The sequence below is a fragment of the Panulirus ornatus genome, chromosome 42 (assembly GCF_036320965.1).
Source record: "Panulirus ornatus isolate Po-2019 chromosome 42, ASM3632096v1, whole genome shotgun sequence".
Lineage (NCBI taxonomy): Eukaryota > Metazoa > Arthropoda > Malacostraca > Decapoda > Palinuridae > Panulirus > Panulirus ornatus.
The window spans coordinates 21,888,709-21,960,797 of NC_092265.1; the positions used below are offsets into that span (position 1 = coordinate 21,888,709).

The window sequence follows — 72,089 nt, forward strand, 5'->3', positions numbered from 1 at the left end:
TTTGGCGTCATGTCCCCGATCTTTGGCGTCTTGTTTGCGATCTTTGGCGTCATGTTTCGCGATCTTTGGCGTCATGTTTCGTGATCCTCGGCGTCCTGTTTCGCGATCTTTGGCGTCATGTTCGCGATCTTTGGCGTCATGTCCCCGATCTTTGGCGTCACGTTCGCGATCTTTGGCGTCATGTTTCGCGATCTTTGGCGTCCTGTTCGCGATCTTTGGCGTCCTGTTCCCGATCTTTGGCGTCCTGTTCCAGATCTTTGGCGTCATGTTCGCGATCTTTGGCGTCATGTTTCGCGATCTTTGGCGTCATGTTTCGCGAATTGCTGCAGACGCCGTGTCATTCCTTTCTGCTGCCATGGACGCGTTAGTTTAACCTGAGGGTAGGGAGACGAGGAGGAGGAAAGAGGGAGGGGGGGTTTTTTCCCTCGTGTTTCCTCCTTTCGCAAGGCTCCTATTCTGGGATCTCTCTCTCTCTCTCTCTCTCTCTCTCTCTCCCTCTCTCTCTCTCTCTCTCTCTCTCTCTCTCTCTCTCTCTCTCTCTCTCTCTCTCTCTCTCTCTCTCTCTCTCTCTCTCTCTCCTGGTGGCCTCTGGGATCGAAGTTCCTCTTGAGGGCCCATGGGGTCTTCGTAAGGTGAGGGTGGGGTGGATGTTTGATTAAAGGGGGGAGAAAGATGTTGTCCTTCTTGCTGTAGGGGGAGAAGGAGCAGTGAGAGCAAGGGGGGCTGCGGGGGCAAGTTCAAGGATAAAATAGGGATGTAAATAGGGTGGGTAAGCCGACGTGTCGCACACAAGGAAGAAATGATGAAGGAAAAAAGAGAAAATTATTTGAGCTGGTGCTATTTCGCAACACTGATACATTTTGTTTATTTTCCTGGACACTTATTATTGGCCTTCTTCCTCTTATTGTGTTTGCACACTTGTCTTTCTTCCTCTCGTACTGAGTTGAAGATGAAGAAGAGGTATGTATCTATCTAAATTCGTAGTATATTTATATATATATATATATATATATATATATATATATATATATATATATATATATATATATATATATATATATATATATATATATATATATTCAGGGTCAAGTGCGACAAGATAAAGAAGGAGGTAATTCGAGGAGGAAGAAGAGGAAAGTGGTTCCAGAATTCAAAACGAGCATTCTTTTTTCTTTCATTTTTCCTTCCACGAAACTTTTCATGCAGTGTAATGTTGACAGTGGGCCCCCGTAGAATGGAAATAGAGTCAACCTCAACTTAATTAGAAAAATAACTCAGTTAATGACGTTTATTTTTTTTACTAATTGCTTATCGACCCTTTAATAGCTCAAGACGAGGAGGATTTAAATGGAGAAATATAAAACGTCGTGTTAAAGGCTTTTTAAGATAAACTATTATATGATACGTTATACTTCTATATGTGTTGTGTGATGTGATTAGAATTGGATTCCTTCATTACATTGCAGCCCAGGGTGAAGTTTGAGGTGTTTAATACGATGAAGTTTTAACTTAGACGCTGGATAAGGACTGAATTCCCTTCCTTGAAGGCATTTGTTTTTTTTCTTTCTTTCTTTTCATTTTTCCTTTATTGTTTCCTTCGTTAAATGATACAAACTGACCCCGCCTTCATTCTATATGACCAGGACTGAAGGTTGAATGAAGTGTACTGGAACATAGAGATTGTGAACCATATACGGTATGATTGGAATGGATTACTATTTTCTACGGTAGCAATTCAGATATTAAGAGGATAAATTTGTGAAGTCAGGAAGTAACTGAAAAAGTGTCGTCATTTATCTGACACCCATAAGTCTTGAGTGAGGAGATAAGATCAATACAGTATGATAATACAGCATACAATATAGATCACAAGACGTAGCAATGCTGAATAAATCACAACCCACTTTTTCTTCGCTGAAGAACTCAGTGTTATTATATTGGTAACTCATTTATAGCCACGTCATAGATATTAGTTCACTGCTGAAGAACTCAATGTTATTATATTGGTAACTCATTTATAGCCACGTCATAGATGTTAATTCACTGCTGATAGTGTTCACTGCAGGCTCTGTTCACTGCTGTTATCGTCCGCTGAGGTCTTTGGTAAGTGGGGACACTGTTCACTGTAAGGAATGTTCACTGCAGGCCTTGTTTGCCACAGGCAGTGTTCACTGCTGGCACTCTTCACTACAGGCACTGTTCACTGCCAGCACTGTTCACCCCAGGTATTGTTCATTAAAGCCATTTGTTCAGTACATCCCATAGTTCAACAGAGGTAAATGTAGACAGCATAAGTTAAAGTTGAACATTTTCATGGCATGGAGTCCACCAAAGAGTGTAGAACTCCCTCACAGTACCAAAAAAATGATCAAAAATAAGCAATTTGAAATAGGTAATTAGAAATAGGTAGTTACAGGTACTTATCTAAGGCCTTTTGACCCAGCAGGTGTTTGTGGAACCTTTTCATGGGGCGTCGAGAGAGGCAGTTCTCTTGGGGGGTGATGGTGATCATGCTTGCTGTTGGTGCTTGCATCATGTTCTTGTAAGTATTAGGTGGAGGGGAAGCAGTGATGGCTCACTCTTTTCTTCCTTCTCCTCCTCCTCCTCCTCCTCCTCCTACTCTTCTTCTTTACTTCTTCCTCTTCTCTTCCTCCTACTCTTCTTCTCTTCTTCTTCCTCCTCTTCTTCTTTTCTTCTTCCTCCTCGTCCTCCTCCTCGTCTTCTCTTCTTCTTCTGCTTCCTCCTCCTCCTCCTCTTCTTCTGTTCTTCTTCTTTCTCCTCCTTCTCCCCTTCTTCTGTTCTTCTTCTTCTTTCTCCTCTTTCTCCTCCTCCTCTTCTTCTTTTTCCTCTTCTTCTTCTTCTGCTTCTTCGTCTTCTTCTTCCTCTTCTTCTTCTTCTTCTTCTTCTTCTTCTTCTTCTTCTTCTTCTTCTTCTTCTTCTTCTACTACTACTACTACTACTACTACTACTACTACTACTACTACTACTACTACTTCCTTACTTCATTGATTTCTTTCTCAATGGACATGATATGTAGATTCACTTTTCAACACTTCACAACAAGAGGTGTTTGATTCAAGACTCTATCAAAAATCCTACCAAGTATTCACTGTTCATTTTTCGCAACATTGATAAAAGATATTATACAGTGTTTGTATAATGATAAGGTATCCTTTATCTCCTCCACTCTACCTCAGATACGTAACACCTTTCTCGAAATATCCATAACTTTGTTATCAAGACAGATATCAAACAACTCGGTAAATAATAGAGAGAGAGAGAGAGAGAGAGAGAGAGAGAGAGAGAGAGAGAGAGAGAGAGAAGGGTCACTTTGGCGAGGTTCTGTCTTGTCAATGTACTTACCACTCCGAAAGAGTCCACATTCCCCTGCTACTGAGAAGGAGCGCAGCCTTTAGTAAGAGGTCCTGGGTAACACCAGGACTATCTTGTGATAATTGGTCAATTGGGTGATAGTGAATGAATGAATAATCCAAGAGAATTATGATGATTATGATAACACGTTTCTTTCTTTCTTTCTTTCTGTTCCCCAGTGAATCCAGTCTTCAACTTCATTCATCACCAGGTATGTTGTCATCTCCTACACCCGATACTGTCAAGCTTACATATGCTCAATTCAGCTAAAGCTTTACTGTCAAGCTTACATATGCTCAATTCAGCTAAAGCTTTACTCTATCTATGACGCGACAATCTTAGCTTCAAGTGCTAAATTTAAGAAGGAAGGAAATGCCACAGGCCCATGTTGGTTTACGAAACCCTTCCTTCACTATAACCTTACATAGTCATGTACTGTCATGAAACACTGAACTTCACTATGAGGCAACTTCACTATGAGAGAATCAAACTTCAGAAGTTGAACTGTTTACGTCCAGTTGGGTGAAGTTAAGTTGGAGGTCAGCTAAATATCCATGAACTCTAAGCTTCCTTTTAGAGATTTGGAGATTTGGTTACATGAGTAACAACACAGTAGCTGAAAATGTGGATGAAAACAAGTGGTAAGAGAAGGTGTTGCTGCCATGGAGGAATGCCTACGACATGTACTGTATAGCTTGTGCAAAGAGAGAGGTACAGCATGGTGGAATGAGGATGTAAGAAGTTGATTCAAGGAAAGACAACTTGCATGGAGTGGAGTGAGGAATATGAGGTATAATGAGGAGCGGAAGGCATTATGAGGAGTAGAAAGCATAATGAGGAGTGAAAGACATAATGAAAAGTGGAAGGCGTAATGAGTAGTGGAAGACATGATGAAAAGTGGAAGACATAATGAGGAGTGGAAGACATAATGAGTAGTGGAAGACATAATAAGGAGTGGAAGACATAATGGGAAGTGGAAGGCATAATGAGTAGTGGAAGACCTAATGAGAAGTGGAAGACATAATGAGGAGTGGAAGGCATAATGAGGAGTGGAAGACATAATGAGAAGTGGAAGGCATAATGAGGAGTGGAAGGCATAATGAGGAGTGGAAAACAAAACATGTAAGATTTAAAGCCTTGTATAGGGGTGTTAAAAGATGATACTCATAACAATAAATGAAAAATCATGTGTCTTCGCACTGCTTCATGGGTCGCACTCACTCACACTACTTCATAATCCCCCCCCCTCACATTGCCTCATGGCCTCCCTCATACTGCCCCATGGGTACCACTTGCACTGCCCTACGGATCCCACTCACACTACCCCATTAACTCCCACACACTGCCTCATAAACTCCATCACACTACCCCATTAACTCCCTTACACTGCCTCATAAACTCCATCACACTACCCCATTAAGTCCCTTACACTGCCCAATAAACTCAGTCACACTATCCCATTAACTCCCTCACACTGCCTCTTAAACTTCCTCACACTGCCCCATTAACTCCCTCACACTGCCCAATAAACTCCATCACACTATCCCATTAACTCCCTCACACTGCCTCTTAAACTTCCTCACACTGCCCCATCACCTCCCTCATACTGCCCCTTATACTTCCTCACATTGCCCACATCAACTCCCTCACACTGCCTCATTAACAACCTCTCGTCTGCCAGCAGAGAAACGCGACATCCACAATAGAGAACTTGAGCTGCTAATGGACACACTGCACAGTAGAGTGGACAGATTCCCAGGTAAGTACCACAAAGACTGCCTGGAAAGTACCGTCGTGCTCAAGGGTCGTACCGTCGTGCTCGAGGGTCGTACCGTCGTGCTCAAGGGTCGTACCGTCGTACTAAAGGTCGTACCGTCGTGCTCAAGGGTCGTACCGTCGTGCTCAAGGGTTGTACCGTCGTGTTCAAGGGTTGTACCGTCGTGCTCAAGGGTCGTACCGTCGTGTTCAAGGGTCGTACCGTCGTGTTCAAGGGTCGTACCGTCGTGCTCAAGGGTCGTACCGTCGTGCTCAAGGGTCGTACCGTCGTGCTCAAGGGTCGTACCGTCGTGCTAAAGGGTTGTACCGTCGTGTTCAAGGGTTGTACCGTCGTGCTCAAGGGTCGTCCCGTCTTGCTCAATGGTTGTTCCGTCGTGCTCAAGGGTCGTACCGTCGTGCTCAAGGGTCGTACCGTCGTGCTCAAGGGTTGTATCGTCGTGCTCAAGGGTCGTACCGTCGTGCTCAAGGGTCGTACCGTCGAGCTCAAGGGTCGTACCGTCGTGCTCAAGGGTTGTACCGTCGTCTTCAAGGGTTGTACCGCCGTGCTCAAGGGTCGTCCCGTCGTGCTCAAGGGTTGTACCGTCGTGTTCAAGGGTTGTACCGTCGTGTTCAAGGGTCGTACCGGCGTGCTCAAGGGTCGTCCCGTCGTGCTCAAGGATCGTATCGTCGTGCTCAAGGGTCGTACCGTCGTGCTCAGGGGTCGTCCCGTCGTGCTCAAGGGTCGCACCGTCGTGCTCAAGGATCGTCCCGTCGTTCTCAAGGGTCGTACCGTCGTTCTCAAGGGTCGTACCGTCGTGCTCAAGGATCGTACCGTCGTTCTCAAGGGTCGTACCGTCGTGCTCAAGTGTTGTACCGTCGTTCTCAAGGATCGTACCGTCGTGCTCAAGGATCGTATCGTCGTGCTCAAGGTTCGTACCGTCGTGCTCAAGGATCGTCCCGTCGTGCTCAAGGGTCGTCCCGTCGTGCTCAAGGGTCGTACCGTCGTGCTCAAGGGTCGTACCGTCGTGCTCAAGGGTCGTACCGTCGTGTTCGAGAGCTTAAGTACCCAGTTTCACTAGTCGTACAACCAACCACCATATAGTACACACACCGGTGCTAGAAGACAAAAAAATCCAATCCTTATCCTTATTTCCTCTATTTATCACTTTATTTTCCCATCAATTTTATCAAGATTGCTTCGCTCGTTTATTCATACTATCTCGTTGATGCTATCGAAAAACTCTCTCTCTCTCTCTCTCTCTCTCTCTCTCTCTCTCTCTCTCTCTCTCTCTCTCTCTCTCTCTCTCTCTCTCCATGTAGCCTTCCAACCTTTAAGTGTGTCTGTCTGTCTGTCTTTGTATGTGTGTGTGTGTGTGTGTGTGTGTGTGTGTGTGTGTGTCTTTGTAATAATGACTGAAATATATTTGCCCACTTTTGTAGGAGACACGTTGGAAGTTGACGAGACCAAGCCGTCTTGGAGGCCTTGGAGAGGCGACCCCCAGGGGAGTGTCTGCCTCAACTACAAAAACAGGTCAGCCAAGGTCAAAGGTCATAGCGACTTAAAGAGCAATTTTGTGGTTAACTATAGATGGTTAGGTCATCATCAATGGTAGGGTCAGGTTGCCTGGTGACCTGGGTCCCTGCAGGTCAGGTCAGGTCGTAAGGTGGGTAGGTCGTGTGTGTGCACCACGCCAGGTCAGGTCAGGTCGTAAGGTGGGTAGGTCGTGTGTGTGCACCACGCCAGGTCAGGTCACACACCTTCATCATGACCTTTTGCGTGTGAAATCCCATTGTTAAGCCTGAAGTGTCAGAGGGCCTGGTGACATTGTAGTCTTATCAGTTAACAGTCTAGTAAGAAGACTGTGTGCTTGTGAAGATAGTAAAGACGTGGTATACATTTCTTGATCTTATGAGATAGTGAAGATAGTAAAGACGTGGTATACATTTCTTGATCTTATGGGATAGTGAAGATAGTAAAGACGTGGTATACATTTCTTGATCTTATGGGATAGTGAAGATAGTAAAGACGTGGTATACATTTCTTAATCTTATGGGATAGTGAAGATAGTAAAGACGTGGTATACATTTCTTGATCTTATGGGATAGTGAAGATAGTAAAAACGTGGTATACATTTCTTGATCTTATGAGATAGTGAAGATAGTGAAGACGTGGTATACATTTCTTGATCTTATGAGATAGTGAAGATAGTGAAGACGTGGTATACATTTCTTGATCTTATGAGATAGTGAAGATAGTAAAGACGTGGTTTATATCTCTTGATCTTATCAGATAGTGAAGATAACAAAGTTCTTGATATCCCAAGGTTTAGGAGAACGAGAACTTGATGAGGTAGAACGAGTTCATTCCTGATCTAGAACTTAGGTGTGGATTTTGATCTCATGCCTCTCTCTCTCTCTCTCTCTCTCTCTCTCTCTCTCTCTCTCTCTCTCTCTCTCTCTCTCTCTCTATATATATATATATATATATATATATATATATATATATATATATATATATATATATATATGTTTGTGTTCTTAACGCTACCCCGCTAACGCGGGAAATGGCAAAATTGAAAAAAAGAAAAAAAAAAAAAAAAAAAAATATATATATATATATATATATATATATATATATATATATATATATATATATATATATATATATATATATATATATATCCATCCTCTTTCTCTCTCTCTATCTCTATATCTCTCTATCTCTATCTATCTATCTATCTATCTATCTATCTATCTATCTATCTATCTCCTCTCCCTGGTTGCAGGTTCGGGCGAGGCCTGACGCCCGTGTTGCTGGTATCGATCCCGTGTTCTGGCAGTACGTGGCTCCGATACCTCCTCGAGGGCGCCACCGGGTTCTTCACGGGCTCCCTGTACAACGACACTCTGCTGTATGACGCAGGTCAGTGTGGGGGCGCCGCCCTCCGGGCCCCTGGCCCTGGCTGCTAGTGTGTGTGTGTGTGGGGGGGGGGGAGTATCCCTCTCTTGGCTGATGGTGCTCCCGCGCGAAGAGAGAGAGAAAGAGAGAGAGAGAGAGAGAGAGAGAGAGAGAGAGAGAGAGAGAGAGAGAGAGAGAGAGAGAGAGAAAGAAAGAAGAGAGAGAGAGAGAGAGAGAGAGAGAGAGAGAGAGAGAGAGAGAGAGAGAGAGAGAGAGAGAGAATCTTAAATGGGAAGGAGAGTACTTGAATGGGAGGAAAGCTCTTAAATGGGAAGAAAGTACTTAGATAGGAGGAAAGTACTTAAATAGGAAGGAGAGTACTTAAATGGGAGGAAAGTATTTACATAGGAGGAAAGTACTTAAATAGGAGAGAAAGTACTTAAATAGGAGGAAAATATTTGAATGGGAGGAAAGTACATAGATAGGTAGGAGGAAAGTACATAGATAGGTAGGAGGAAAGTATTTAAATGGGAGGAAAGTATTTAAGTAGAAGAGAAAGTACTTAAATAGGAGGAAAATACTTAAATGAGAGGAAAGTACATAAATAGGAGCTGCATGATCCATGCTCCCGTATGATCTGCGTGATCCATGCACCTCCTTATCACTTCTACGACCTCCTTATCACTTCTACGACCTCCTTATCACTTCTACGACCTACTTATCACTTCTACGACCTACTTATCACTTCTACGACCTCCTTATCACTTCTACGACCTACTTATCACTTCTACGACCTCCTTACCACTTCTACGACCTCCTTATCACTTCTACGACCTCTTTATCACTTCTACGACCTCCTTATCACTTCTACGACCTCCTTACCACTTGTACGACCTCCTTATCACTTCTACGACCTCTATATCACTTCTACGACCTCCTTATCACTTCTACGACCTCCTTATCACTTCTACGACCTCCTTATCATTTCTCACTGTGTGTGAGGATCTTGACCCTTAGTTCATATCTCTCTGTGAGGCGCCCCCGCCTCCCTACACCTTCCTACGCCGCAGGGTTCCTGGGAGAGAAGGACGGCATGCACGGTGGGAGGACCTTGGTACAGCGGACCCACGGCACCTCCTTCTACCTGACCGACATGCATGACCTCCAGGATCGCTACGAGCACGTCGACCCAGACCTGCCCACCATCCTCCTCCTGCGTGACCCGGCCAGGTCAGTCGTCCCTCCTGCTTGACCCACCCATCCAGGTCAGCCTTCCCTCCTAGGTGACCCAGCCAACCAGGTCAGTCTTCCTTCCAAGGTGACCCAGCTAACCAGGTCAGCCTTCCCTCCTAGGTGACCCAGCCAACCAGGTCATTCCTACCTCCAATGCGACCTGGATAACTACAAACCCTCAAACCCCCTTCAAAATCTTTTGTGTCATAATGATTCATCAAACATCACCACATCATCACACCACACCACCCTAAGTAGATCAGTGTGAACGTAGTCTTCATATCTTTGAACGATTATAAAAGAGACTCAGGCTAACGTAGGAGAGGGTGTGTGTGTGTGTGTGTGTGTGTGTGTGTGTGTGTTCGCTTATCAGTCTCTTGTGTTATCTACAGAGCCATCATATCCTACTGGAAGATGTTCAACCTGGAGGGGAGCAACAAACACGTGGAGGAGATACCAGAGTCGAGGTTTGAAGGAGAAGGTGAGTAGCGCCACACACACACCCACACCCACTCCCACATACACCCACACCCACACACACCCTCACCCACACACACCCACACACCCACACACACACACCCAGCGTCGCCTCACCCTATGTTAATGCCATATGAGAAAACCTAATCCCTGATAGACTTCAAGTATTGGTAATGGACGAATGCGAGTGCTCACGTCACATCTTCACAGACTTCCGCTCGTTCGTTGCCGAGATGACGCTCCTGTGGGAGGAGCTGGCGACGGACCGGCTCCTCTGGTGCAGGGGGCCGCTCCACGTCATCCACTACGGAGACCTCGTCCAAGACCCCATGCGCGAACTCCGTCAGGTTCTGCGCTTCCTCAGGTAACCGAACCCTGCTCTGTCTCTCACTCCCTTCACCGCCCCAGAAGGTAAGAGACCACCGACCCTTGCTGTCTCTCACTCCCTCACCGCCCCAGAAGGTAAGAGACCACCGACCCTTGCTGTCTCTCACTCCCTCACCGCCCCAGAAGGTAAGAGACCACCGACCCTTGCTGTCTCTCACTCCCTCACCGCCCCAGAAGGTAAGAGACCACCGACCCTTGCTGTCTCTCACTCCCTCACCGCCCCAGAAGGTAAGAGACCACCGACCCTTGCTGTCTCTCACTCCCTCACCACCCCAGAAGGTAAGAGACCACCGACCCTTGCTGTCTCTCACTCCCTCACCGCCCCAGAAGGTAAGAGACCACCGACCCTTGCTGTCTCTCACTCCCTCACCGCCCCAGAAGGTAAGAGACCACCGACCCTTGCTGTCTCTCAATCCCTCACCGCCCCAGAAGGTAAGAGACCACCGACCCTTGCTGTCTCTCACTCCCTCACCGCCCCAGAAGGTAAGAGACCACCGACCCTTGCTGTCTCTCACTCCCTCACCGCCCCAGAAGGTAAGAGACCACTGACCCTTGCTGTCTCTCACTCCCTCACCGCCCCAGAAGGTAAGAGACCACCGACCCTTGCTGTCTCTCACTCCCTCGCCGTCCCAGAAGGTAAGAGACCACCGACCCTTGCTGTCTCTCACTCCCTCACCGCCCCAGAAGGTAAGAGACCGCTGGATCAGACCTGGTTCCATCAAGGCGACCCATCTTCCTCATCTGAGCATAGGTGATCCCAGGCTCTTCATGGTACGAGTATGGAGGTTGTCCTGAGGTGTGGAATGGTCTTGGTTGTTGTGTGTGTTAGTGTGGCACTGTCTGCCATCTGCTGGAGGTCATTGGTCGCTAAGGTTCGACAGGCCTTTGTCGAGCATGGGACATTGTCTGAACCGACGAGCCATCCTTCTGGACTTGTTCGGTGAAGCTAATTCTCGACCCAGTGTTGACGTTACAGCATAGTTGTCCTCCTCCACCCACCTACAACAAGGCTCCTCCACCCACCTACAGTACGACTCCTCCTCCAACCACCTACAGTAAGACTCCTCCTCCACCTACCTACAATAAGACTCCTCCACCCACCTACAATAAGGCTCCTCCACCCACCAACAAGAAGACTCCTCCACCCACCTACAACAAGACTCCTCCACCCACCTACAGTACGACTCCTCCTCCACCTACCCACAGTAAGACCCCTCCACCCACCTACAATAAGGCTCCTCCACCCACCAACAACAAGACTCCTCCACCCACTTACAACAAGCCTGCCTCCACCCACATCAAGCCTTCCCCCCACCCACTCACCACAAGCCTCCTCCTCTCCTCCTTCCTCGCCTCACCCAGCATATAAACACCTCCTCGATGACCCCATTCCTTCCCCCAGGGTACCTGAGGACGAGGGCCGCCTGGCCTGCGTTGCCTCCCACATGAGGGGATCCTTCAAGCGCAACTCCAGCACACACTTCGATCCGTTCATCATGGACGAGAAACTCAGGTTCACCAACGCCGTCGGGAGAGTGAACCGCTTGCTTCGCCTGCTGGACTACCCACTGCTGTCGCAAGACGCGGGATTCTCCTCCTAACTCACAACGGGAGGAGGGAGGCGCTCACTTGCCATGCATGCAGGCATGGGAGGTGCATGGCCATCACTGTATGTTAGACCCGCTGGATCTACATTCCTAAGATGCTGATGGCTCGCTACGTCAAGAGGCATTGTGGTATGTGCAGGATAGTGGGATGTGTGCACCAACATAGACACTACTTAAGTTGGAGGACATGTTTTCTGTTTTGTTTTTTTTTTTGTTTTTTTTTTGCTGTGATTGGAGGGGTCTCGGTCGATGAGATGGGGAGGGGGGAAGGGAGGGAGGGAGGAGGGGGGTAGTTGGCTGTTACGGGGCCCATGTTCCCTCAGGGTCCTCTCCCAGGGTACGTCGAGAGGGCCCCCCATGGCTTTTGAGGTCTACCCTGTTCTGTCAAAGCCAATTTTTAATCCTGTAGAACCCAAGTCCTCAAGTCATCATTTTTACAAAATACACGTCATGTATTTGGTTAGGTTTATGAACGCGTTACCTACCTTGATTGAGAGGTCGTCTTAAATTTCTCAGTAAGTTCAAAACAGAGAGAGAGAGGGCCCTAAGACTGTCGTTGGGGCCCTTTGCATCAAAGGGAAGGAGGGGCTCTTCCCCAGCAACGTTGTCTCCCTTGCTCGGGTCCCTCGCTGGCTCTCGGTGCCCAGCGTGGCACATGGGGAGCCCCGCAATATCAAAGGCCCATAAATAAATCTACATACATTAGACTCAACTATATGAAGCCCATCTCATGGCTCCTCTGTCCCAAACCCACAGGAGGTAAATATAGAAATATCTGAAAAGTAACCCTAAGGACTTATCGTCAGGCACGAAAAAAATATCGCAACGATTGTGTAGAATCAAGTTGAAGGAGTGGGTTTGAATACCTTATAATGTCACGAGATCCTCGTGTGGGTAGAGGGAATGGAGTTGGTTCATAGCCAGTCACGTCTACCAGGAGAGTTTGGTCGACAGTTTATAAGGAAGACATTGTTCCACGAAGGAGAGAAATACAATTTAGTTTTATCCACATTTTTTGAGCAGTTGGTAAGCCCCTGTCTCTTATCTTCAAAATGGGCTCTTCTGTTTAAGGGAGAAAATAAACACTCTTTTTCTATCATAATCTAAGAAATGACAGGGAAATATCCTTTAGAATATATACATAATGTAATGAATTTTCTAGATATAATGATATGATTAATTTTCTTAGTATATCACCTCACAGATAATGGTAAAAATCGAGTGCTTGACTGAGTCTCTTCAACACATCCTTCGCCTTTAGCTCGATCCTATAGCATGTTGATGCTAGTCATCTGTCTATAGCTTCATTGATATATAGATGAGGTCATTATTATGAATTTCCCTTGCTGTTACACTATGTATTCATAACTGTAGATCATTTACATACTGTGCAGTCTAGGTTCATGCCTTGCGTTGGATGGGTATGTTCGCTTTAAGTCTCCATTAGTTAGAAAATGTGACTAGTTTGAAATGAGATTCTTTTTTTCACTTGTTTCGCTGATGATGACATCTTTTGTAGGAAATATGGAATTTGAATTATTACGAGTTGTTGGAAATGATGTTGTCACTCTGGTTGGTTTGCTGGCAGAGGTGTGGTTACTTGGGGTCAGGTTGTAAGCAAGTGTTGTGGTTTCTTGTAGTCAAGTCGTAGACAGTGGTTCGTTTAATATCCTCAAACTTGTGATTACAACTCGCCCCTGACAGCCACTATAACCCTGGTGATAGATAGACCTTAAGACCAAATGACCAGCCAACTCAGAGAAGAATGTCGCCCTTAAATACACCTAGATATCATGTTAATATCACCATCGAATGATGATACACAGGAGAACCAGCGAGTGAATGATGAGAAATGGCCTCACACAGAACACCAAACTACTGTTCTGACGTAGTTTTAACAAGCACTCCTGCCACAGTTGAAGGTTTAAACTACATCAGTATGACTACTACATCACTCAATCGAAGCTTAACAACCCATTACGCAAATCCAGGTTCCAAAGTATATATATATATATATATATATATATATATATATATATATATATATATATATATATATATATATATATATATATGTCCCATAGTTCCGTAATTTAGGACCTTACTTGCCTACATCTCAGTGGAAACGCGAAAATACTCAGACATTACGAGGAAGCCAATATGAATTACAGACAACCAGGGCCATGTGTAGTACAAGCCAGGCACCCACGCTAGCAGAGGGAGGATGTGTACAAGCCTTCATGTCTGGGTGTTGTGAGTTGAGACAATGTGGAGTGTTTACAATTGATGAGGCGGATTATCTGTCGTCTGTGAAGTATGTTGTGTATTGTAAAGTTGCAATAGATTATCTAAACTTGTATTGAAGTGCATTTACCAATTCTTGATATATATATATATATATATATATATATATATATATATATATATATATATATATATATATATATATATATATATATATATATATATATCTTTCTTTCTTTCAAACTATTCGCCATTTCCCGCATTAGCGAGGTAGCGTTAAGAACAGAGGACTGGGCCTTGAGGGAATACCCTCACCTGGCCCAATTCTCTGTTCCTTCTTTTGGAAAAAAAAAAAAGAAAAAAAAAAAAAAACGAGAGGGGAGGATTTCCAGCCCCCCGCTCCCTCCCCTTTTAGTCGCCTTCTACGACACGCAGGGAATACGTGGGAAGTATTCTTTCTCCCCTATATATATATATATCTTAGCCTCGTACTCATGTTATCAACCAACCCTTAGGGGTGGATGAACAGCTGGGTTGACTGTGCACCTCCTACCGTAACCAGGATTCGAACCTATGCCTAGCTCGATCCTGGGCCGAGACCCGTAAATACGTCACGGTCAGGAACGCTAACTGCCATACCACGGGGGGCTGTGTTAATGAGTCTACACATGATAAAGAAAATAACAAGGACCTCACCTTTATTCTCAGCTCTGCCACAGACGACCACATATCCACCTCACTGGACAACCCATAACGCTAAAAGAAAAAGAAAAAAAAAAGGAAATTGACCTGCCACCAGCATCATTTGACCCCACCCACCTTGACCCAGACCGGCTCCACTCCCAAGCATTACCCCCCCAGTGTCCTCAAGGGGAAACGTGGATTGCATCTGTATATATGACCTTCGTTGCCAGCCACAACCACACCACCACACAATATTTTTTTTTTTTCTATTACAATTGTGTCGTGTTATTTTTTTGTTACAAGCAATGTCTGTGTGCCTCAAGCGTCATAGATGTAATTCAAAGGGAAAAGGATTATGAATATAGAACATTTGATTCACATTTTGTCTAAAGGAAAACGTGTGGTGGGGGGAAAAAAATTTAAAATCAACAGAAAATTAAAATGGAATTGCGTTAATCTTAAACAGTACATTAAACAAATTACCTCGCCTACTTATATATATATATTTATATATATATATGTATATATATATATATATATATATATATATATATATATATATATATATATATATATAGATAGATAGATAGATAGATAGATAGATAGATATATAGTATGAAAATCAAGGAAAATATGGGTTTCGTGAGCGTAAATTTAGGTTATACTCTCATCAAAAAATCAGCAAAAGCTACGAAAAACCTTACCTAACTCTCCTCATTTGCATATATCAACCATAGTTTTCATACAACTTAAAAAATCAGATTATCATACGGCTCCCGTTTGCACAACCGTTGCCCACCGTTGTTGACGCTCCCGTTGACACAATGCCACACAACAGGTGGCTAACAGTAACTGCAACATTAACAAAATTTTCAACCAAAAAAAAAATTCAAAATTAAGATAAATTTCATGTATTAGAGATGCGGTGAGATTTTTTTTTTGTATAGATTTTGTTAATTTTTCACTACGTGTTCAGTCATTAACTTCACGTTTTCTGTGGTATTAAAATCCCTTACCCATAATACCTCATTTGAATACAGAGACTACAGCAAAGTGAGCAATATTATACCCCATTACATAAATCCAGTACATTAAACACTACAAAAGTTTGTAGATGTTGGGAGGCTAAAGTACTACTTTTCTTAAGGTGCTATTGCAAGTCTAGGGGGTCTAAGAACGACTTAAAACTTTGAAAATACTGGTTTATGTACTAGGAATATATAAGTGCATAGGGGCTTCCGAAAGGTTAGGAGGAGACTTTGGTACCTTAATGACAGAAGAAACTTGGTATGTAAGAGGGAAAGAGAATATAATACTCGACCCAGAGAGAGAGAGAGAGAGAGAGAGAGAGAGAGAGAGAGAGAGAGAGAGAGAGATGAGACCAAAGCAAAGGCCCCCACCCCCCAACTCCACCCCATCCCCCCAATAGGAATAAGACGTAGAATTTAAGAAGAAATAAGGTCGGCGAGAGAATGGCTTCTCTCCAGTGTGGCCACATTTGGTGCCTCCACGACACAGTCTCCCCTGAAGCTTCGCCAGTAACAGAAAACGGAAGGCGCCATATTTTCCTTAAACTGCCCCGCGTTTAAACTGTGGTAAACTGAAATTCGCCAAAGTTTAAAAACTGGATATCTGCTTTTCCTCCCTGCATTAGACTTTATATAAGTACATAATTCAGGAGGGAAGATATAGTCTAAATGATATTCTTTTGATTACCATAGAATATTGATTGTTAACATAATGAAAGAAAACGATAAAAACACCATAATCTTTGTTATAAATGTATATACATATTTATCATATGTGCACGATTTCTGACGTAATATCTTTCACTTGCTTCATTCACTTGTAAATTTCTTAATATGTGTCTAAATTGCTTAGAATTCAATGCTACTTGACCAAGCGTTTGTTGGTACCTATTAAATCTAAGGGAGAGAAAGAGAGAGAGAGAGAGAGAGAGAGAGAGAGAGAGAGAGAGAGAGAGAGAGAGAAAGAGAGAGAGAGAGAAAGAGAGAGAAGTGCTTCCTAAGCAAATGAAGTCTGAGGTCTGGAATGCGTCAAAAAGGAAAAGGGAAAAGTTATGAAATGTTATCAACAGAACCATTCCAGAACACGGGGATGTGTCAGCCCATATCTTCCAGGACAACCATTCCAGAACACGGGGATGTGTCAGCCCCATCTTCCAGGACAACCATTCCAGAACACGGGGATGTGTCAGCCCCATCTTCCAGGACAACCATTCCAGAACACGGGGATGTGTCAGCCCCCATCTTCCAGGACAACGAGGAAAGCGAGAGAGGGGAAGGAGAGATATATGGGCTTGACCATATCCCATCACACAGCTATCCCCCATGGTAGCTCACTGAGTACTCCAGCTCCCTCATAAAGGTATTGGCTGTAGCTGTGGTTGTAGACTCGTAGTTGTGGTTGAGGCTGTTGCTGTAGACCTGGAATTGTGGCTGTAGACCTGTAGCTGGGGCTGTATCTGTGCCCGTACCTGTATCAGTAGACCTGTATCTGTAGCTCTGGACCTGTAGGTGAGGCTGTAGACCTGTAGCTGGGGATGTAGACCTGTAACTGAAGCTGTAGACCTGTAACTGAAGCTGTAGACCTGTAGCTGAAGCTGTAGACCTGTAGCTGTAGCTGTAGACCTGTAGCTGAGGCTGTAGACCTGTAGCTGTGGCTGTAGACCTGTAGCTGTGGCTGTAGACCTGTAGCTGTGGCTGTAGACCTGTAGCTGAAGCTGTAGACCTGTAGCTATGGCTGAAAGCCAAGTGGCTGTAGCATGTAGGCCTGTAGCCTGGCTTCTTCTGTATTATTGAGCACAACGCCCATCTCGACCCACGTTCGTAAACCCCCATTACTTCCCCAGGCGACAGCAAGGTGTATGGGGGCGACCGAACTCGACTGGAAACACCAGGAGCAAAGCTGGAATCTTGTCCACTCTGGGAATATCCCTGATATTCGCCATCCTGTGTCTTCCTGAGTCTTCCTGCGTGAGAAATATTCAGAGGGAGGGAGGAGGGGCAAGAAAAGGAAGGGAAGGGGAGAGGTGCAAGAGAAGGAAGGGAATGGGGGAAGGAGCAAGAGAAGGAAGGAAGGAAGGGGGGAAGGAGCAAGAGAAGGAAGGAAGGAAGGGGGGAAGGAGCAAGAGAAGGAAGGAAGGAGGAGAGGAAGGAGCAAGAGAAGGAAGGAAGGAAGAAGTAAGAGAAGGGAAGAGGATTGAGGATAAGTTATGACAACATCACAGCTCCAACATCCTAACAAAACAGAGGAAAAAAAAAAGAAAAGGAAAAAAATTCGCCAATATGACAGGAAGAAAATGGTGCCAAGAAGACGACCCTAAAACCCCCTCACCCCCATCACACCCCCATCCCCTAAACCCCCCTTACCCCTCCAAAAAAGGGGGGGGTTCTAAAATATCTGGGGAGCCTTGAATTTCCCCGAGCGCTGGCGGGGAAAATACTAACACGTCGCGAGGAAAGGAGGCAATAAGGGAAAAGGTTTTGGGGGAAAAGAGATCTAAGACCATTAAATGGCTTCCTGGAATTCAAAATAAGGCGATTATATTGGCTCGCGAAAATCAAAATGAATTCATCTGGGGGGGGGGGGGGGGGGGGGGGGGGTCGAGAGCGAGTATTCTCGAAATCATTCCCTCCTGTATTATCGCCTTCCAAAGAAAGGGAAAGAGAATGGGGTCAGGCGTGGGTTATTTCTCAAAGGTTCAGTCGCCTACCTGCTGGCGCTATCTCGTTAAGGTGGGAAATGGACGGGTCTGATATATATATATATATATATATATATATATATATATATATATATATATATATATAATTTTGATTTGTGAATGTTGGGGTGAAGAAGGTGGTGAGAGTAAGTGAGCTTGGGAAGGAGACCTGTGTGAGGAAGTATCAGGAGAGACTGTGTACAGAATGGAAAAAGGTGAGAACAATGGAAGTGAGGGGAGTGGGGGAGGAATGGGATGTATTTAGGGAATCAGTGATGGATTGCGCAAAAGATGCTTGTGGCATGAGAAGAGTGGGAGGTGGGCTGTTTAGAAAGGGTAGTGAGTGGTGGGATGAAGAAGTAAGAGTATTAGTGAAAGAGAAGAGAGAGGCATTTGGACGATTTTTGCAGGGAAAAAATGCAATTGAGTGGGAGAAGTATAAAAGAAAGAGACAGGAGGTCAAGAGAAAGGTGCAAGAGGTGAAAAAAAGGGCAAATGAGAGTTGGGGTGAGAGACTATCAGTAAATTTTAGGGAGAATAAAAAGATGTTCTGGAAGGAGGTAAATAGGGTGCGTAAGACAAGGGAGCAAATGGGAACTTCAGTGAAGAGCGTAAATGGGGAGGTGATAACAAGTAGTGGTGATGTGAGAAGGAGATGGAATGAGTATTTTGAAGGTTTGTTGAATGTGTCTGATGACAGAGTGGCAGATATAGGGTGTTTGGGTCGAGGTGGTGTGCAAAGTGAGAGGGTTAGGGAAAATGATTTGGTAAACAGAGAAGAGGTAGTAAAAGCTTTGCGGAAGATGAAAGCCGGCAAGGCAGCAGGTTTGGATGGTATTGCAGTGGAATTTATTAAAAAAGGGGGTGACTGTATTGTTGACTGGTTGGTAAGGTTATTTAATGTATGTATGACTCATGGTGAGGTGCCTGAGGATTGGCGGAATGCGTGAATAGTGCCATTGTACAAAGGCAAAGGGGATAAGAGTGAGTGCTCAAATTACAGAGGTATAAGTTTGTTGAGTATTCCTGGTAAATTATATGGGAGGGTATTGATTGAGAGGGTGAAGGCAGGTACAGAGCATCAGATTGGGGAAGAGCAGTGTGGTTTCAGAAGTGGTAGAGGATGTGTGGATCAGGTGTTTGCTTTGAAGAATGTATGTGAGAAATACTTAGAAAAGCAAATGGATTTGTATGTAGCATTTATGGATCTGGAGAAGGCATATGATAGAGTTGATAGAGATGCTCTGTGGAAGGTATTAAGAATATATGGTGTGGGAGGCAAGTTGTTAGAAGCAGTGAAAAGTTTTTATCGAGGATGTAAGGCATGTGTACGTGTAGGAAGAGAGGAAAGTGATTGGTTCTCAGTGAATGTAGGTTTGCGGCAGGGGTTTGTGATGTCTTCATGGTTGTTTATTTTGTTTATGGATGGGGTTGTTAGGGAGGTAAATGCAAGAGTCTTGGAAAGAGGGGCAAGTATGAAGTCTGTTGGGGATGAGAGAGCTTGGGAAGTGAGTCAGTTGTTGTTCGCTGATGATACAGCGCTGGTGGCGGATTCATGTGAGAAACTGCAGAAGCTGGTGACGGAGTTTGGTAAAGTGTGTGGAAGAAGAAAGTTAAGAGTAAATGTGAATAAGAGCAAGGTTATTAGGTACAGTAGGGTTGAGGGTCAAGTCAATTGGGAGGTGAGTTTAAATGGAGAAAAACTGGAGGAAGTAAAGTGTTTTAGATATCTGGGAGTGGATCTGTCAGCGGATGGAACCATGGAAGCGGAAGTGGATCATAGGGTGGGGGAGGGGGCGAAAATTTTGGGAGCCTTGAAAAATGTGTGGAAGTCGAGAACATTATCTCGGAAAGCAAAAATGGGTATGTTTGAAGGAATAGTGGTTCCAACAATGTTGTATGGTTGCGAGGCGTGGGCTATGGATAGAGTTGTGCGCAGGAGGATGGATGTGCTGGAAATGAGATGTTTGAGGACAATGTGTGGTGTGAGGTGGTTTGATCGAGTAAGTAACGTAAGGGTAAGAGAGATGTGTGGAAATAAAAAGAGCGTGGTTGAGAGAGCAGAAGAGGGTGTTTTGAAATGGTTTGGGCACATGGAGAGAATGAGTGAGGAAAGATTGACCAAGAGGATATATGTGTCGGAGGTGGAGGGAACGAGGAGAAGAGGGAGACCAAATTGGAGGTGGAAAGATGGAGTGAAAAGGATTTTGTGTGATCGGGGCCTGAACATGCAGGAGGGTGAAAGGAGGGCAAGGAATAGAGTGAATTGGAGCGATGTGGTATACAGGGGTTGACGTGCTGTCAGTGGATTGAATCAAGGCATGTGAAGCGTCCGGGGTAAACCATGGAAAGCTGTGTAGGTATGTATATTTGCGTGTGTGGACGTGTGTATGTACATGTGTATGGGGGGGGGTTGGGCCATTTCTTTCGTCTGTTTCCTTGCGCTACCTCGCAAACGCGGGAGACAGCGACAAAGCAAAAAAAAAAAAAAAAAAAAAAAAAATTTTGATTTGTATATACAGTGAATGAACAATCTTATGGTATATAATCATTCTTCTATAGGAAAGGAAAGAATATAGACAAAATATGAAAGAAATGAAAGAAGATGGATAGGATATCAAACAATTCATTCTCACGAATAGATAACTAAATGATAGACATCAACCCAAGAATTACTGAGAATGAGGAAGAGAATATTGAAATAACCTTATGATAAATCAGACTCTTCAAAAAAAATATGATTGTGAGTGGGGAATATATATATTTTTTTTCACACGGTGAAGGAAGAGGTTTGCGAGGGAAGACATGTAAGATTTTGGGTGACGGTTCGGTGTGGACAATGGCCAAATTCCTTCATCCTAGCCGCCCCCACTCCAACCCCCCCCCACACACACCCTCCTTAACAATAGCCAAGCCGAAGTTCAACAAAGGAGTGAACAGAGTGGACAACACTATAGGGGAATGTAACAGGGTGGGGAAGTTTGTCATATTCGGTAGTGATGAGTTTGCTTCCAGACCGAAAGAAAAGAAGGGGACATAATATAACAGAAATATACCAGGATCTGTGAAATATATTTTCAGTATGCTGAATATTCCGCTGGCTATACTCTATATATATATATATATATATAAATCAAATATTACCAGTATATGATTGAAGCTGGGGTTAGAGAAACAGGATGAAGAAATATAGAAATAAGCAAGAGATATAGTGATTTTCTTACGTCTGGCAATGTTGTGCGTCAACATATCCGTCTGGCAGCTGACGCAGGCGGGTGAGGGCTCGTCACCTCCCCGTTGATAAGGTGTCTGTTTTCTTAGTGGAGAGAGAGAGAGAGAGAGAGAGAGAGAGAGAGAGAGAGAGAGAGAGAGAGAGAGAGAGAGAGACTAAAGGGGGGATTGTGTGGTGGAGGTTAGCCATGGTGACACGATGTGTGTTCAACTACTTTTCTTATATTTTCGTTTCTCCACAATTCTTTTTCATAACGATTTGGTTGATAATAGGATGTACTTTAAGTCCTTAGTGATGGTAATTAAGACAGATTCAGTGACGTTACTGGGAGCATAATCAGACGAAGGGTACAATGTGACTAGGTTGTTAAGGCAGTGTTTAGCAATCGCATTTTTTGTGGTCATCCCTGCGTACTGTGTGACGGTGCCAATAGCATCTTTCAGTTACTGTTTTCCCGGTCTGGCCAATGTATATACACATTTTTACATGCCTTGCATTTGGTGGCGTAAACACTTTCAATTTTCGGATAATTTGGCCTACTTTTAACTAAGGTTTTACTGATAGTGTTAGTGTACTGGAAGGCAACATTGCAAGCACTCTTTTTAGTCCCTATTTTACATTAGCTAAGCTATTAAAATAGAGCAACACTAGACATTTGGACCTATCATACTTTTCCACATTATGTTTACTTGATGCATAAAATGTCTTCCTAGCTTTCCAGTAAGCTTTGTTCACAAAACACTGAAGATAACATAACTCCCTAAAGGTATGTCTTACATGACTACATTCGTCTACTAGGCCTATGGGATCACATATCCGTAGTGCTCTTGAAAACATAGACATAACTATAGACATTTGTATAGGAGGATCACGTACTAGAAAATAATGAATATAGCTCTAAGCATTGGTAAGCTTCCTGTAGATCTTAAGGGATAATGATCAGGTTTCTTTAGATGTCAACACATCAGGAAACAGTAATTTGCCTAATTTTCCCATTCAATCTTGACTTTGACGTTTGGGTGAATGTTATCTATTCATCAAAGAGACCCATCACAATCCTGGGAGGAGGGCCATATGGGTCATACATCATCTCTCTATCTAGGCCAGATTTTTGTATGGTTACTGTTTGAAGTTAGAACCTCAGTCTCCAAGGAGTCTATAAAGAAGTTGCTGAGGATAAGGCTAAGGGGATTTCCAAAGGCGACCCAAAACTCTAGTAAGTGAAACAACGTTTTTATATACAATCACTGTTTCCCGCGTCAGCAAGATAGCGCCAGGAAACAGACGAAGAATGGCCCGTCCACTCACATACACATATATATATACATAAACGCCCATATACGCACATATACATACATATACATATCTACATATATATATATATACATACACACACAGACATATACATATAGACACATGTACATATTCATACTTGCATGCATTCATCCATTTCAGTCGCTACCCTGCCCCTACAGGAAACAGCATCGCTCTCCCCCGCTTCAGCGAGGTAGCGCCAGGAAAACATACAGAAAAAGGCCACATTCGTGTGTAATACTTGTGAGTTCATATATGTATACTGATACATGTCTACATAACGCTTCAGAGTAGCCTACCATCGTTAGACATCACACCAAGTCTATCCAGCAGTTAGTTCCCGACACACACATATGGTGAGGTCAATATTTGCCTTGCTCTCGAGCACGTCTACCTTGTGCCAGAGCAACGAAATCAGGAGCAGTCCTCTGGTGTGGAGGAAGTGTGGGAAGGCCAGGACATGTAACGGAAGGGGTGTTGCAACGGCCGCCCCTCACACACATACACACACACGCCCCTCACACACATACACACACACGCCCCTCACGCACATACACACACGCCACCCTCACACACATACGCACACACGCCCCTCACACACATACACACACACACCCCTCACACACATACACACACACGCCCCTCACACACACACGCCCCTCACATACATACACACACACACACACGCCCCTCACACACATACACACACACATACACACACACCCTCACACACATACACACACACCCTCACACACATACACACACACGCCCCTCACACACACACGCCCCTCGCATACATACACACACACACACGCCCCTCACACACATACACTCACGCCCCTCACACACATACACACACACGCCCCTCACATACATACACACACGCCCCTCAAACACATACACACACACGCCCCTCACACACATCCACACACCACTACTCCTCCTCTATAGAGAGTCGTTCGTTCGCTCGCTTTTGACACACTCTGTCCCGTCTCACATTACGGTGGTGCGCACAGACACACACACACACACACATACATCCACGCACTCACGTCTCCTATACCTCACTCTGTGCCTCGGCAATGAAAAGGACCTCTCTCTCTCTCTCTCTCTCTCTCTCTCTCTCTCTCTGCCCTTCCCTTCTCCGACACCTTGTTACCCAAGAGACACACCTCCTACAGGTGCTCATTCAACAAAGTCACGTCCTCGCCCCTCCTTCTGGATGGGGAGGCCCCTCTCCTCTCGTCCTCGGCAAAGATACTTCACACCTTCAACACAAGCTTTTGGGAGGGTCGGGGTCTCATCTCTGTCACGTCGGCCCCTTTCTTCCCCCTTCCTGAAGAGGGAGGAGGAGGAGGAGGAGGAGTTCCTTCCCCCTCTTTTTATACCATAGAGACCAAGGGGCGTCTAGTTATTTCTCCTTCAGGAGAAACACTCCCAACTCCCTCTTCGTCGTAGGGTCACTGCCCTAACAATGGAAGGGCGTCCCAGTGGTGCTTTACATTACACTTACGTACTGCTGAGGAGTTTGGATATTTCCGTTACGGTGGAGGAAAGAAGGGTTACTGGTACAAGAATGCACCAGCTACCCACCCAGCCATCTGCCTCTACCCCCTTCTACACCATGTGCACCATCTGTCCACACCACCTACCACGTATCTCTTTCCGTGCACCACCTGCTACACCCTTACACACACACACACACACACACCATCTACACCTTCATACTTCATGTTGCATTTCACCTGTAATCAGTTCTTATCTCCCAGCTCTGATAGCAGGATATCACTGATCAAACTAGACCAGGTCATGAACTCGCATGACCTCCTGACTGGTGTGTCACCATACCACAGATAATTCCCTCACTAATTAGACACTTGGTAATGACCTCATCAAATGTCTCTAAGCCCATCTTAATCAGTATTGATAAAGACAGGTAACCAAGACATCACAGAGCCAATCACTGATAATCAAATCATCGTTAAACCCTCCACGGATCGCATGACTCTCGTTAAACCCCGTCAAACAATCGCATGACAATCATTTAACAATCACAAGTCTCACTGGCTCTCGTTAAACCCATCACAGGTCACTTAGACCCCCTAAACCCATCTCAGTTTGGCTCTCGTTAAACCCATCACAGGTCACTCTGACCCCCTAAACCCATTTTAGATTACTTACACTCGTTAAACCTCTCCCATACGTCTTCTGATCATCGTTAACACCGTAACATACTATAGGGCCATCGTTGAACACCCTCACAAATCACTGCCTTAACCAAGACAGACTTCTATACGCACCACTTGCGAAGAATTAACACGAATCTAACAAATGGTGAACTTTTTCACCACTGATTAAAACATGTTATATCGCCATTCCGTGTTAAGGTTAGGCCTTGGCGTACTGGGACTTTGTTAATTAACATTTCGCGACAACATGAGGTACATTATCATCTTCAAACTTTCTCCTTCCAGTTTTCTGGCCAAAGTTGTGGTGGAGAGAGAGAGAGAGGCGTGTGTGGTGGAGAGAGAGAGAGAGAGAGGCGTGTGTGGTGGAGAGCGTGGTGTGTGTAGTGGAGAGAGAGGCGTGTGTGGTGGAGACAGAGAGAGAGAGAGGCGTGTGTGGTGGAGAGCGTGGCGCGTGTGTGGTGGAGAGAGAGGCGTGTGTGTTGGAGAGCCTTGCATGGAATTTGGACGACGGGAGCAGAATGTCTTGGTTATTGTAAACCTTCAACTTTCTCTCTGGTGTGTGTGTGTGTGTGTGTAAAATCATAACACGTTGATTGGCAGATGTTCTCCTCACATCACCCACACCCTCACTCACCATGTTGCTCTCCCAGGACCTAATCATTGGCGGGGCGGACCACCAGATGGCGTGGTTCGCCTCGAAGCAAACACCATCAACACCACACTTGGGGGGCAATGCTACTCCACTCCACTCGGCGCTGGTCGCTACCACAGTGGAGTGCCCACAGTCTGGCTGGACCATACCACCGTGTCCACTCAGATCAGTCAAATTGAAAAAACGAACAGAGTGTTTATTGAAAGCGGTTGCACTATACGCTGGGTGAGTGTATAGTGTATTCCGTCTATAAAAGGGGAGGGGGTGACACTCTTGGGGTATCTAAACGAATGAGGAATTATCAGGTTTTCGTAACTCATTTATCAGTTTTGGTTGCGGTTGCCACATAAAGAGAGAGAGAGAGAGAGAGAGAGAGATGTGAGAGAAAACGTATATATATATATACATATATTTCTCTCGCCTTTCTTTTCTTTCTTTCTTCTAATCATACTATTCGCCATTTCCCGCATCAGCGAGGTAGCGTCAAGCACAGAAGACTGAACCCCAGAGGAAAAATCCCCACTCGACCCCCAACTCCGTTCCTTCCCTTGGAAAAGCAAAAACCAGAGGGATGTATATATATGTTTATATATGTATGTATATATATATGTTATATATGCGTGGTCGAACCATTCTTTGTCTGTTTCCTTGCGCTTGTGTGGGTGCTTAGGTATACACATGTGTATGAGGGTGAGCCGGGCCACCCTTTCGTCTACTTCGTCTACTTCCCCTGGGGATAGGGGAGAAAGAATACTTCCCACGTATTCCCTGCGTGTCGTAGAAGGCGACTAAATAGGGGAGGGAACGGGAGCGCGGATGGAAATCCTCCCCTCCAGTTTTTCCTTTTCCAAACGAAGGGACAGAGAAGGGGGCCAAGGGAGGATATTCCCTCTTAGGCTCAGTCCTCTTGTTCTTGAACGCTACCTCGCAAACGCGGGAAGGAGGAAGAATACCCGCAGTCCAGCAGAACAATTACTGGAACATTGAGGATCGGGTTCGAATCTTATATCACCTCGAATGAAGCATCCAGAGAAAGTGGGAGAAAAGGAGTGGAACGAGACATCTACCTGATACCCGAAATAAGTCGTGGGAGCCAAGGGTTATGTTGATGATGTTAGAGTCGGACGGCAAACAGAAGAGGCCACAGTGTGGCGTCTTAGTGAACACCTCCACACTCTGGCGTCTTACACCTCCACACTCTGGCGTCTTACACCTCCACACTCTGGCGTCTTACACCTCCACACTCTGGCGTCTTACACCTCCACACTCTGGCGTCTTACGAGCGCATCAAGGCAGATATAAATACTGCATCATTTGCATACGATGCTGGAGGAAGAGAGGGTGAAATATCTCATCAATGTTTCAGTAAGATTCGAAGTTTTCTTTTCCTTAGAGTGTATACAGCGATTAAGAACACTTTGATGTTCTTCCACATAAGCGAGTCAAAAAGAGACTTGCTTGATGAGCTTCTTAGAAATTGATGAACCACCTATTAAGGTCAAATTACATGAAAATTTGGAATCTCATTAAATAAGAATTAGGAGGATGTGAATGCATCAGGAACACTGCGCAAGTTCATAGGCAATTCAAAATGTAAATAATGCTTGCAAGTCACTCAGACCAGAAGCATGGAAAGTTGGCTTCACGTGTCTGTGTGTGTGTATGTGTGTGTGTGTGTGTGCGTGTGTGTATTTGTGTGTGGTTTTAGCTGCAGTTGGAAAACTAGAACAAAGAAGAACAGTATGGTAGAGACACAAGAGAGAGAACTATGGCTCAAAAACTACCGAAAACCCCACAAAGATTATCTGATTTCTCAAAATGTGTGAGAACAAGAGAGTGCCACAGAACAAACAAATTATGTTTGTTGTTTGTTCTATGTAACTATGTTTGTTGTTTGTTCTATGTAACTATGTTTGTTGTTTGTTCTATGTAACTATGTTTGTTGTTTGTTCTATGTAACTATGTTTGTTGTTTGTTCTATGTAACTATGTTTGTTGTTTGTTCTGTGTAATTATGTTTGTTATTTGTTCTATGTAACTATGTTTGTTGTTTGTTCTATGTAACTATGTTTGTTGTTTGTTCTATGTAACTATGTTTGTTGTTTGTTCTATGTAACTATGTTTGTTGTTTGTTCTATGTAACTATGTTTGTTGTTTGTTCTGTGTAATTATGTTTGTTATTTGTTCTATGTAACTATGTTTGTTGTTTGTTCTATGTAACTATGTTTGTTGTTTGTTCTTTGCAACTACGTTTTTGTTTGTTCTGTGTAACTACATTTGTCGTGTGTGCTTTGTGGCTCCCTGGCCTTAGAGGTTAAGGCATAGAGGAATGACATAGATGATGAATTATCCACTTTCACGAAGGCCAATGGTGTTCATCAATGTCTATGGCACAAATGGGGTTGTCTAGATGATATTTTCTGTTGTCTGACGGGCACAGAACTCCAGGGCTTCATCGAAATCTTACCGAGTGAAACACCATGAGGAGTCTGGGTGGTTAGGTTTCAAAGTAAGAATTGGATGTTAGAGAAATAATGAGGCTGAAAGGGTTTGTTTGGTGGAGAGTAATAGTTCAAGCATTCTTCTCCTCATATTCAGGGCGGGGGTCAAGACTGTGGGTTGGTTCATGAGCAAGATTTGTGAGGTTAGATCCTTTCATATTTAGAATCAGTGTGAGAAAGAGAGTTCGCTGGACATACAGAGGGGGGTCACAAACAAAGATATCTAAACCAGGCTTTGTGCTGCTTTGACATTTCTTTTATATACTTGGGTATTGTTAACACAAGTTGATCCACTGTGCCATACAGGATTCTAATCCATTGTTACTAGTTTACATAACCCTCTCCAGATCTCGTATTCATACAGAGAAAGAAAATAAAAAAAACAATGTGATCTACGAATATTAGGACATAATGAATGAAGTGATAGAACTCAATTATAGTGCGGGATCTGGTCTTTATGTACGTGTAGTGGTATTGAGGGATGGTCAGGTGGCGTCAAAGGATTATGTTCCGTGTTAAGAATAGATCCAGACATGTGATTATTGTCTTTAGGCTACGTATAATTTAACTCTTCCACCTTCCTCAACCCTCCTGCTACCACCTACTTCATATCTTCCTCCCTTCCAACACCTACCACACATCCCTCACCCCTCCAACACCTACTACACATCCCTCACCCTTCCAACACCTACTACACATCCCTCACCCCTCCAACACCTACTACACATCCCTTACCCCTCCAACACCTACTACACATCCCTCACCCCTCCAACACCTACTACACATCCCTCCCCCTACACATCGTCACCTACTACACATCCCCATACACATATCGTCACCTACTACACATTCCCCCTCCACCCACCTGTACCTACACATTCACCAGACCCAGGGGTATACATGACCCGCCTCTCCTCCCTGCAGTCTGGTATCCTCAATAAGCGACCATCTCCCAGCCTGGCCCTCGCATCTCTTCATCTACTCTCGTAGTTACCGAGTCGCAACCAAGAGTGTGAGGACCTCCTCCCTCTCACGTCTGCTCCCCTCCCTCCCTTGCTTGCTCCTGGTGCTGACACACACACACACACACACACACACACACACACACACACACACACACACACACACACACACATACACACACACACACTCTCTCTCTCTCTCTCTCTCTCTCTCTCTCTCTCTCTCTCTCTCTCTCTCTCTCTCTCTCTCTCTCCTGCACTTGAACTTCGCAGGCTGTTCCTTCCCTTACACCACCTCGTCGCGCAAGGTCATGAACCATCTCGTCAGTAGGTGGGGAGCTCCTCTGTCATCCACATCCCCTCCTCCCGGCCCCCCACTTCTAGTCGTAACACAGACGCTCCATCTTCGGAGGAAGACTTTTCCCCCTCCATATTTCAGCATGTGGGGAGTTATCCGCGACCCATGCATCCTAGACATCCCTGCGACACTAGAGGGAAGGTAGTGATTTGAGGGAGGAAGAAGAAGAAGAGGACTGGGGGAGGAAGAGAGAGGAGGGGTGACTGGTGCAGCCGCTGGCGATTTGCCCAGAGCCAAGGCCAAAAACATCTCACAAGAAGATAAACATTCACAGTAATGGGGGTCCATAACCCCAGTCTGCCTCATCAAGTCCAGCTGTAAAATATTCAGGAAATTCAAGAGAACCTGTTTCCTACGATCCAAAAATTCCTCTTTGCAGGGTATATATATATACCTGTCTCCAGAGCTGATTATATACGTATGCCTCAGTTCCCTAAAAGTTGAGAATATATTCATTACGAAATGAGTAGGATTATAGGGACTTATTCTTTCTTAATCTCAGAATCATTGCCACAAGAGAGTGAATATCTAAGATTATTACGAAGCCACAAAAATATAAATAGCACTGAACACTCAAGTTAGTGTTCATACGTCCTCTGTTGACTTCCCTCAAGTGATCATGCTAAATGCTTTCACCTCCCAGCATCATGGCTGTTATAATGAGTCTCTGATGATCCTCCTCCGTCATACATCTCCCTCAACATACTCATGTGCAAGAAGGTGGATAATATGATGCTCCAGGTGGGGCAACTTTCAACTCGAAATCTTTATATCGTATCTGGAAGGAGGATGAATTTGTTTTTTTTTTTTTTTAGACTTCCTCCCTTCGAGAAACTCTGACCCAACTTCAGTTCAAACAGAGGAAAATGAAATCGAAAAACAAAAGAGAACAAAATCCTTTTTTTCTTTTGTCTTATCTCGGTTCATGTTACTGGAGAGGCGCCGAACCAATTGGTGTTGTCATGTATACCTGGAGTTCACAAAAACATTTGCTGTGACTTTTTTTGACGTGTTGATTAAATCCTCGAGAGGATAGACATTCGAGAATCTTCCCCTCCCTCCCCTTCCTCCCCCTTTAGGGATGTGTGGCTAGGCTGGGGGTGTGAGAAGAGGAGGAGGAGGAAGGGGAATGGTAGAATGTAGTGCTGGAAGGTGTATGGTCTATAGTAAATAGTATACACATCCTACGTAGAATGGCCGAGATGTATACCCTTCCTATACACATGTTACACGACCGTTACATATCTGGCATTTAACTGCCATTGACCTGACACACACACACACACACACACCTGCAAAACACATGCCACACACCAGACACACCGGCCACACATCTACGCCAAGCATGCAGCATACCTGTGCGATACAGTCAAGTCATTTAAGATGCGACGCGAGACAATCAATAAATTGTTTCCTCAATCGTAAGGTGATATTGTGGCGCTAAAAAGTTGAAGGATCAAGGGAAAGAGATAGTTGTCAATACGCTTTGGGGCATCTGGGCCCGAACATTGCCGAGGGCGTGTATTGCAAAGACTGAATTGGATTGATGTGGTATATGGGGGATGACGTGCTATCAGTGAGCTTCACCAGGGCATAGGAAGGAATCAGGGTACACCATGCAGTTACTATACGGAGTTTAACTATGAATTTTAGGCTCTGGTATTGGCGTATGATGCATGAGAGCAATGGAAAGAATGTGTGTGTGAATGAGGCCATTATTCATTTTGTTCTTGACGCTACATGGCTAATACGTGAAAAACGATTATATATATATATATATATATATATATATATATATATATATATATATATATATATATATATATATATGAGAAACTAATTTGTCTTAATTCTTTAGACCATTCATGCAGTAGTTCACTTCGGGTCTGGCCAACCAAGAGGCAAACAGAGCCATGAGATGGTTACTTCAGAAAGTCTGTCCAAAAGGCGGATGAATACCGAATGAAGTTGTACCCCGGCACAGGAGGAAGGGTGGGGCTTTTCCACCCACCTCAGGAGGTGGTTGGTTCCGGCCACATCACTGCAGCAGACTGCCCAAAAGTCAGTCGAGATAAACAGTGGGCCAGGAAAGACTACCTTATGCACTTACCTCTGCAACGTACAATGGCTGTGTTGACCTAAGCTGATGAGCTCATTAAACTCATTAGAGAGATATAAAGAACCATCTAAAGACACCACACAAGTTCATGCATAATTAAGAAAGTTAATCTAACTTCCTTTTCATAGAAAAATCTCTGCATATATATATATATATATATATATATATATATATATATATATCACACACACACACGTCTCTGATGGCGTAAATGGGAGCTCCATCACTTCATTCCTTGATGGGCCAACACCACCATCTCTGTCTATTCCATCCTCGCCCATCCTATCCCATCCTGTCACCCATTCCTAGTAATTTCTAGACATTAAAAGTGGGTCCATCTGTGGAATCAAAGTGCCAAATGTACTGATAGATGCTAGTCTATTTCGGAGATGTTAATGATAGAATGTGTTTCGTGTAAGAGCGTAGTTTAATCCGATGTAGATTAGAATATACAAGGAACTCTGTCATTAAAAGAGAAATGTTAATTAACATAATTAACACACCTTGCTGTACTCCAGGTAATTAATTTCTATTCCCGTCACATCAGATGTGATGGAGGAAGCACCTGGACATCTCTCTTCCTTCTTTTCCACGTTCCATACAAAGCCTGGATCTGGAATGGGGCTATCTGGTCGAGCCTGGAGCCTCTGATATTAGAAGGTGAAAAAAAGAAAAATTATGATTTTTGATGTGAAAGATTCGCTAGGATTTAACCCGGAGATCCGACACCCTCTGAGCTTTAGTCTCATGGATATGCTGTGGTCTGGATAGAAGAGCCACACACACACACACACACACACACACACACACTCCTGCAGGAGTAGCTTATTCCACCACTCCTGCTGGAGATGAGGCGTCCCAGACGAGTGTCTGCTCTCAGGGAACTTTTGGCTGGACTAGGGGCCTTCCTCTCACGCCAGATCACCTTCGTCAGCTGAGGTGAAACTGCAATATCAGAGCTAGAGGTAATAAAGTAAGGATATTGGACTTCGATGTCCCCATCTGCTGAGTTATGATCTCGACGGTAAAATGTCCGCCAGGCTATTTCCAGAGAATGAGTAGCAGAGAGTCGCTTAGTTTCCCAGATACCTTAGGAGGTATTGGGACGATCCGGTGGATGGCCTTCATCTCTCTCTCTCTCTCTCTCTCTCTCTCTCTCTCTCTCTCTCTCTCTCTCTCTCTCTCTCTCTCTCTCTCTCTCTCTCTCTCTCCCTCCCCACTCAGGGACACACCTCCAATAGGAAAGTAACTGGAAGAGAGAAATTTTGGGGAATGGCTCCTGATACTGCATGATCTTGAGAATGGACCCATCCACTGTGACGTGTGGCCAGGGTAATAATACGCTCTCTCTCTCTCTCTCTCTCTCTCTCTCTCTCTCTCTCTCTCTCTCTCTCTCTCTCTCTCTCTCTCTCTCTCTCTCTCTCTCTCTCTCTCCACACACACACACACACACACACACACACACACACATATATAAACATTCATTCATATATACCAAAGTCCACTTCTATCGAACAAGCAAGCCCCGGAGGAAGGATGAACAGCTAGGATGACTGTGAACTGACTGTCCCCCTTTTCGAGAAATCGAACCTTGGCTGGTAAAGTGAAGAAGTGCAACTCTCCTTCATCTTCCAATGTTAAGATGGTCCAGGTATGCTCTCCCTCACTACTCACCATCGCTTCCAGACGAATAAACAAGAGGAAGATAAGGCTATTTATATGCAAATGATGTAAGTTCCTTGGCAAAGTTTACACTGGGAAAAGAGAAAAAAAAACTTTTAAATCATTTGATATTTAAATGTCTTATACATCGGTATGATATTACAAGGAAGATCAGATATCATTAGGATAACGAGATATCAAATAATTCTTTCATCATTTTTTCCTTTTTTTTTTTTTTGTTTTCATAAAACATGACGGCTGTCTAAGGCCACTACAAGTCATGATGGTGCCAAGCATGAGCACAAAATGTCACACAGATCAATATGGCTTTTTTTTAATCCCATTATGGTTTACAGTACTACATGAGACACAGTGGCATCATAAGGCTATATTGCTCTATATTCAAATCTATATTCATGCTATATGGTTCACAGAAGCACCATTGTGACATTTGGTACTATAGCAATGTTGAAATGCCCTAAAGCCTTATGGGCACAAAGTCCCATATAATGCTATAGCGTTGCCTCATGTAGTGAGTACTGTGGGCCCAAGACAGCCATCACACAATCCCTACAATATACATACATATACCTATAACATCCAAGAATACGTCTCATTTCAGAGGAACTTAAATACTACATACACATTGTGAATGACCTTCCTTAACTTGGGTCTTCGCAAAGCCGCCTCCACAGAGATCATTTGAACCAAGTGACAGGCACACAATCCATGTCTTATTGTGGGGACATGGTGATAGCCCCAGGTCCCTCAGACCTTCTCCATGTCCCCCAGGTCCCCCAGACCTTCCCCATGTCCCCCAGGCTTTCCCCCCAGGTCCCCCAGACCTTCCCCATGTCCCCCAGGCTTTCCCCAGGTCCCCCAGGCTTTCCCCAGGTCCCCCAGACCTTCCCAATATCCCCCAGACTTTCCCCATGTCCGCCAGACCTTCCCCATGTCCCCCAGGCTTTCTTCAGGACCCCCAGATCTTCTCAAGGTCCTTAACTTATCCCTAGGTGCCCATTCCTTCCCCAGGTCCTTAACTCATCCCCAGACCCCCACCTCTTCTTCCCCAGGTCCTTAACCCATCCCAGACCTTCCCCAAATTCCCAACCCTTCCCCACTGATGATATGGTTGCGCTGCGTATGCCTTATAGTAGAAATGTGTCTAACTTAAGGAGCATTGGTGGTACACTTATGTATTCTCTCTTTACAAAGACAAAACCAGGTCCCACATTGTACTGAACCTTCTGAAAAAAAAAAAATCTTGGCACTCGGAGTGTATATATCGAGGGACAAATTATTTTATACGTATATTCTGAAGGAAATGAAAGTCAGAGGAGCTGGAACCCAGGAAGAAGGTCTCCATACACTGTATACAGGAAAGGAATATTTGACAACTCCAAAGTTCTAGAGAGAGAATGTCCTCATGGCTTAAAGATGTTAATGGCTAAAAGCCTATACCCTCAGCTGAGTTATAACGAATTATGAATTTTCATTTCATCTATAAGGAATTACGTCATTACCCGGATAGCAAGTGAGAGAGGAATGAATAGGTGACCAAAATTCGACCAAGAAACACCTTCAGTTTCGATCGTATGTGAGAAATTACACTTAACATTTTTAGCTTAAAAGAAAAGATTTTTCATTGATTTTCGTTGGCCATTAGCCATTAGTAGGAGTCAATATTTACAGTGACCATACTCTATGTGGGTTAGTCTTATAATGCCTCTATTCAGAAGGGTTATTGCTTCAATGCCCACGTAACGATATGGGTGAAATTATGACTTATTTTCATCACTTGATGCTCGAGAAAGTCTATGTCTCAACGCCCATTGCTCATCAGTGTATCAGTGTTCGATACGAATATGGCTTGAGGGAGGTAAAGGCTTTAATATCCAAAGCGTCGAAAGAAGGTAACTTCTGAAATGGCTCGAGTTGAGATGTGAGGAAGTTGAGTCAAAGTTTCACAACGCCTGGTTCGAGGGACTTAAATGCTTCAACACCCATGAATTAAAGAAGTGTAAATGTTTCAATTTTCATGGTTTAAGAGGTGTAAATGCTTCAATGACTATAGTTTAAGAGGTGTAAATGCTTCAATGTCCATAGTTTAAGAGGTGTAAATGCTTCAATGTCCATAGTTTAAGAGGTGTAAATGCTTCAATGACTATAGTTTAAGAGGTGTAAATGCTTCAATGTCCATAGTTTAAGAGGTGTAAATGCTTCAATGTCCATAGTTTAAGAGGTGTAAATGCTTCAATGCCCATAGTTTAAAAGGTCCCACATCAAAAGGCCAGCTACATTTCGTCTTCCAGTCGTCGGCAGAAAATGTCTTCGTCTGGAACAGCTACGTAGTCTCTGAGGATCCATTCTTGTAGCTGGTCCAGTTCTCAGTGTGACGTCACGCCATTTCCAGAGCACTATTTCTAGGTCTTGATGACGTGACATCACCTACAGAGCGCCAGTGGCTCTGTTGTGATGTCCCCTTAATTGTAGAAGACCCCAGTAGGCGTTCCAGTAGGTTTGAAAGACCATGTAGACGTCCAATTTGTTCTAGGATCCCAGCAGACGTCCAATTAGCTGTAAAGAACCCATTCAACTTCCTGTTAGTTATAGAGGAACAAGCAGACTTTCCATGAGCTGTAAAGGATCCAGGAGACGTCCCATTGAGTGCTAGAGGATCCAGGAGACGTCCCATTGAGTGCTAGAGGATCCAGGAGACGTCCCATTGAGTGCTAGAGGATCCAGGAGACGTCCCATTGAGTGCTAGAGGATCCAGGAGACGTCCCATTGAGTGCTAGAGGATCCAGGAGACGTCCTATTGAGTGCTAGAGGATCCAGGAGACGTCCCATTGAGTGCTAGAGGATCCAGGCGACGTCCCATTGAGTGCTAAAGGATCCAGGAGACGTCCTGCTGCAGGGGATCCAGTGACCTTCCCTTAGTTACAGAGGCTACAGTAGATGTCCCATTAGTTGAATACGATCCAAGAGACGTGCCATTTAGTTGTAGAGGAGCCAGTAGACGTGCCATTTAGTTGTAGAGGACCCAGTGGATGTGCCATTTAGTTGTAGAGGACCCAGTAGACGTGCCATTTAGTTGTAGAGGACCCAGTAGACGTGCCATTTAGTTGTAGAGGACCCAGTAGACGTGCCATTTAGTTGTAGAGGACCCAGTAGACGTGCCATTTAGTTGTAGAGGACCCAGTAGATGTGCCATTTAGTTGTAGAGGACCCAGTAGACGTGCCATTTAGTTGTAGAGGACCCAGTAGACGTGCCATTTAGTTGTAGAGGACCCAGTAGACGTGCCATTTAGTTGTAGAGGACCCAGTAGACGTGCCATTTAGTTGTAGAGGACCCAGTAGATGTGTTATTAGTTGTAGAGGACCCAGTAGACGTGCCATTTAGTTGTAGAGGACCCAGTAGACGCCGTTGAAGGCCAGGAAGGCAGCTGGGTAGAGAACCCTGAAGCATCGATCTAGCCAGATGGCAGCGACGTGACCCCGGGCCCCCACACGCTCGTCCGTCAGGTCAGGCTGTAAGGATAGCAAGGTCACGAGTCGGCTTAGCGCGCGGTCGCTCTCTCTCTCTCTCTCTCTCTCTCTCTCTCTCTCTCTCTCTCTCTCTCTCTCTCTCTCTCTCTCTCTCTCTCTCTCTATTCACCTATCTATCTATTTATCTATCTCTATCTATCTATCCATCTCTATGTATCTATCTATCTGTCTCTATCTATCTATCTATCTATCTATCCATCTCTATCAATTTATCTATCTATCTATCCATCTCTATCTATCTATCTATCGATCTATCTATCTATCTATCTATCCATCCCCTTGCGTAACAGCCATTTGAAGTGAGACTACGAGAATTAAACTTGTTCTTTCTCAGCAAGAGGTGATCCCGGGGCAAATTAATTGAATGTTTCAAAACACTTTAATGATTCAGTAATCTCGCTCGTGAAAACTTCTTGACAGCACCTCCAGCGCTACGGACTAGAGGAAGCGGATTGAAACGTAAAGGTCACCGAGTCGATTTGGACTGTAAGAAATAATCTTTCTATTGACCAGTGACATTATTAATGCATGGAATAAGCTCCTAGAAAATGTTGTTTAGAACAAAATCCTCATCCACTGATCTCTTCCTGGCCATGTTGAGGTATCATACTAGCATTGATTAAGCCACGTCACCTCAGAGAGTAATCAAGAATTACTGTCCCATTCTTTAACATCAAGAATAAGATAGACATGGTAAGTAGATAGGCTGGAGCTCAAGTTTATCCTTAGTAGTGTCTATATAACAAAAAGTGATGGGATGCGTGTCGTTGGTGATGGGATGCGTGTCGTTGGTGATGGGATGCGTGTCGTTGGTGATGGGATGCGTGTCGTTGGTGATGGGATGCGTGTCGTTGGTGATGGGATGCATGTCGTTGGTGATGGGATGCATGTCGTTAGTAATGGGATACATGATATATCCATGTTCATTCCACCTTATGACTTTCCTTTAAAAAGGCTTATCAATCCTGCAAGGTATTTTTTCCTACCCATTTTCCCTCCGGCGTGTGCCGGAGGGAGTGGAGGATGGGGAGGGAACCTTTGTTTTGCTCTCGTTTTCTTCCACTGTTTACAAGGGGAGACCCTATTCTTCTAGACGTTAAGGCCAGAGCACCTCGCTAGGACCTGTGGTCTGTGTGACCCGTCTCTCTCTCTCTCTCTCTCTCTCTCTCTCTCTCTCTCTCTCTCTCTCTCTCTCTCTCTCTCTCTCTCTCTCTCTCTCTCTCCCTCCTCCTTCAACCAACTAAACAATACCTTTTGGTCACCGACCTCTAGAGCGAAGGAGGTGTGTGGCGAGGGGGTGGAGCGCCTCCCCTTGCCGGGCAGGTGGGAGAGGACGTCCACCACCACAGTCTCCACCGTCGCCACGAAGATGAAGGTCAGACACGTCCCCGTGAAGACCTCGATGGCCTGAAAAGGAAGGAGCAGAAGAGAGGTGTGGTTCGAAACATGAGGAATTATAGACGGAGTCCAAGACTGATAATGGATTATAGTCATTATAGTCAGTCTTCCAATGTACTTTTAATGGAGTTTGAAAAGATATTAGAATTATAGACCAAAAAAAGTTATGGAAAACGTGCATATGAGAGGAGCAAGGACTGTACCATGGTGTAGCCAGCCTGGGGCACCCGGCGGTACGTGTTCTCATGGAAGATCGCTGCCGTCATGAGGGACATGAGGCACGTGATGAGGCGCGCGCACGCTCCTGGAACATCAGAAGGGAGAGAGGGGTTAGTGCCTGCAGAGGGAGGGAGGAAGGGAGAAAAAAAAACAGGGTGGGTAAGGGAGGAAGCAGGACAGGGTGGAGAATACACACACACACACACGCACACACACACACACACACACACACACACACACACACACACACACACACACACACACACAATGGGACCTACGAAGAAATTGAACACCAGAATGAGAATGGGAAGGAAGAGAAGGAACAGGAAGGATAAGATCACAGACCTTGATACAAGGATGGCGAGGCATAGACGGAGGTACACAGACAGAACCGACAGAGAGTTCCAAAGCTCCGAGGTGTAGGGAAAGACACAGTTATCAAAACGGCCCACCCTTGAGTTGCCGATGGCCACTCAATAATCATGAGAGGCAGCAGCTTCCAGAGTATTACGCGGTCTAATTTGTGGTGGGGGGCACACAAGCAGCCAACTCTCGGGAGCAAAATCCAAAGCAATACCTATAGAAGAGGGAAAGTGAGCCAACACTGTAGGGCAAAGGGTCAAGTTTGGAAATTAACTTGGGAGAGTTTATAAGTTGGACCGCTTCTGACCCAACTCTGTCAAGTAAGAATGCAGAGCTAGAACCACCCCAGATGTGAGAGCAGTACTCCAGACAATGGATAGAGATATAAACAGAAGATATAGGCAGAAGAGAGAGTCAAAGAAATACAGAGAGGGTCAAACAGAAGCCCGTTAACGGGTCAAAACAGACACGGAAAGAGGAAATGAACAGGTGAACAGAGACGAGTGACCCGAAGATGACCACCACTGACCTCTGATGTTGATGAAGAAGGCCAGGTAGGCTGTGGTAACCGTGGCGATCATAGGGATGACTGTGTGCTTCACTGTCCATCCGCTGAAGGACTTTATCTCCATCTCCACCAATAGCTGCCGTCGGGGCTCTGGCGGAACACACGACCAAGAGGTTAAGCTTTCGAAATCCTGCCGCAGGCGTACACCGACCGGCATCCGCTCGAGCCGCAGGCGGCATGGTTATCTGAGCGGGTCTTCTTTATCAAATAAATGAATCTTGAACATCATCTTTATCACAAGAACGATGTAACGTAAATTATCACAAATTACTTTTGTATTGTGATGATTATGAATATTCTATTAGGTTCAGAGGTTGTAATGATCATTCCTTAAGAAAATACTAATTTCAACATGTATAAAAACTGTTTTGAATTCTCATAGTGTAAATACAGGATTATACATGCGAACGCGGGATCTGCAACATCAGTTTATACATATACGTATATACATGGAGGAAAAAGATATATATATATATATATATATATATATATATATATATATATATATATATATATATATATATATATATATATATATATATATATGATTTATATAACTCTGTCATTAGTCAGATAATGCCATTCAGACATCAAGAGATGCTTGAGCACTGTTGGCTGAGTTATATCATTAAACCTACGAATTACATACGGGTCATACAGATCAAAAGAGTCTCTACTTCCATCATTAGTTCATTATAAAGTAGAGGGACTGAGCGGTGGTGGGACCCAGTGGCGAAGGGACTCAGCGATGAAGGGACCCAGCGGTAGAGGGACTAAGTGGTGGAGGGACTCACTGGTGAAGGGACCCAATGGTAGAGGGACCCAGTGGTGGAGGGACTCACTGGTGAAGGGACCCAATGGTAGAGGGACTAAGTGGTGGAGGGACTCAGTGATGAAGGGACCCAGCGGTAGAGGGACTAAGTGGTGGAGGGACTCAGTGATGAAGGGACCCAGCGGTAGAGGGACTAAGTGGTGGAGGGACTCACTGATGAAGGGACCCAGAGGTAGAGGGACCCAGTGGTGGAGGGACTCAGGAGTGGAGGAACTAAACGACTAAGCGGTCGAGGGACCCAGTGGTGGAGGGATTCAGCGTTGGAGGACCCCCCAGCGGTGGAGGGATCCAGCAGTGGAGGGCCCCAGCGATGGAGGACCCCCAGCGGTGGAGGGATTCAACAGTAGAGGGCCCCAGCGATGGAAGACCCCCAGCGGTGGAGGTATTCAGCAGTGGAGGACCCCAGCGGTGGAGGGATTCAGCAGTAGAGGGCCCCAGAGATGGAGGACCCCAGCGGTGGAGGGATTCAGCTGTAGAGGGCCCCAGAGGTGAAGGGCCCCAGCGGTGGAGGGCCCCAGAGGTGGAGGGCCCCAGCGGTGGAGGGCCCCAGAGGTGGAGGACCCCCGAGGTGGAGGACCCCCAGCGGCGGCGGAGGGAGGGACTTACTGTGAGCGAGGGTGACGGTCTCAGCCGAGGTCTTGACGACGCTGAGTTCGTAGCCATGAGACATCATGACGTTGGAGTGGTCCATGGCGCCCTCCCCGTGCCATGAGGGCTGCAGCTCGTTCCAGAAGTACCCCACTGAGGGCCCAGCAGAGGTCAGGGCCAGGGATCAAGTGCATCGTGAGGGGGGGGTCAGGGAAGGTCAGCAGGGGTCAGTAAAGGGCAGAAGGGGTCAGGTTCAGGGATAAGGGCACCGCGATGGGGGTCAGGGAGGTCAGCAGGGGTCAGGAAAGGGCAGAAGGGGTCAGGTTCAGGGATAAGGGCGTCGCGAGAGGGCCAGGGAAGGGCCAGCAGGGACAGGGCCAGGGATAAGGGCATTGTGAAGGGGTCAGGGAAGACCAGCGAGGTCAGGGTCAGGGATAGGGGGTCAGGGAATGTCAGCAGGGTCAGAAGAGGGCAGCAGGGGTCAGGTTCAGGGATGAGGGCATTGTGAGGGGGGGGGGGTCAGGGAAGGGCCAGCAGGGTCAGGGCCAGGGATCAGGGCGTCGTGAGGAGGGTCAGGGAAGAGCCAGCAGGGTCAGGGCCAGGGATCAGGGCGTCGTGAGGGGGAGGGTCAGGGAAGAGCCAGCAGGGTCAGGGCCAGGGATCAGGGCGTCGTGAGGGGGTCAGGGAAAGACAGCAGGGTTCAGGGCCAAGGATAAGTTACAAATTAATAATTTACATGAACAAATAATTTAATCATTTATAGATTTATTATCATATATCACCTTTATATCTTTACTGGATATTTTTTCTTCTTATAAATCAAATTCTAATTCTGAATCTAATTCTTCATTGATATCTGCACGTCAAAAAAAATATTTACGCTTAGAGTAGGTACCCCTCCCCCGTTTTCTACAGAGGCCACACGCGACCCCAGACTGAATAAGATTTACCAAAATCTCTCTGCATGAAAATCCAAAGTCCTTCGGCCAAACTTGGCGTCTGATGACCTGAATAATTTAAGACAGAATAAACTCAGTCTTCGGAGACCCGAAAGTTTGAAAACATCTTTACGTAAAAAGAAAGAAAATGAGAGAGGAAAAAAAATGGCAAGAACATCTTGGTAATCAAGAGAGAGAGAGAGAGAGAGAGAGAGAGAGAGAGAGAGAGAGAGAGAGAGAGAGAGGATCCATGCATTATTGACAAGTTCATTAGGCAGGAGACACTTTCTATAACGATTCTGAGAGCAGGAGGGGAAGGAAACAGCCACAGAAGGCCTCCGGAGCAGCAGCAGCAGCAGCCCAAACTGGCAGCAATAGGGAGGAACACCGCTGCATTGAGTGGTCCTTGGATGAAGGTCACACTCAGGGAAGTAGCAGGTCACAGCTGTAACCCAAGAGTTCAGGACAGCAGTGCGACGAGAAAGATCAGGACTTCAGCTGATGCTGTAGTGTCTGTCGAGATGATACAGCTACAGCAGCTACAGCTGTCGATCCTTAGGTACTCCTGAAGTAGTGGCGAGAGCATGCCAGGTGGAGGACAACCACAACTACAGCAGAAGGTTGTGGATCGATGAAGCGACAGGGAGAGAAAGGGAGACACAGCATTAACTACAGCAGGAGAGACTAAGTTACAGCTGGTACAGGAGGAGGAGTTACTTACAGCTGTTGAGTTTAAGCTTGCAGGTGTGGACGCCGAGTGGGTAGCCACTGAGATCCAAGGGACACGGAAACGAGTAGTGTACCCTGCAATATACACACAGACGCTGAACACCTTCAGAAATACAGTCATACTGTACCCTCACGAGTGACTGTAGTCACTCTGTACCCTCTCATCTGTACCTGGAGTGACTGTGAACTACAGAGACGCATTGGTTTGGAATCTATAACAAACGGAGCTGAAAACAAGAGCCAGGAATCTATCATTCTCAGCTTCGACAAGGTCAAGAGAACCTCTTTATTTTCCTGAAGGAGACGTTGTCGAAGGTAACTGAGGGAGAATAGATTTCTCTGGCTATTGCCATCTGTTTCCTCATGTTAGTGGCTGTAGGGAAGTTCTCTTATATGCCTCTAGTTTTGCATCTAATATTTTTGGTTTTTAATTCAAAATTGGGTTTTCTTCAGATGGCCCCGTTTCTAACCTACTGTATTTCTCTCTCCATATAATGGCAATAACAGATTTAAAACAGCATAAAAGAGAAATATGACTAGTTAATGATCTTCATGAAGGTACTTGCAATTTGATGTGGAAAAAATTATCTTTTCTTAACACTAAGAGAAAATATCTTAATGACCCCATTGGTTTTCTTTCAATATATTCTCAAAGAAAATTGAATCTATACATGATACACTATTCAAATTCTTTAGGTCCCCCCCAATCTGGTTTCCTTACCTCTCTCTTTGACAAAGCTAAATAACTGAACACTACAGAAACTGTGATCTGGACCTCACAACCACACATATTTCACACATCTCACACCACAACAAGTTATTGCTGATGACTTACAACACGGGTTCCCAAACTTATGAATTTGTCGATCATTTCATAGACTCATTAAGCCTTCATCAAACCCCAGCTAATCAGAAAAAAAGTGAACAAGTGTAGAACAAGACTAGCTCATGGAAAATGCATATTAATTGAATACATTTGCATCCTTAATGAGATGGATGGACCTAATGGTAATTATATGGTCATAGTTTACCATATAATTATACGAAGACTAGAAACTTCTTGTGCTTTACCTTTATATACGACCATCTTTCTATAATTTTAAAGTTTATTGACCTTTAGAATTTGATCGACTCTCTGTCGACCCTTAGATATTTATCGACTCCCTGTCGACTCCTAGACATGTATCGACCCCCTGCATAGTCACATCGACCTGTGGAGGTCTATAAACGACCCCACCACGACCTGGGGTGACCTGTGCTGACCTCTGTTCTCCTATGGTAATGTGTTGACCTCATTGGCTGGCCGGGTTGGTCCATGGTAACATGGCAACACAGTCGACATTGTTGCCATAGCCAAGAGGAACGAACCTCCCTGTCCATGGCAATTGGCAAGGACAAGCCTGATACAGAATGAACCCACGAGAGACTTGGCAACTGACGATTTGAGCTGACGAGGAACTAAACAGCCACTGACTGACTCGTCGAGTGAATTTCACCCTATGATCTACGTTCTGGTTCATGTACGTGTTACTGAACTCCAAATCATTTGCGTTTGGGACTGAGTAATCATTAAGCTATTGATAAATGCCATTCATTGATCATCTCTCAATCTATCTCCATTCCTGGCGTACAACGAATTCATCTCCAGAGCGAAAAGAAGTGACAATAACATGACCTAACGGTTATGTTATTGTAGTTGCACATCACAGTACGCACGTCAGCAGCTGCACAGCACACACATCAGCAGCTGCACAGCACACACATCAGCAGCTGCACAGCACACACGTCAGCAGCTGCACATCACTGTAAAGACGTCAGCAGCTGCGCAGCACTCACGTCAGCAGCTGCACAACACACACGTCAGCAGCTGCACAGCACACACATCAGCAGCTGCACAGCACACACGTCAACAGCTGCACATCACAGTAAAGACGTCAGCAGCTGCGCAGCACACAGGTCAGCAGCTGCGCAGGAGCCTCACCGCTGGGTCCAGGAGAGATGTCCCTCGCTGCTGATCCTTAGGAAGTCATCTCCGTGTGGGTTACGTTCCTTGAGCTGGACTTCATTGCTGGCCGTGATGTCAGGACGCCATACCTTGCCCTTGATCTCTTGCCCTGACGTCCCTGTGGGGAGATGGGGAGCTTAGTTGAGGTGTTTAGGGTGGGAGAAGGGTGGAATTGTTTGTAATGTGGAGGAGGAGTGGTGGAATTGTTGGTAATCTGTTGGTGGAGTGGTGGAATTGTTGATGATGTGGTGGTGGAGTGGTGGAATTGTTCATGACGTGGTGGTGGAGTGGTGGAATTGTTGGTGATGCGGTGGTGGAGTGGTGGCATTGTTGGTGATGCGGTGGTGGAGTGGTGGCATTGTTGGTGATGCGATGGTGGAGTGGTGGATATGTTGGTGCTGTGGTGGAAGAGTGGTGGACATGCTGGTATTGTGGTGGTGAAGCTGTAGAAATGTTAAGAGTTGTGGTGGAAGAGTGGTGGAAAAGATGGCATTGTGGTGAGGGAATGGTGGAAATGTTCTTACTGTGTTGGAAGAGTGGTAGAAATGTTGGTCCTATTCATACTCCAATAGCTGTTGACAAGTTATTTTGCCGATAGAAATCATTACAAAGATTACATAGACCTTTATATACACAGCCTAAGCGACATGAGAATCTTACATATCCCGCAATTTTAAAATACATCTTCATTCGAAGCATCTGCCATAGTCTTACTATATGATTTAATGGAGAAAATATGAAGAAATTACTGAAAAATGAAGACGTGAGATCCTTAATGCTGCTTTCCCACTCACATTCATTTCCAGACGTCTGGAAATGCAATGAATCAAAGCACTGGAAAAGTTGATCACATCACTTCACAGCAGAGAAGATAATGGGACTGGAACATATCAAATATGTAACCGAATTACTTCGTCAGGAGGGAGACTACCCTGGTTAACTCTGGTAGCAGTGTGGAGGACATATAGAGCTCTGAAGAAATGAGTTCCATTAGAAGACTTAATGAGGAAAAGTGCGTCATAATGATACACAGACTGAAGGAAGACCCAGATGAATGGAACGCCAGGCGGATTCGATCAAGTTTATACAAAGGTTTGGGGAAACAAAAGACCATCGCCACACTCTGCATAATGCTTTGCCACATATCTTTTTTGCCAATAATCACACTGTCGTGAAATCTTGCCCACCGCTTGACAACAGGATTTTTCATAATTGTACCAAATAATACATTAGTATCAGGCGCGCTTTTAGAGTTATGGTCCTTCAACTGATCGGTCACAACTGGGGAAAACGCAGGCCAGAAACGCATCAACAGCTTACACGTGGAAACAGCATTTGAATAATTAATCTACTTATCCTTTATTTGCAAATTATTCAAACTGATAGATATTGCTTTACAGCTCACACAGACAAATTTAGACAACTTACCAATGTATTTCCCGGAAGCTCTCTTCTGATTTGTTAAATTCGGCCAGTTAAACACAACCGATCATCTCTGTTCATTAAGTCAATTGAATATTAACTCGTCAGATAACATTACATAATTCTTACTGATACACAAACGCTAACAGGGGTAATTTTGCCTGGGCGGCTGAACATAGATTAATATTTTCTAATTCAAAAACCAGCTTCAGTTTATTCATCTATAGTCCTTTTCCCAGTGTGTCCTAAACCTTATGAAAAATTGTATATATCCTTAACAAATCGCATTAAGGTTGATCTAGTCCGAATCCTCAGTGTATTTATTGTACTTGCAAATGTATGTTAAGTCTTATATGTACTTCACTGTGCATATGTGTATGTATATGCATAAGTGATGAGATGAATTAATTGTATATGTACAGAGTTATAAAAAGAAGGGAGAGCAGCCAGCCACGTCATCCAGGGAGGAGGTGGGAGGGAGAGCAGCCAGCTACATCACCCAGGGAGGACGGTGGGAGGGAGAGCAGCCAGCTACATCACCCAGGGAGGAGGTGGGAGGGAGAGCAGCCAGCTACATCACCCAGGGAGGAGGTGGGAGGGAGAGCAGCCAGCTACATGACCCAGGGAGGAGGTGGGAGGGAGAGCAGCCAGCTACATCACCCAGGGAGGACGGTGGGAGGCAGAGCGGCCAGCCACATCACTCAGGGAGGAGGTGGGAGGGAGAGCAACCAGCTACATCACCCAGGGAGGGCGGTGGGAGGGAGAGCAGCCAGCTACATCACCCAGGGAGGACGGTGGGAGGCAGAGCGGCCAGCCACATCACTCAGGGAGGACGGTGGGAGGGAGAGCAGCCAGCTACATCACCCAGGGAAGAGGTGGGAGGGAGAGCAGCCAGCTACATCACCCAGGGAGGACGGTGGGAGGGAGAGCAGCCAGCTACATCACCCAGGGAGGACGGTGGGAGGGAGAGCAGCCAGCTACATCACCCAGGGAGGACGGTGGGAGGGAGAGCAACCAGCTACATCACCCAGGGAGGAGGTGGGAGGGAGAGCAGCTAGCTACATCACCCAGGGAGGAGGTGGGAGGGAGAGCAGCTAGCTACATCACTCAGGGAGGAGGTGGGAGGGAGAGCAGCCAGCTACATCACCCAGGGAGGAGGTGGGAGGGAGAGCAGCTAGCTACATCACTCAGGGAGGAGGTGGGAGGGAGAGCAGCCAGCTACATCACCCAGGGAGGACGGTGGGAGGGAGAGCAGCCAGCTACATCACCCAGGGAGGACGGTGGGAGGGAGAGCAGCCAGCTACATCACCCAGGGAGGACGGTGGGAGGGAGAGCAGCCAGCTACATCATCCAGGGAGGACGGTGGGAGGGAGAGCAGCCAGCTACATCACCTAGGGAGGACGGTGGGAGGCAGAGCAGCCAGCTACATCATCCAGGGAGGAGGTGGGAGGGAGAGCAGCCAGCTACATCACCCAGGGAGGACGGTGGGAGGGAGAGCAGCCAGCTACATCACCCAGGGAGGACGGTGGGAGGGAGAGCAGCCAGCTACATCACCCAGGGAGGACGGTGGGAGGGAGAGCAGCCAGCTACATCACCCAGGGAGGACGGTGGGAGGGAGAGCAGCCAGCCACATCACCCAGGGAGGAGGTGGGAGGGAGAGCAGCCAGCTATATCACCCAGGGAGGAGGTGGGAGGGAGAGCAGCCAGCCACGTCATCCAAGGAGGATGGTGGGAGGGAGAGCAGCCAGCCACGTTATCCAGGGAGGACGGTGGGAGGCAGAGCGGCCAGCCACATCACCCAGGGAGGACGGTGGGAGGGAGAGCAGCCAGCTACATCACTCAGGGCGAACGATGCTTAACTATATTGTCCACACGAGCGACTGAATGGCGTGGGCCAGTACACAATGACCCGGCTCTTCCCTGCCCCCCACACCCACACACAGAGGGCTGACCACCACCGCTGACCACACGGTTGGCCTTGAGGACAGCTAACCGCCATAAGCAGACAGCTCGTGGTGTTTATGAATGGATGGAGCAGCAAGGAACAGACAGTGGACTGGTGGCCATCACAGATGGAGACGCACTTGAGTTAGAGAGTTTAGAGGAGATGTGAAGGAATTCTACCCAGGACGTGAAAGAAGAGGAGTTGACGCAGTTGAACGAATCTATGTGGAAATGAAAAAGGTGTTGGGTAGAGACAAAAAGAAGGTTCCCATCTACGGATAGAAGGGGTCGAACACATATTAAGGACAATGTTGACACGCGAGCTTCACTCTATGGCCAACAGAGGGTATGATTGTCTTCTATGCACACGGAACAGGTCCCACAAATTCGGTATGACTGTCGTCTTTCTGTGTGACATTACCGCTGTTAGTGGCGCAATAATGAAGAGAGGGATGCGTGCCAAGACGGGAGGGGGTGGCCCCGGAGTGTGTGGGAGGAGGGGCGTAGGCGAATAATGGCGAGGAGGAGCGTAAAGGCGTATGCGGGAGAGCAGAAGGATCTGACCCAAAATATAAGGAAAACTGCGTAATTCAAGCGGGAGTGTAGAAAGAGAGGGAGGAGGTGGCAAGTTCCCTCCTCTGTCCATCCATCTATAGAGCTCCTTCTGTGTCCATCTACACCCTTAACTTTCATAGAGAGAGAGAGAGTTCTCTCTCTCTCTCTCTCTCTCTCTCTCTCTCTCTCTCTCTCTCTCTCTCTCTCTCTCTCTCTCTCTCTCTCTCTCTCTTCGTACCCCTCTTGCACCGCATCCTCTCCAGTAGAAGCTCCACGAGATCCCCTAACGGGCCTGTACTTGCCACAACCCTCTCCATTTCCGTCGTCCGCTTCGCCGGTCCTGCCCAGGCCCTTGAAGCCACAGGGAAAGAGCAGCTAGACACCAGGCCAGAGGACTCTTACCCTCACGCTGCTTGACCCCAGAGATTATATGCATGAAGAAATGAGTAGAGAAATGACCTCAAGAGACTGATACTGTTGGGCTCAAGACAAGGGTGGAAGTCAAGGCGGGCTAAGGTATGGTTGTCTGCCTCGTCCGTACTTTGTGCGTCTTGTTACTAGGCACACATGAACGCGTCCGTGGTCGCACTGGACACACACGAACGCGTCCGTGGTCGCACTGGGCACACACAACGCGTACGTTGTCACACTAGCACACACGAACGCGTCCGTGGTCGCACTGGGCACACACAACGCGTACGTTGTCACACTAGCACACACGAACGCGTACGTTGTCACACTAGCACACACGAACGCGTCCGTGGTCGCACTGGACACACACGAACGCGTCCGTGGTCGCACTGGGCACACACAACGCGTACGTTGTCACACTAGCACACACGAACGCGTCCGTGGTCGCACTGGGCACACACGAACGCGTCCGTGGTCGCACTGGGCACACACGAATGCGTACGTTGTCACACTAGCACACACGAACGCGTCCGTGGTCGCACTGGACACACACGAACGCGTCCGTGGTCGCACTGGACGCACACGAACGCGTCCGTGGTCGCACTGGGCACACACAACGCGTACGTTGTCACACTAGCACACACGAATGCGTACGTTGTCACACTAGCACACACGAACGCGTCCGTGGTTGCACTGGGCACACACGAACGCGTCCGTGGTCACACTAGCACACACGAACGCGTCCGTGGTCACACTTGCACACACGAACGCGTCCGTGTATGTATACCACCAACACTACGCACGTAGCCCCTCAGTCCTTGATCATTTCTATTCTATCATTCTATTTCATCCACTCGAGATGATACCCTTATCAATTCAGTCAAGATGATAACAATAATGATAATAATGATAATAGTAATAATGATGATAATAATAATAATAATAATAATGATAATAATAATAATAATAATAATAATAATAATAACAATACTAATGATAATTATAATAATAATGATAATAGTAGTAGTAGTAATAATAATAATAATAATAATAATAGTAATAATAATAATAATAAAAAACAGGTTTTGTTGCTAAAGTTGTGGCGAGTCTACATAGATACTGCCATGGTCACAGAACCTGATTGCTTGTAGACTCCTCCTAACCATGCCACTGTTCGTAGCGCACCGTAAAGTGGCTCTTAATGGCGTAATGGAGTGCAATTGTGGACGAAGCGCCCCAGCTTCAAGTCTTTGGCAGTTATACGCACACGCATTCACTCGCTCTGTCCTCAGAAGAAAAGAAACAAAAAAAAAAAGTTAATTTCAGGGCACAAGGCAGACCATTCTATCAAGGATCTTAACAGAGGCTGCGACAGACGCGCCATGCTAACCACAGACCACACCTCGCCTTCAAAACCACCACCTCAGATTGCCTCTGTCTATCTTTCACCAACGATATTAGGACATCTTTTTACGGGGACGTAAAAAAGAAATTAAAAAATATCGAAAATCATCTTAAGACATTCACTGTAGTACCGGGGTCTGGAGGAGTCTTGGGTGTAAAAGTGTGCAGGTCGTGTGGGTCGAGATGGTCGGTTGGTCGTTAATAGAGCGGGAATTAAGAGTCATCAAGGCATGACTCATATGACCATGTTGCTCTGACAGCTGGGTACTACTAAAAGCTTGTCGCTGAAAAGTTATGAGCTTAACTTTTATTCACTTTATATATATATATATATATATATATATATATATATATATATATATATATATATATATATATATATATATATATATATATATATATATTGTGATTGTCCAATCACATGTTTACCAAATGGCGTCCTAGCTTCGTCTCTTCGATTTATATTAACTGACTGTTATATTTCGCTCTTGCGTCTCCCCTGATGATGTGATTATTACACGAAAGTGCACTTGGGAACCTTTCGTGTTTCATTTTCCCCGTGGACTCATAGGAATATCTTGCTCACGCGCAAAATTGTGATCCTTTCTAATATATATATATATATATATATATATATATATATATATATATATATATATATATATATATATATATATATATATATATATATATTTCATAAAGGAGACCACCTTCCCACTCGTCCGCAGCTTATTGGAGCGTCCACTCTTCAAACACCAGCTGTGATCAAACCTCCCACCCCCTTCCCCCCTCCCTCAAGGCGCTCTCTACCCTGGAGCAAGTATCGTTAATGACCATCTTAATGACCCTTCCTCGTGTGACCGTCACTCACGACCAGCGGAGTCAATTGAAGCAATGATTGGCCCAGGGCAAGAGGCGCGCGAGACCACCTTCGTCCATAACTGCTCGCTTCGAGCGCTTTTCCCCCCTTGAGATAATGCTTTCCAAAATCCATAGAGATTTGAGCTCCTGTCTGTCTATCTATGTATCTAGCTAGCTAGCTATCTAGTATCTATTCATCATCCACCTGTCTATCAGTCTATCTATCAGTCCATCTATCTATTCATCTATCATCTACCTACCAGTCTCTATCTATCTAACTATCTACAATCAATATATTTCCATTATTCTGTTTATTTATCTATCTATCTATCTATCTATCTCTGTGTCTGTCTGTCTGTCTATCTATCCATGAAATATACATCTCTATCTCTCTGTTTACCTACCAATCGATCCATCTAGCTTACATCTATCTATCCATCCAACCACTGAGAAAAAAATTAAGAAAACCCATATTTCTAGAAGCATATGTGAGATCAGTAATGACAGAGACATAGAATCAATGAATGACAAACACAGAAAATCAGTAAATGACAGAGACACAGAATCAGTAAATGACAAAGACACAGAATTCCTGATGAACATTTCTTTGTCATCGGTACACAGACACCACTGAGAGGTGCAGGATCAAACTATTGCTCGCCACATTGTATCTCCCGTCGTGAGGACATCTTCCTCAGCCATGAGGGGGGAAGAGGTCTTCCTCCACCATGTGGCGCATGGTTTTCCTCCACTATGAGTGGGGGTGTGGTCTTCCCCCATCATGTGTGGGGGATGGTCTTCCTCCACCATGTGGAGGCATGGTTTTCCTCCACTATGTGTGGGGATGGTCTTCCCACCTGAGGGGGATGGTCTTCCTCCACCATGTGTGGGAGGTGGTCTTCCTCCACCATAAGGGGAGGGGAGGAGGGAAATGATACATGGGCAAAAGATTATATGACATGGACCACAACCGCCCCTCAGATCTACCGTATAGGGGGACGCTTTCAGTCGCTCCCTCCTCTCTCTCTCTCTCTCTCTCTCTCTCTCTCTCTCTCTCTCTCTCTCTCTGGCTCGCTCGGACGCCTGCTCCTCCACTCACCAGAGAGACCTATGGAGTCGATGACGGCGGCTCGGGTGCCTGGGAAACGGAGGTTGAAGTCGTCCCACTCCTGCCGGAGCTCCCCCGACAGCTCCAGCACCTGCAGGAGGAGATGGTGATGATGATGGTGGAGACCCGGGTCTTTACTGCAGGACCATGGTGGGAGAGAGAGAGAGAGAGAGAGAGAGAGATGGGCGGAAGGGGAAAGAGGGAGGGTGGCTTTAGGGCTGCTCAAAAGACAGAACAAACAAGAACAAATTGATATATATATATATATATATATATATATATATATATATATATATATATATATATATATATATATATATATATATATCATAGATAAAAAAATGTCTTATATGGCTTACAATTCTGCCATTGGGAGCATTTGTCCCTTCCATGGCTGTCCCAGGCCCAGATAATAGAGGGTTCAGTCCCATGTCGGTCCCCAAGCCGGTATAATAGAGGGTTCAATCCCATATCCGTCCCCAAGCCGGGATAATAGAGGGTTCAGTCCCATGTCGGTCCCCAAGCCGGTATAATAGAGGGTTCAATCCCATATCGGTCCCCAAGCCGGGATAATAAAGGGTTCAATCCCATATCGGTCCCCAAGCCGGGATAATAGAGGGTTCAATCCCATATCGGTCCCCAAGCCGGGATAATAGAGGGGGTATGACCATGAGAAGGCTCGCCCTGGCCCATGGTAGCATATGGCACTGGTTTATCAGTCTCATGGACAGCCATGCATGCATGACTTTCATGCACCATACCCAAGTAGACTCAAGAGATGAACCTTCTAATATAAAATCTTCTCTCGCTTCTGTCCCCACTTTTTGAATGCGACCTTACAGGAGGGGAGGATCTCCATATCTCCATGGGATATAAGTCTGTACCTTTGCTGTTTTTCTGTAGTTCTGTTTATTGTGTACATATATGGGCTATTGTGTACATGTATGTGCTATTGTGTACATATATGTGCTATTGTGTACATATATGGGCTATTGTGTACATATATGGGCTATTGTGTACATATATGTGCTATTGTGTACATATATGGGCTATTGTGTACATATATGGGCTATTGTGTACATATATGTGCTATTGTGTACATATATGGGCTATTGTGTACATATATGTGCTACTGTGTACATATATGTGCTATTGTGTACATATATGGGCTATTGTGTACATATATGGGCTATTGTGTACATATATGGGCTATTGTGCACATATATGGGCTATTGTGTACATATATGGGCTATTGTGTACATATATGGGCTATTGTGTACATATATGGACTATTGTGTACATATATGTGCTATTGTGTACATATATGGCCTATTGTGTACATATATGGGCTATTGTGTACATATATGGGCTATTGTGTACATATATGGGCTAGGTCCCAGGTCCTTGTAGGTCCCTAGTAGGTCCCAGGTCCTTGTAGGTCCCTAGTAGGTCCCAGGTCCTTGTAGGTCCCTAGTAGGTCCCAGGTCCTTGTAGGTCCCTAGTAGGTCCCAGGTCCTAGTACGGCCCTAGTAGGTCCCAGGTCCTAGTACGGCCCTAGTAGGTCCCAGGTCCTAGTACGGCCCTAGTAGGTCCCAGGTCCTAGTACGGCCCTAGTAGGTCCCAGGTCCTAGTACGGCCCTAGTAGGTCCCAGGTCCTAGTACGGCCCTAGTAGGTCCCAGGTCCTTGTAGGTCCCTAGTAGGTCCCAGGTCCTAGTACGGCCCTAGTAGGTCCCAGGTCCTTGTAGGTCCCTAGTAGGTCCCAGGTCCTAGTACGGCCCTAGTAGGTCCCAGGTCCTTGTAGGTCCCTAGTAGGTCCCAGGTCCTAGTACGGCCCTAGTAGGTCCCAGGTCCTAGTACGGCCCTAGTAGGTCCCAGGTCCTTGTAGGTCCCTAGTAGGTCCCAGGTCCTTGTAGGTCCCTAGTAGGTCCCAGGTCCTAGTACGGCCCTAGTAGGTCCCAGGTCCTTGTAGGTCCCTAGTAGGTCCCAGGTCCTTGTAGGTCCCTAGTAGGTCCCAGGTCCTAGTACGGCCCTAGTAGGTCCCAGGTCCTAGTACGGCCCTAGTAGGTCCCAGGTCCTAGTACGGCCCTAGTAGGTCCCAGGTCCTAGTACGGCCCTAGTAGGTCCCAGGTCCTTGTAGGTCCCTAGTAGGTCCCAGGTCCTTGTAGGTCCCTAGTAGGTCCCAGGTCCTTGTAGGTCCCTAGTAGGTCCCAGGTCCTAGTACGGCCCTAGTAGGTCCCAGGTCCTAGTACGGCCCTAGTAGGTCCCAGGTCCTAGTACGGCCCTAGTAGGTCCCAGGTCCTAGTACGGCCCTAGTAGGTCCCAGGTCCTAGTACGGCCCTAGTAGGTCCCAGGTCCTAGTACGGCCCTAGTAGGTCCCAGGTCCTAGTACGGCCCTAGTAGGTCCCAGGTCCTAGTACGGCCCTAGTAGGTCCCAGGTCCTAGTACGGCCCTAGTAGGTCCCAGGTCCTAGTACGGCCCTAGTAGGTCCCAGGTCCTAGTACGGCCCTAGTAGGTCCCAGGTCCTAGTACGGCCCTAGTAGGTCCCAGGTCCTAGTACGGCCCTAGTAGGTCCCAGGTCCTAGTACGGCCCTAGTAGGTCCCAGGTCCTTGTAGGTCCCTAGTAGGTCCCAGGTCCTAGTACGGCCCTAGTAGGTCCCAGGTCCTAGTACGGCCCTAGTAGGTCCCAGGTCCTAGTACGGCCCTAGTAGGTCCCAGGTCCTAGTACGGCCCTAGTAGGTCCCAGGTCCTAGTACGGCCCTAGTAGGTCCCAGGTCCTTGTAGGTCCCTAGTAGGTCCCAGGTCCTAGTACGGCCCTAGTAGGTCCCAGGTCCTTGTAGGTCCCTAGTAGGTCCCAGGTCCTTGTAGGTCCCTAGTAGGTCCCAGGTCCTAGTACGGCCCTAGTAGGTCCCAGGTCCTTGTAGGTCCCTAGTAGGTCCCAGGTCCTAGTACGGCCCTAGTAGGTCCCAGGTCCTTGTAGGTCCCTAGTAGGTCCCAGGTCCTTGTAGGTCCCTAGTAGGTCCCAGGTCCTTGTAGGTCCCTAGTAGGTCCCAGGTCCTAGTACGGCCCTAGTAGGTCCCAGGTCCTTGTAGGTCCCTAGTAGGTCCCAGGTCCTAGTACGGCCCTAGTAGGTCCCAGGTCCTTGTAGGTCCCTAGTAGGTCCCAGGTCCTAGTACGGCCCTAGTAGGTCCCAGGTCCTAGTACGGCCCTAGTAGGTCCCAGGTCCTTGTAGGTCCCTAGTAGGTCCCAGGTCCTTGTAGGTCCCTAGTAGGTCCCAGGTCCTTGTAGGTCCCTAGTAGGTCCCAGGTCCTTGTAGGTCCCTAGTAGGTCCCAGGTCCTAGTACGGCCCTAGTAGGTCCCAGGTCCTTGTAGGTCCCTAGTAGGTCCCAGGTCCTAGTACGGCCCTAGTAGGTCCCAGGTCCTTGTAGGTCCCTAGTAGGTCCCAGGTCCTAGTACGGCCCTAGTAGGTCCCAGGTCCTAGTACGGCCCTAGTAGGTCCCAGGTCCTAGTACGGCCCTAGTAGGTCCCAGGTCCTTGTAGGTCCCTAGTAGGTCCCAGGTCCTAGTACGGCCCTAGTAGGTCCCAGGTCCTTGTAGGTCCCTAGTAGGTCCCAGGTCCTAGTACGGCCCTAGTAGGTCCCAGGTCCTAGTACGGCCCTAGTAGGTCCCAGGTCCTTGTAGGTCCCTAGTAGGTCCCAGGTCCTTGTAGGTCCCTAGTAGGTCCCAGGTCCTAGTACGGCCCTAGTAGGTCCCAGGTCCTAGTACGGCCCTAGTAGGTCCCAGGTCCTTGTAGGTCCCTAGTAGGTCCCAGGTCCTAGTACGGCCCTAGTAGGTCCCAGGTCCTAGTACGGCCCTAGTAGGTCCCAGGTCCTTGTAGGTCCCTAGTAGGTCCCAGGTCCTTGTAGGTCCCTAGTAGGTCCCAGGTCCTAGTACGGCCCTAGTAGGTCCCAGGTCCTAGTACGGCCCTAGTAGGTCCCAGGTCCTAGTACGGCCCTAGTAGGTCCCAGGTCCTTGTAGGTCCCTAGTAGGTCCCAGGTCCTTGTAGGTCCCTAGTAGGTCCCAGGTCCTTGTAGGTCCCTAGTAGGTCCCAGGTCCTAGTACGGCCCTAGTAGGTCCCAGGTCCTAGTACGGCCCTAGTAGGTCCCAGGTCCTAGTACGGCCCTAGTAGGTCCCAGGTCCTAGTACGGCCCTAGTAGGTCCCAGGTCCTAGTACGGCCCTAGTAGGTCCCAGGTCCTAGTACGGCCCTAGTAGGTCCCAGGTCCTAGTACGGCCCTAGTAGGTCCCAGGTCCTAGTACGGCCCTAGTAGGTCCCAGGTCCTAGTACGGCCCTAGTAGGTCCCAGGTCCTAGTACGGCCCTAGTAGGTCCCAGGTCCTAGTACGGCCCTAGTAGGTCCCAGGTCCTAGTACGGCCCTAGTAGGTCCCAGGTCCTAGTACGGCCCTAGTAGGTCCCAGGTCCTAGTACGGCCCTAGTAGGTCCCAGGTCCTAGTACGGCCCTAGTAGGTCCCAGGTCCTAGTACGGCCCTAGTAGGTCCCAGGTCCTAGTACGGCCCTAGTAGGTCCCAGGTCCTAGTACGGCCCTAGTAGGTCCCAGGTCCTAGTACGGCCCTAGTAGGTCCCAGGTCCTAGTACGGCCCTAGTAGGTCCCAGGTCCTTGTAGGTCCCTAGTAGGTCCCAGGTCCTTGTAGGTCCCTAGTAGGTCCCAGGTCCTTGTAGGTCCCTAGTAGGTCCCAGGTCCTAGTACGGCCCTAGTAGGTCCCAGGTCCTAGTACGGCCCTAGTAGGTCCCAGGTCCTAGTACGGCCCTAGTAGGTCCCAGGTCCTTGTAGGTCCCTAGTAGGTCCCAGGTCCTAGTACGGCCCTAGTAGGTCCCAGGTCCTAGTACGGCCCTAGTAGGTCCCAGGTCCTAGTACGGCCCTAGTAGGTCCCAGGTCCTAGTACGGCCCTAGTAGGTCCCAGGTCCTAGTACGGCCCTAGTAGGTCCCAGGTCCTAGTACGGCCCTAGTAGGTCCCAGGTCCTAGTACGGCCCTAGTAGGTCCCAGGTCCTAGTACGGCCCTAGTAGGTCCCAGGTCCTAGTACGGCCCTAGTAGGTCCCAGGTCCTAGTACGGCCCTAGTAGGTCCCAGGTCCTAGTACGGCCCTAGTAGGTCCCAGGTCCTAGTACGGCCCTAGTAGGTCCCAGGTCCTTGTAGGTCCCTAGTAGGTCCCAGGTCCTAGTACGGCCCTAGTAGGTCCCAGGTCCTAGTACGGCCCTAGTAGGTCCCAGGTCCTAGTACGGCCCTAGTAGGTCCCAGGTCCTTGTAGGTCCCTAGTAGGTCCCAGGTCCTAGTACGGCCCTAGTAGGTCCCAGGTCCTAGTACGGCCCTAGTAGGTCCCAGGTCCTAGTACGGCCCTAGTAGGTCCCAGGTCCTAGTACGGCCCTAGTAGGTCCCAGGTCCTAGTACGGCCCTAGTAGGTCCCAGGTCCTTGTAGGTCCCTAGTAGGTCCCAGGTCCTAGTACGGCCCTAGTAGGTCCCAGGTCCTAGTACGGCCCTAGTAGGTCCCAGGTCCTTGTAGGTCCCTAGTAGGTCCCAGGTCCTAGTACGGCCCTAGTAGGTCCCAGGTCCTAGTACGGCCCTAGTAGGTCCCAGGTCCTAGTACGGCCCTAGTAGGTCCCAGGTCCTAGTACGGCCCTAGTAGGTCCCAGGTCCTAGTACGGCCCTAGTAGGTCCCAGGTCCTAGTACGGCCCTAGTAGGTCCCAGGTCCTAGTACGGCCCTAGTAGGTCCCAGGTCCTTGTAGGTCCCTAGTAGGTCCCAGGTCCTAGTACGGCCCTAGTAGGTCCCAGGTCCTAGTACGGCCCTAGTAGGTCCCAGGTCCTTGTAGGTCCCTAGTAGGTCCCAGGTCCTAGTACGGCCCTAGTAGGTCCCAGGTCCTTGTAGGTCCCTAGTAGGTCCCAGGTCCTTGTAGGTCCCTAGTAGGTCCCAGGTCCTTGTAGGTCCCTAGTAGGTCCCAGGTCCTAGTACGGCCCTAGTAGGTCCCAGGTCCTAGTACGGCCCTAGTAGGTCCCAGGTCCTAGTACGGCCCTAGTAGGTCCCAGGTCCTAGTACGGCCCTAGTAGGTCCCAGGTCCTAGTACGGCCCTAGTAGGTCCCAGGTCCTAGTACGGCCCTAGTAGGTCCCAGGTCCTAGTACGGCCCTAGTAGGTCCCAGGTCCTAGTACGGCCCTAGTAGGTCCCAGGTCCTAGTACGGCCCTAGTAGGTCCCAGGTCCTAGTACGGCCCTAGTAGGTCCCAGGTCCTAGTACGGCCCTAGTAGGTCCCAGGTCCTAGTACGGCCCTAGTAGGTCCCAGGTCCTAGTACGGCCCTAGTAGGTCCCAGGTCCTAGTACGGCCCTAGTAGGTCCCAGGTCCTAGTACGGCCCTAGTAGGTCCCAGGTCCTAGTACGGCCCTAGTAGGTCCCAGGTCCTTGTAGGTCCCTAGTAGGTCCCAGGTCCTAGTACGGCCCTAGTAGGTCCCAGGTCCTTGTAGGTCCCTAGTAGGTCCCAGGTCCTTGTAGGTCCCTAGTAGGTCCCAGGTCCTTGTAGGTCCCTAGTAGGTCCCAGGTCCTAGTACGGCCCTAGTAGGTCCCAGGTCCTTGTAGGTCCCTAGTAGGTCCCAGGTCCTAGTACGGCCCTAGTAGGTCCCAGGTCCTAGTACGGCCCTAGTAGGTCCCAGGTCCTTGTAGGTCCCTAGTAGGTCCCAGGTCCTTGTAGGTCCCTAGTAGGTCCCAGGTCCTTGTAGGTCCCTAGTAGGTCCCAGGTCCTTGTAGGTCCCTAGTAGGTCCCAGGTCCTAGTACGGCCCTAGTAGGTCCCAGGTCCTTGTAGGTCCCTAGTAGGTCCCAGGTCCTAGTACGGCCCTAGTAGGTCCCAGGTCCTAGTACGGCCCTAGTAGGTCCAGGTCCTTGTAGGTCCCTAGTAGGTCCCAGGTCCTAAGAGGGTCCTAGTAGGTCCCAGGTCCTAGTACGGCCCTAGTAGGTCCCAGGTCCTAGTACGGCCCTAGTAGGTCCCAGGTCCTAGTACGGCCCTAGTAGCCCCGGGTCCTTGTAGGTCCCTAGAGGTCCCCGGGTCCTAGATAGGGCCCAGTGTTAAGTCTATCTTATATACGGGTCCGGGACGGGTTAGGGGCCCAAAAACCTTTTAAGTGTCTGTTTTCGGGGTCACTGGGCGGGGGGGTCAGTGCCACGGGGTTTCAATAGAGCTTTAAAAGAGAGAGGGGGGAGAGAGAGAGAGAGAGAAGAGAGAGAGAGGAGATCAAGCCATTAAAATTCAATTCATGCTTTCGCACACGGGTTCAAAGGGGGAATTCTTTTACTACACTCATTACCACAAAACCCAAACACAACACACAACACACACACACACACACACACACACACACAAAACACACCACACAAAACCCCCAAACCCGGGCACAAACGTAGACTCAAATATCTAAGATCCTCACTCACATTCCCGTTCTGTGAATCATCCACATATTTCTGTGTACAAGTTCTGGGGCCACAAAAAAGGACATGCTTCCGCCCGCTAACGGGGGAAGTTATATATATATAACATCTGTGTCAGGAATGTATAAACATTTTGGGGCAAGGGGCAACGCATTCACTCTCAAGGGCCTCCGACGCTGGCGGGTAGCTGAGTGCAGGGAAGGGCAAGGGGTGAAGGCACTCCTTCAAACTCGTTTGGAAAAAGTTCCGAAGGAAATGCAACTTTTAGAACGACGGGGCGACGACCCTTGAGAACGACGGGGCGACGACCCTTGAAAAACCGACGTACCCCCCTCTTCAAGGGTCGTACCGTCGTGTTACAAAGCTCTCAGTCGTATCTCTCATTTACTTCATTGGTTAGTTACGAATCCGTTGATATCCCCGTTATGATAACAGACGTATTGAATATATAAATTTATATATATATATATATATATAAATATATAAATATATAATATATTATATATAATATATTAATATATATCAACTGACTGTATCCCCTTATATGTGATTATTCACCCTTTGGGAACTTGTTCATTTCCCCCGTGGACTCAAGGAATATATATATATATAAATAATATATATAATATATATATATAATATATATATATATATAATATATATATATTTTTTTTTTTTAACCCCCACAAGGAACCTTGAACGTAAGTGGGAGAATGACAAAAAATGAGTGACAGAAATTCTGGCAATGTATTTGAAGATTGTTTAACTTTGGGTTGGTTGCAAAAGGGTTTTGGCGGGAAGTTGGCCCTTTTCTTTTTTTTTCCCTTTTTTTTTTCCTATTCCCTGGGGTTGGGAGTTGGTAAAATAAAAAAGGGTGTTAGGGAAAAGATTTTTCTTTTTATTTCAAATGACGTAATTACGATAAAAAGAAGGAGAGAAATTGGAAAATATAAAATTTTTTCTATGCTCAGATATTATTTGCGTTTGGAAATGTATTCGAATATTGTCAACAGATCATATGATATACAGAAAAAAAATTGTTTTTACATCTATTCCAATTTCAGCTCACGAGAAAAAAAAGGGAAAATTTTTAGAGCCATAAGTATTGTGTCTTCTTGCCAGCCCCGTTCTTAAAGGGTGCTGCACTCCGTTTATAAACGGTATGACAACGGAATGTAGCTAACATTCATGTGAAATCTCCGTTACCTAGTGAAGAGGAAAATTTGCATTAATCTTGTTATTTCTATTGGCCTGTTGGTGTATCTGCGAGTCGTGTGTGGTTTTACCTTTGCAAAATTTGAAAAAGATCCTTTTTTTTTCTCCCTCTCTCTCTCTCATGACTTATTTATCTAATGCAATTATTCAACAGAGACAAGAATTCCTTCAGTGCAAAGCTTTTCACCAAGGAAAAAAAAGGGGGGAAAATTAGATCTAATCAAATAGCTTTATTTGAAATATGCAAAGTTAATGTGCATGGTAAATAGAATTACTCATACGAGTGTCTGGGAAAATCTTAATTATTTTTTCTCCTCTGCCTAAAATAAGTCTTATTCAATTATCATCGTTTTTTCTACAACACTTTTTTAGAAACTTTATTAACAAGATTTTTTTTAAATAGTTTATTAAAGTCTGTACCTTGAAAAAGAATGGAACAAGACATCCACTGATTTTCTTGGACCGACTTGATATAGAAAGATACACCTAGGGTCAGTTGGCTTGCCAGGCCATCTGTTGACTGTACGTGACCTAGTGGGTCATCCTCTGTCCCTGTACGTGACCTAGTGGGTCATCCTCTGTCCCTGTACGTGACCTAGTGGGTCATTCTCTGTCCCTGTACGTGACCTACGTGACCTAGTGGGTCATTCTCGGTCCCTGTACGTGACCTACGTGACCTAGTGGGTCATCGTCTGTCCCTGTACGTGACCTAGTGGGTCATTCTCTGTCCCTGTACGTGACCTTGTGGGTCATCCTCTGTCCCTGTACGTGACCAAGTGGGTCATCCTCTGTCCCTGTACGTGACCTAGTGGGTCATCCTCTCCTACTGTACGTGACTTAGTGGGTCATCCTCTCCTACTGTACGTGCCTAAGTGGGTCATACCTGAATATATCTGTGGATGATGCCAAGGTCATGAGGGAGGTATGGAGCAATGGGGATTGCACCAGCTTACAAGGGGACCTAGACAAAAATCCAAAGTTGTCTTATACATGATCCATAAAATTCAAAGTAATAAGGAGGAGAAATGAGGAAATTGGGGGAATTGGACACGAGTATTATCGATAAGGAAATAAGCTGAGGGAACCTGTGTATGTGAGGGACTTTAAGGTCGACATTGTCCTCGACCTGCTGGCTCCAGAGCTCCACCTTAGCAGAAGTATAGAAGATACAAAGTGTCGGCTGACAAACTGCTAAGGTGCATAAGGAAACGTTCAGCAAGCTCTCCACAACGTTTATGATGACAAAACTAGAATGTCTGTCTTCTGTCTTGTCAACACGCTTTAAAAAGCACTGAGATCTAAATAAAGAGGATCCAGAGCAAAGCAACGAATGTGGGAGGGGATTCAAGAGGGCTGAGCTACAGTGAGAGGTTAGTGGACAAGAATTTGTCCACAGTGGAAGAGAGAAAAGTAAGAGAGGAACCTATCATAACCTTGAAGTTTCCAATGAAGTGTTATAGATTCAACAAGGAACACAGCTCGAAAGATGCTAAAAAACACCTTGAAGCCTTGACAATGAACAAGGACACTTGCTGGAGGGGATGTGAAGACAAACTGTCGTAGTACAATAGTGGTGGATAGATAGGGATAAATGGAGAAAAAAAAGATTTATGAATAAAACATACAAAAGTATCAGATTTTGCATGATAGAGAAAGTTCAAATCAGAGAAAGTTCAAATGATAGGGACCCCTTCGTATCTAAAAGTCTCTCCCCGTCCTGTACATATTACACACACACACACACACACACACACACACACACACACACACAGTATCAGGTTTCCCCAAATTAACTCAGGGCTATTTGGTACATCTGTTGGACCTTCATGATACGGTAAGAGCGGGAGAGGATGGGGAGAGTAACAGAGAAGGTGGGAGAGTAAGAGGAAGGATGGGAGAGTAACAGAAAGGATGGGCGAGTAGTCGAAGGGATGGAGAATAGCAGAGAGGGTGGGAGAATAACAGAAAGGATGGGAGAGCAACAGAAAGGATGGGAGAGTAACAGGTAGGGTGGGAGAGTAACAGAAAGAATGGGAGAATAACAGAAAGAGTGGGAGAGTAGCCAAAGGGAAGGAGAGTAACGGGATAGGAGCGAAAACAAAGGAAGGGAGTGGGAGCAAGAAAGAGATGGGAGAGTAACAGGAGGGAAGGGTGAGTAACAGTAGGGGAATGAGAGAAACAGAAGAGGTGAAGAAGTAACAGAAGTAACAAGAGAGGTGGAGGAGGTTCGAGTAAAGACTAGAGAGAGAGTGTGAGGGCAGAACAAGCGTATAGATTGAGTGAAAGGAAGATTTAGAGTCTAGAAATTGGGTACCAGTACAACACGCACACGTGTTCCTCCCATATAGTGGACAGGTGTGGCACGGTTCCAGAATGACAGATGTGCTAACAGCTGACTTCACCCCGTCCATACCATCCTCCAACAGTCGGCAGATGTGGCACAGTTCCTGCCTTACAGACGTGCAAGTCAACCCGGACTCCAACCCCCCCAACAATAAGCAGGTGTGGCACAGTTTCTGACTTTACAGACACGCTGGCCAGTACCACCACCTCACATCCCCCCACAGCGAGCAGGTGTCGTCCCCTGGCTCCTGCAGATGGACGAACCAGCCTGGCTGAAAGGGCCTCCCCGTGCCATGGTCGTCCCACTTCTTCAACCAGGAGAAATTAATCTAGGTTCCGTCTGCCGTCGGCTCGTATTGCAGACGACCTAAGATTGGACCAAACTCGCGTTTAAGACTCGCTTTAGGGTCATGGCCTGTTCTTGCCTGCGTTGCTTACTTCATATTTCTACATACTTTCTCGTCTTTTTTTTTGTGTTCAACAAAAACGTTTTCAACGTTTCTTTGTTTGCTATTATAGTTGTAATCATCAAAACGTTGCTCACAACACCAATAACAACACTAGTGTAGTATTGCTCTCTTGGATGCAGCAGATGTGTTCTTTTGGCAAAGAAAAATATCATTCATGATTTTTCTTCTTGTTCTCAAGAAGTTAACTGAGTCACCATCAGTACCCATGGCAAGGTCATGAATATATATATAAGTCATGCATGTCTTTCATGTCCAGCAATGGTGTAAATGTTGATCAGCTGTATCTCAAACCTTGAGTATATAGAGTGCCACAGTCAGTGTCTCTTTCATGATAATATATCAGACCAGACCCTCAAGCCATGGATTCCTCCCAGAGCTGAAGTCTCCATCCCACATTTTTTCCCCCCCTCCCTTTAGAGGAAGGAATTGCATCTGCCATGGACTTAGAAATTATAGAACTATTTACATACCAGCCGCTTCTTGGCGCCACCAGTTAGACCTGAGACCCTCGGCTTGAAAACACAGAATTCGACCCACTCGACGACCACCGTGCTCTATATAAACAATGATAACAGGGCCTTAAGTGGCAGCAAGGACGCTACCATCTGCGTTAGCTCGGGTGACTGTGAGTCAGCAGTGTGCGCAACAGGAACATTGCCCTTGTCTTGGGAAAGATGTCACCCTTCTCCTGCTGCTGCTGCTGGTGATGATGATGATGAGGGACATTTGGCCCAGGTGTGAGCGTTCTTGCTCAGGATATGAAGGACGTGGCCATGTTTGTTGATGTCTTATGGAGGATCGGAAGGACGTGGCCATGTTTGTTGATGTCTTATGGAGGATCTGAATGACGTGGTCATGTTTGTTGATGTCTTATGGAGGATCTGAATGACGTGGTCATGTTTGTTGATGTCTTATGGAGGATCTGAAGGACATGGTCATGTTTGTTAATGTCTTATGGAGGATCTGAAGGACGTGGCCAAGGTTGCAATTTGTCGTGTTGAGGATTTGAAGGGTCGTGGCCATGTTCGTTTGGTCTTGCGGAAGATGTGAAGGACGACGTATCCCGACATCTACTGCCTTTCCGAAGTTCTCAGAAATGTGATCTTCTCTCCAATACCGCGTAGAGGATCTTCTCAATGATCGCATCGTCTTTTATGGGATCTGAGTGGCATTGCTAAGCTTGTTGGACCAGGTCATTTGTCTTTCTTAACCCAGAAATTTATGGATTCTCAGATAGCTTGAGCATTGCCATCGCTAAAGTCTCTCTAAGTTCGCGATTTTCGAAAATCAAAATTTTTCCCGTTACTTAAGACTTGCAAAGCGCCTTCAGAGCTGAGCAGAAACTATGTTATAGGAATCGAACCTCTGAAAATTTAACAGAAAGATGAATCATAGACTGGCAGTGGTACTGCTCACCGGTCGGAGACGAGTCTGCCTGCTGCCTGACGTCTGGCTCAAACTGTCGTACACCAGTTTTACGTTTCTGTAGGTAGAATAGATCCCAGCGGCTCGTATCTGCGTAGATATCCGAGAGTCTTTTAATCCACCATTGGAAAATGAAAGAAAATGACGCTTCAAGTGCTAGAGGGGGATCGAGAGCCCATAGTAGCAACGACAGTGCTACAGAAGAATGGATACCAGGATGACCTGACATATCAAGGGGTCCAATGATCCTGAGGGTGAATTAGAGGAAAGGTCGACCCCTGTATACCACATCGTGGCATACCCCAGTGGCATACCCCAGTGGCACGCCCCAGTGGCACACCCCAGTGGCACGCCCCAGTGGCACACCCCTGTGCCACACCCCAGTGACACGCGATGCTATTTACTCTGGCTCGACAAATCCACATCTCACAAGGTTACATAATCATGTCTTCCTAAGGCCAGATCCCCTCCACCATACCTCCTCCACCATACCTCCTCCACCATACCTCCTCCACCATACCTCCTCCACCATACCTCCTCCACCATACCTTCGCCAACGTGTCCTCTCCACCACCATACCTCCTCCACCACACCCCTCGTCAACATGTCCTCTCCACCACCATACCTCCTCCATCATGCCCTCGCTAACATGTCCTCTCCTCCACCATACCTCCTCCATCATACCCTCGCTAACAGGTCCTCTCCTCCACCATACCTCCTCCACCACACCCTCGCCAACATGTCCTCTCCACCACCATACCTCCTCCACCACACCCTTGCCAGCCTGTCCTCTCCACCACACCCTTGCCAACATGTCCTCTCCACTTCACCCTCGCCATCAATCCACCAATATGATCCTCACACAATCAAATATTCATCTAGATCTCTCCATCACCACCATCACCACCACCACCACCACAATCACCAACACCACCACCAACACCATCACCAACACCTTCACCACCATCACCGCCACCACCATCACAAGCCACAGCCCAGGAGCCATCGGAGTGGAAGGGAACTTTTTTTCCCAGTTCACGTAACTTCGTTACGGACCATCAGGTCTCCTGTTATCTGCCTATCCCATGTACTCCCATCTCCCCCACTATCTCCACCACCAACACCAACACCACCACAACATTCCCACCAACACCATCATTAACAGTACCACTACACCCACCGTTATTACCACTACTACCACCACCATTATCACCACCAACTCTACCACTACCACCACTACCACTAACACCACTACTATTACCACTACCACCACTACCACTACCACTACTACCACTACCATTATCACCACCAACTCTACCACTACCACCACTACCACTAACACCACTACTATTACCACTACCACCACTACCACTACCACTACCACCACTACCACTACCACCACTACCACTACCACTACCACTACCACTACCACTACTACCACCACCATTATCACCACCAACTCTACCACTACCACAACTACCACTAACACCACTACTATTACCACTGCCACCACTACCACTACCACTACCACCACTACCACTACCACCACTACCACTACCACCACTACCACTACCACCACTACTGTTACCACTACCACTACCACCACTACTGTTACCACTACCACTACCCCACTACTATTACCACTACCACTACCACCACTACTGTTACCACTACCACTACCACCACTACTGTTACCACTACCACTACCCCCACTACAATTACCACTACCACTACCCCTATTAATGTTCCCACTCCTCATGCTTGATCTCCACTTGTATGTCTGTGTCACACTCACAAGCTCCTCATACTACCACTGTTCATACTACATCTCATTAACTACCACTGTTCATACTACATCTCATTAACTACCACTGTTCATACTACATCTCATTAACTACCACTGTTCATACTACATCTCATTAACTACCACTGTTCACACTACATCTCATTAACTACCACTGTTCATACTACATCTCATTAACTACCACTGTTCATACTACATCTCATTAACTACCACTGTTCATACTACATCTCATTAACTACCACTGTTCACACTACATCTCATTAACTACCACTGTTCATACTACATCTCATTAACTACCACTGTTCACACTACATCTCATTAACTACCACTGTTCATACTACATCTCATTAACTACCACTGTTCACACTACATCTCATTAACTACCACTGTTCATACTACATCTCATTAACTACCACTGTTCATACTACATCTCATTAACTACCACTGTTCATACTACATCTCATTAACTACCACTGTTCACACTACATCTCATTAACTACCACTGTTCATACTACATCTCATTAACTACCACTGTTCACACTACTTCTCATTAACTACCACTGTTCATACTACATCTCATTAACTACCACTGTTCATACTACATCTCATTAACTACCACTGTTCATACTACATCTCATTAACTACCACTGTTCATACTACATCTCATTAACTACCACTGTTCACACTACATCTCATTAACTACCACTGTTCATACTACATCTCATTAACTACCACTGTTCACACTACATCTCATTAACTACCACTGTTCATACTACATCTCATTAACTACCACTGTTCATACTACATCTCATTAACTACCACTGTTCATACTACATCTCATTAACTACCACTGTTCACACTACATCTCATTAACTACCACTGTTCATACTACATCTCATTAACTACCACTGTTCATACTACATCTCATTAACTACCACTGTTCATACTACATCTCATTAACTACCACTGTTCATACTACATCTCATTAACTACCACTGTTCATACTACATCTCATTAACTACCACTGTTCATACTACATTTCATTAACTACCACTGTTCATACTACATCTCATTAACTACCACTGTTCATACTACATCTCATTAACTACCACTGCTCATACTACATCTCATTAACTACCACTGTTCATACTACATCTCATTAACTACCACTGTTCATACTACATCTCATTAACTACCACTGTTCATACTACATCTCATTAACTACCACTGTTCATGCTACATCTCATTAACTACCACTGTTCATACTACATCTCATTAACTACCACTGTTCATACTACATCTCATTAACTACCACTGTTCATACTACATCTCATTAACTACCACTGTTCATACTACATCTCATTAACTACCACTGTTCATACTACATCTCATTAACTACCACTGTTCATACTACATCTCATTAACTACCACTGTTCATACTACATCTCATTAACTACCACTGTTCATGCTACATCTCATTAACTACCACTGTTCATACTACATCTCATTAATTAACCACTGTTCACACTACATCTCATTAACTACCACTGTTCATACTACATCTCATTAACCACCACTGTTCAAACGACACCTCATTAACTACCACTGTTCACACTACATTTCATTAACTAACCACTGTTCAAACTACATCTCATTAACTACCACTGTTCATACTACATCTCATTAACTAACCACTGTTTATACAACATCTCATTAACTACCACTGTTCATACTACATCTCATTAACTAACCACTGTTCAAACTACATCTCATTAACTTCCACTGTTCAAACTACATCTCATTAACTACCACTGTTCATACTACATCTCATTAACTAACCACTGTTCAAACTACATCTCATTAACTACCACTGTTCAAACTACATCTCATTAACTGCCACTGTTCATACTACATCTCATTAACTAACCACTGTTCAAACTACATCTCATTAACTACCACTGTTCATACTACATCTCATTAACTACCACTGTTCATACTACATCTCATTAACTACCACTGTTCATACTACATCTCATTAACTAACCACTGTTCAAACTACATCTCATTAACTACCACTGTTCATACTACATCTCATTAACTACCACTGTTCATACTACATCTCATTAACTACCACTGTTCATACTACATCTCATTAACTACCACTGTTCATACTACATCTCATTAACTACCACTGTTCATACTACATCTCATTAACTAACCACTGTTCATACTACATCTCATTAACTACCACTGTTCATACTACATCTCATTAACTAACCACTGTTCAAACTACATCTCATTAACTACCACTGTTCATACTACATCTCATTAACTACCACTGTTCATACTACATCTCATTAACTACCACTGTTCATACTACATCTCATTAACTACCACTGTTCATACTACATCTCATTAACTACCACTGTTCATACTACATCTCATTAACTAACCACTGTTCAAACTACATCTCATTAACTACCACTGTTCATACTACATCTCATTAACTACCACTGTTCATACTACATCTCATTAACTACCACTGTTCATACTACATCTCATTAACTACCACTGTTCAAACTACATCTCATTAACTACCACTGTTCATACTACATCTCATTAACTAACCACTGTTCAAACTACATCTCATTAACTCCCATTCCATTACATGGTGTGGTACACATTCCATGGCATCACATAATGCGTGCAACACACATAGTGATGTTGTCCTCTGTACTTGGAGGGGTAACAGAGCTCTGGGTCACACTGAGGGACGCCCCTGGTGAATGAATGCCACAGTCATGGCAAAAGCCCTCCTGAATGACCCCAGCAGGAGGGATGTGCCCTCTGTAAATATATATATAGCTACGTGTAGACAGCAGCTACCCTCAGAAGCAAAACTGTCATGCCCGCCCTTGAGGGAGTCTAAGAACAAATGTCTCACGCCACGCTCCATTACTATATACTAGAACTATGAAATACCTTCTAGTTACCTGGATCGCTCGTGATATCTGGTCGACTGTAGGTGTGAATGCTTTTAAAAGGGATAACTCACCACGACAGGAGAATCGGGAGCCATAAGAGAAGTGACCTGGCCATGGTTGGTGGGTGGAAGTCGACGGCCCCGCGTCCTCAACACAGTGTGCGCCTCCTCTGTGGCCCGCCCCAGGGAGAGAGGGAGAGACGGTAGCCTGATGTTTCCCGCCCCCCGAGCTGGGGTGGGTTACTGGCTCACACTCTGAAGAAGAACAACTGGTTGCTGCCAGTGAGGTGGAGCGACTACCTCACGTTTCTTTTTTCTTAATCTGGTCGATATCGTTAGAGGGGAAGGAGTATTAGGGGTAAGTCGTTAGGTCCAGTCGTCACCGATGGCCAATCACAACGAAGGTGTGCGTAAGTTATTACCAGACACAAACGACTTCGAAGGAGTGAAGGGAAAGGGTTCAGAGGAGGAGGAGGAGGTGGTGGTGCTGGTACCTCAAAGGGGGATAACTTGTCTCCTATTTGGTTTTGGCTTTATCAGCGTCCAAGCAGACCCCGCTGGCTGTGTGAGAGGTCTTCAGGAGGACAAGGTCCCACGCCCGATGGAGGACCTGGTGTCTCAAGGCAAGTACTCTTCGTCGTCCACTCCAGAGGACGCCAACTCAAGGGGACGACTCGGGTTAAAAGATTCCAGTCCGGTCGACCGTCGGAGACGAACTGTCGCGCCAAGGATGGAGGGAGGCTGTGGAGGGTCGCCTCGGCGGAGGAGGAGGAGGAGGAGGTGAGGGTAGACGCTCACACGACCCTCCTCCTCCTCCTCCTGCTCCTGCTTCAACGAAGCCTCTGACGTCAGGACTCCATCCATGCCTGGAAGAAATAGAAAAGATGCCCAGTGGTGACGAAGCCCCCAGGCCAGGCCAGGCCAAATATTATCAATCATGTCTGAAGTCCTGGCCGGCGAGAGAGGCATGCGGGTGGATCCTGTAGTTTTTTTTACGATGCCCTTGTTCACCGTCATGTGACGGGTGGTTACAGGTCAGCGGTTGTTAGTGAAGTACGAGGCGGTTGTAGGAGGGGAAGAAGGATGAATATATATATAGCAGGATATGGGCCATCTTGCCTGGGGGGTGAGACACCATCATGATAACATTGTCAATTGGTCGACCTCTCCACCCACACCTCCCCTGGTCATTCAAGATGCGCGTGGAACCTCTCTCTCTCTCTCTCTCTCTCTCTCTCTCTCTCTCTCTCTCTCTCTCTCTCTCTCTCTCTCTCTCTCTCTCTCTCTCTCTCTCTCTCTCTGCTCCCCTTCTCCTCCCTCCCCACACACACAAATTACATCCATCACCTCCTCACAGTTCTGCCTAACACACGTCTTTCTTCTTCCATCATTCCACCACATTTCCACACAATGGTTCCTGCACATTGCCACAATCCTTCGTCGCGGAAAGGAGTTGTGCACGTTTGGTTCCCTGATGATGTGTGGACAGGCCAAGTCAAGCGAGAGAACACACAGATGCCATCAATTTCTTGCAATAAGACTTTTTATTTCTTCCACGTCACTTCCATATGTAGGAAAACAAGAAACGGTTTTCTTTACAAGGGAAAGTTCCTGCCCAAGCAACACATTTCAGGAAACACTACATATATATATATATATATATATATATATATATATATATATATATATATATATATATATATATATATATATTTTTTTTTTTTTTTTTTTTTTTTTTTTTTTTGCTTTGTCGCTGTCTCCCGCGTTTGCGAGGTAGCGCAAGGAAACAGACGAAAGAAATGGCCCAACCCCCCCCCCCATACACATGTATATACATACGTCCTCACACGCAAATACACATACCTACACAGCCTTCCATGGTTTACCCCAGACGCTTCACATGCCTTGATACAATCCACTGACAGCACGTCAACCCCGGTATACCACATCGCTCCAATTCACTCTATTCCTTGCCCTCCTTTCACCCTCCTGCATGTTCAGGCCCCGATCACACAAAATCTTTTTCACTCCATCTTTCCACCTCCAATTTGGTCTCCCTCTTCCCCTCGTTCCCTCCACCTCTGACACATATATTCTCTTGGTCAATCTTTCCTCACTCA

General features: G+C 46.3%; 2 protein-coding genes across 2 annotated transcripts; one reads left to right on the plus strand and one right to left on the minus strand.

Moving 5' to 3' along the window:
- The first annotated feature begins 1,233 nt into the window (after positions 1-1,233).
- LOC139762051 (sialate:O-sulfotransferase 1-like) lies at positions 1,234-11,971 on the plus strand. The gene is made up of 10 exons (XM_071686819.1): positions 1,234-1,277; positions 2,447-2,542; positions 3,552-3,583; positions 5,057-5,131; positions 6,568-6,658; positions 7,914-8,050; positions 9,097-9,256; positions 9,652-9,740; positions 9,947-10,100; positions 11,526-11,971. Exons 2-10 carry the CDS (start codon positions 2,466-2,468, stop codon positions 11,722-11,724), a joined length of 1,014 nt encoding a protein of 337 aa, XP_071542920.1. The 5' UTR covers positions 1,234-1,277; positions 2,447-2,465; the 3' UTR covers positions 11,725-11,971.
- A 21,513-nt stretch (positions 11,972-33,484) lies between these two features.
- LOC139762018 (glycine receptor subunit alpha-3-like) lies at positions 33,485-52,637 on the minus strand. The gene is made up of 10 exons (XM_071686798.1): positions 52,627-52,637; positions 52,259-52,404; positions 44,539-44,680; positions 42,550-42,632; positions 40,909-41,043; positions 39,432-39,560; positions 38,524-38,624; positions 38,174-38,329; positions 34,319-36,904; positions 33,485-34,176 (listed from the first exon to the last, which is right to left on the minus strand). The coding sequence occupies exons 1-9, from the start codon at positions 52,635-52,637 to the stop codon at positions 36,773-36,775; spliced, it is 1,035 nt and encodes a 344-aa protein (XP_071542899.1). The 3' UTR covers positions 33,485-34,176; positions 34,319-36,772.
- Between the last annotated feature and the right edge of the window lie 19,452 nt (positions 52,638-72,089).

Coding starts and splice junctions, on each gene's coding strand:
- LOC139762051 (XM_071686819.1), top strand. CDS start 2,466: ATGGGGCGTCGAGAGAGGCAGTTCTCTTGGGGGGTGATGGTGATCATG. Junction 3,584..5,056: donor TCAACTTCATTCATCACCAG/GTATGTTGTCAT, acceptor GTCTGCCAGCAG/AGAAACGCGACATCCACAAT. Junction 6,659..7,913: donor TGCCTCAACTACAAAAACAG/GTCAGCCAAGGT, acceptor CCCTGGTTGCAG/GTTCGGGCGAGGCCTGACGC.
- LOC139762018 (XM_071686798.1), bottom strand. Junction 41,044..42,549: donor CAAGCTTAAACTCAACAGCT/GTAAGTAACTCC, acceptor CTGGGCCCTCAG/TGGGGTACTTCTGGAACGAG. Junction 38,625..39,431: donor CTTCTTCATCAACATCAGAG/GTCAGTGGTGGT, acceptor CTGATGTTCCAG/GAGCGTGCGCGCGCCTCATC.